A 60,948-nucleotide genomic window follows, 5' to 3' on the forward strand; every position below is an offset into this window, starting at 1 on the left:
TCCTTTCTGGAACACGATCTCACTATCTCTCCTCTCTAGTTGCTTACCTCAACGTACCTACCAAACATTGGTTCTCTAGACCTGTTTGGATTTTGCCTCTTAGCATGGATCGACTCAACAGGCTTTCCCTCGATCTTCAGTCCTCTAGACCTATCGAGCTTCCCAGCCAAGTATCGGGTCCTCTCGACCCACTTAGGCTTCATACCTGGCTTCCACGATCTGCTAAGACTTTCCAGGTTAAGTAAACAACCTACACACTTAGTCAACTTCTTAGATCACAATAAGACTTAACTTGAACCTTTGACAATATCAAAACTCAGGTTCAATTCTAGTGCACCCTGCACCAACACATGGTGCCTTTTAATTACTGCTGGCGTTATCTATTTCTTGAAAATCGATTAAATCCTCTATCATTAATACAAAGCATGCCAAGCTTGCTTTTTCATCATACGCCTGCTGATCATCGCCATTCTTCATTAATGTACCATGTGATTGAGTGCCACGTGTCATGTTTTCTTGCCACTGAATGTTTGATGTGATAGACGATCGTTGGGATTCAATGTGATATCTACTTTTTAAATTTTGACGGCTTAGATTAAGTCTCATTTTTCTAAACCCTTGATCGGAAGGCTTTGAATAACCGATGATAGGGTTTTAAGGCCTTTATTTATCTTTGCACTGTATTACCTTCGTCTTCAGTTTCATCTACTTCTTCGCTCTCTGTTTATCGCCGCAGCAATTCACTCCCAGTAAGTTCTTTCTTCTTTCCACTTTCGATCTTTGATATTCATCTTTCTTCATATAGCCCGCTCTCCTTCTCCCCCCTCCGACTATCCCTGGATTATGGTACACCTCCACTTCGTAGGATTTTAATGTCGATGAAGTGGATAAAATGACAATGACCTAGCATACCCCTCCTGATCATAAACTTGTCATTCCGTTTGTCTACGATCGTCCCCACATCCCTCTTGAAGACTTTCTGAATTTTTTCATGGACCAACTTTATGCTAGCCTGTGTTTCTCAATCCACCATTTTTTCTCTAAAGTTTATAGGTACTTCCACATTTCGTTACAACAACTAGTACCTAACTCTTTTACATTACTATGCGGGTGGTAATACTGTTCTGTTTGTATAGGATCCCTCTCCATCCCTATATTTTTCATTATTTTTATTACCCCAAACAATTCGAGCCAGGCATCTTCCTCTTCTAGGCTCAAGTGGACGTCGTTTATGTTGTGACCAAAATGTAACTAGAGGGGGGGTGAATAGCTCGTCGCACTCCTCGTGCTCTTCGTTGCTTGTTTCTTCAATGATATGCAGCGAAAATACAAGAAACAAAACATACAACGCTAACACAAAGGATTTACTTGGTATTCACCTCAAGATGAGGTGACTAATCCAAGGATCCACACACATGAGCACTCTCCACTATGAAAACACTCCTTTACGGTAACTACTGAAGGCGGAGAAGCCTTTACAAACTCACACAACAAACAAGAAGAGAAGAAGAAGCAAATACAAGTAAATCTTACAAGATTGTGTACAATAAACCCTAGCTAGCTTCTTCCTCTTGCTTGGCATGCCTCTTGACCTTGGAAATGCTACGCCAAGAAGCTTTAAGAACTGACGGTGAGCTATGGAGAAAAACCCTCGAAGATTGCTGTGTAGATCAGGAGTGAACAGTGCGAGCAATGGCGAAGGAATCGCACGCCAACGACTTTATCCAGCGCCAACGGTCAGATCCCGATCGACTGGATTGCTCCCAATCGATCGGGGAGGCTTTGGATCGATCGGTTGATCGATCCAGAGCACCTCTGTGCTCTCAGGAAATGCCTGGATCGATTCACCGATCGATCCAGGGCTTATTGCGCAGAATCGTACCTCCCAATCGATTGCCCGATCGATTGGGAGCTCTGGATCGATCGACTGATCGATCCAGCACTATTCTGTGCGATTGCGAGCCTCTCCCAATCGATCCACCGATCGATTGGGAGGAAGCTTTTCGCGGGGACTCACCTAATCGATCGGCCGATCAATTTGGCATGAGCCAATCGATCGGCTGATCGATTCAGCTCCTTGATTTTGCCCAAAATCAAGTCCAAAGCCCCCTAAACCAACATCCGATCACCTATGACCTGTTGGTACATCATGCCTAGCATCCGATCACCCTTGACCTGCTAGAACTCGCTCACCAACTGTCCAGTCAATCCCTTTGACCCACTTGGACTTTTCTTCGTGCTAAGTATCCGGTCAATCTCTTTGACATACTTGGACTTTTCCTCCTTGTACCAAGTATCCAGTCAATCCCTTTGACCTACTTGGACTTTCACCACCAAGTGTCCGATCAACCTTGATCCACCTGGATTTCCTCGTGCCAAGTATCCGGTCAAAACTTTGACCTACTTGGACTTTTCTTAATTGCCTGGCTTCACTCACCAGGACTTTCAATTTGCCTGGCTTCACTCACCAGGACTTTCCAATTTGCCTGGCTTCACTCACCAGGACTTCCAATCTGCCTGGTTTCACTCACCAGGACTTTCCTTCTGTCTGGTTTCACTCACCAGGATTTTCCTTCTGCCTGGCTTCACTCACCAGGACTTCCCAGTCAAGTATCCAGTTAACCTTAACCTACTTGACTCTCATTCACAATCTTACCACATAAACAATTGCACCTGCAATCTCCATGTCTTGTCTCCAAGCATTGTCAAATATCGAAACACAAACATCAAGACTCGAGCTTGAACCAATTCAAGCTCAGTCAATCAGGTCAACCTTGACCTAGGGAATATTGCACCAACAATCTCCCCCTTTTTGATGTTTGACAATACCACTTGTAAGTTAGGCTAATCTCATAGCCTCAACTCCTTTCATGCCAATATGAGAATGATGGTTTCCTTCATTCTCCTCCTTTTCTAGAGGACAAACTCCCTCTTAGGTAATGAAGGCCTAATTTAACCACACATTCTCCCCCTATTGGCACACATCAAAAACTCTCCCCCTGAAGAGTTACCCAACGTTAGTGACAACTTCACTCGTTGTTTACAACACAATAACGAAGGTCTCATACCCTTCATTATTCTAAACGTTCATCCTTGAGCATATACCACTTAGTATATGTACACACGATGCAAATTAAGGTCTCATACCCTTCATTGTCATCAATTGCTCACCCATGAGCAACCACCACATAAATAATGAAGATATCCACTCTTCATTACATTCAAATGCCCAACCTTGAGCATTTTTGCTAAAGAAGGTGAACCACCTTCCAAGGTATATGAAAAATAAATTTTCATGTCCTTAAAGAGTGACTCCCCCTAAAGACATGCACGTAACTTCTGTTATTACACCAACAATGACTTGGAATCCCTAAACCTTTAGGAAACCCAAATTTAGAAGTTTTGAGGTTTAAAAATTCAATATTGAAACTAAACCTCAACCTAAACCTCTACTTAGTCTTCCTTAACCAATCCATCCTTGTTTTCATCATGAAAACTCCCCCTAAATGTATACAAATGTGTTTTGAGGGGTTAGGAATGGTTACCTAGACGAAAGGTGGTTCAAAATGCTGAAATCAGGCTTTCCCAACCAAAATCAGCATTCCCAATCGATTGGAGTTGGGTCCCAATCGATTGAACCCTTCTGAATCGATCCACTGATCGATTCAGACTGCGTTGGATCGATCGGCTGATTGATCCAGCGAGCTTCTGCTCGCGAGAAATGCCTTCTCAATCGATCGGTTGATCGATTGAAGCTTTGAAAAAGCTAAAATTCAATTTTAGTCAATTTCAGAAACTCCCCAAAAATTCTACAAAATTCGAAAAATTATGAAAATTCATGTAGACATTCCTTAGGGCATATACTATCAAGGAAAAATAGTTTTCTAAGAAAATACTTCATAGTTTCCAAGATTGACACAAATTAGAAAACTTGTAAAAACTTTAGTGTTTTCTTCTAGTTTGTGTCTAACTTTTCAATGATGAGTACTATCAAAAGATAGTCTTCATCAAGGTTTTTCAAAAGCTTTTTAAAACCATTTTCAAAACTAATTTCCAACCATGTTCTTTGGGCTCAATGCACATGACTTGTACATTAGCTTTCTCAATGATTGGAAGACACATAACTATGTGTTTTGATGAACTTAAAACTCACAAGAATGCACTAAATCAACATCTTGAGTTTTGTTCATCATCCTAACATCTCACTTGTATTTAATGTGTAAGAAATCACATACAAGTCACCTTATAGTTCTTAGTGAAATGTAAACTTTTGATTTTGCCCTAATCTAGGGATCATGCATATCTACCTAGGCATTTTGAGGTTATGAACATCCACCAAGGATGTTATTTGTTAATAAATGTCATTTGTCCTTAAATTGCAAGGAATTTAAAATAATGCATGATATGTTATGACATACATCAAAAAGAAATAATTTTCAAAAGAAAATTTCCTATAACTACATGATGTATGTATGACATGACATGGTATTTTTGTATTTTTCATAATAAGACATGAATGCAAAAAATAAATATGGTGTCATAGCACGTGATGGGCAAATAAAGCATGGCAAATTAGCATAAAAAATACCTAGATTATCTATCTAAGTATCCTTAATCCTTAGCTAAATTAAAATTTAACCCTAGATTGCCCACTATTTCCCAAGAAAATGCCAAAATTCAGTTTTGACATTTCTTTTGATTTTCCTAATTTTGTGCCAATTTAAATTAAGCATATTCCTCAAATTTCGACACAAATTACTCTTTTAAAGAGTAACCAATTAAAATAAGGCTTAGACTTGTCTTTAACTTCCTAATAAAATGCCAATATCCCAACTTGACATTTCTTTATTCTTGATTTCTTGTGCCAATTAAAAATTATATCCAAATACTCAAATTTTTAGCACATCTTACTCTTTCCAAGAGTAAGCCATTAATCCTTATCATTTTCAAAGGTTAACAATAACCTTGAAAATGCTCGTAGAATGCCAACTTTATCATGATTGGGTTAACTACCCTTTCAATTAGAGTTGACACTCGCTAACCCATCTAAGGGGTAGAGAAAATACTCCTAGGAACCCAAAACCTATTGGTGCTCCTTGGATGGTCTAGGTATTCACTAGGGATAACTTCCCTAGATACCTTCCTAATGACCTTGTTAGGCTTCTTAGGGGCCTTGGTCACATTTTCTAGATCAACTCTAGGGATTTCTTTCCTTGTGACCTTCTTTGTGACTTTCTTGGACTTCTTAGAAGTCTTAGTCACTTTTGTTGTAAAAATACTTTTAGGAATAACCTTCCTAGTATTTTTGACTTGACCATTTGACCTAGACTCGGTTCCATAACTATATGGAACCCTATGGTAAGAAATTACATCCTTCTTAGCCTTTAGTTTGTATCCCAAACCTCTATCGTCATTGGATGACTTTTGTTGTCCTAAACCTAGGTCATGCTCATTTTGCCCTTTAAGGATATTTTCCATCCTTTTTAGAGTCTTTTCCATTTTATCAAGTCTTGACCTCAAGACTTGATTCTCTTCCTATAAATCCCTATATTTTGATTTTTCACTAAATCCTTGAGCATTTTTGTTTCTAGGCTTATAACTAAAATTCTTAGAATTCTTGCCTAAGTTTTTATCTACCTTCCTAACCCTAGGTTGAGTAGTCTTAGCATGGAGGGCCATATGTTTTTCTTTAAGGCTATCATGCTCCCTATTTTTGTGGTAAATAGCATTAAAATGATAAAAATTTGAATTAGCATGCTTCTTACCATAATTTAAAGGGGTATGTTCAATAAATGATACCTTTCGTTTTACCTTGGAGACTCCCCCTTGAGTTGTGCTTCCTCCTTGAGCCTTGACCGCTTTCTCCCTTTTAGAACATTGGCTCTGATAATGTCCCTTTTGGTTGCACAAAAAGCACACAATGTGCTCTTTGCTCTTCTTTGTTGAGGGAGCGGTCTCTTTGGGTTTCTCCTTGCCCTTGAGTGTCACTTGGCTCTTCTTCTTGGCCAATTTGGGGCACTTGCTCTTGTAATGCCCATGTTCCCTACATTCAAAACATATAATATGATTTTTATTATTAATTGAAACATTTATACCTTCATGTGTAGGGATGACACTTGATCCTCCATTTGATTTAGCTTGACTTGTGGAGGTGGAAGCTTCTTCATCCTCTTCTTCTCTTGACCCGGATGTAGAGGCTTTTTCTTGCTCCGGTGTCAATGATCTACACTCCCCCTCAATCCTAGAGGTGGAGGTTTCTTCATCTTCGTCTTGTATATGGAACAAGGAGTATGCCCTCTCCTTGCCCTCTTCATTACATTCTTTTGAAGATGAGGTTTCTTGGACTTCTTCTTTTTCGGAAGTTGAGCATCTCTCAACTTCGGAGTCCTCCTTCTCTTGGTCTTGCTCCAATGAGTCGCCCTCTTTGGATTTATCTTGATTTGGTACAATGGAGGGTTCTTCATGAAGTTTGGCCAACTTGCTCCACAATTCCTTTGCATCTTCTAATTCTCCGATTTTGCAAAGAATGGTGCTTGGCAATAAATTAACCAACAATTTAGTTACCTTGTTATTCGCCTCACACCTTTGAATTTGTTCTTGGCTCCATTTTCTCTTCTTAAGGATTTTTCCCTTTGAATTTCTTGGAGCCTCGAAGCCTTCCATTAGAGCAAACCATTGCTCTATCTCCATCATCAAGAAATTTTCGATTCTTGATCTCCAAGAATCGAAGCTTGTAGATACATATGGTGGAGGCACCCTTGTGTCGAATCCAAGTCCGTCTTGGAATTCCATGTTGAAGTTGAGCTTGAAGAAATCTTTGACTTGATAAAATTTGCTCCAACTTCTACACCCTCTAGCTTTGTTACCCCTTCCAGCGATGATTCCGGTGAAGAGCGGCCTTGCTCTGATACTACTTGTTGTGACCAAAATGTAGCTAGAGGGGGGGGGGGGGGGGGAATAGCTCGTCGCGCTCCTCGTGCTCTTCGTTGCTTGTTTCTTCAATGATATGCAACGGAAATATAAGAAACAAAACATACAACGCTAACACAAAGGATTTACTTGGTATCCACCTCAAGATGAGGTGACTAATCCAAGGATCCACACACACGAGCACTCTTCACTATGAAAACACTCCTTTACGGTAACTACCGAAGGCGGAGAAGCCTTTACAAACTCACACAACAAACAAGAAGAGAAGAAGAAGCAAATACAAGTAAATCTTACAAGATTGTGTACAATAAACCCTAGCTAGCTTCTTCCTCTTGCTTGGGATGCCTCTTGACCTTGGAAACACTGCTCCAAGAAGCTTCAAGAACTAGCGGTGAGCTATGGAGAAAAACCCTCGAAGATTGCTGTGTAGATCAGGAGTGAACAGTGCGAGCAATGGCAAAGGAATCGCACGCCAACGGCTTTATCCAGCGCCAACGGTTGGATCCCGATCGATTGGATTGCTCCCAATCGATCGGGGAGGCTTTGGATCGATCGATCGATTGATCTAGAGCGCCTCTGTGCTCTCGGGAAATGCCTGGATCGATTCACCGATCGATCCAGGGCTTATTGCGCAGAATTGCACCTCCCAATCGATCGTCCGATCGATTGGGAGCTCTGGATCGATCGGCTGATCGATCTAGCGCTGTTCTGTGTGATTGCGAGCCTCTCCCAATCGATCCACCGATCGATTGGGAGGAAGCTTATCGCGGGGACTCACCCAATCGATCGGCCGATCGATTTGGCATGAGCCAATCGATCGACTGATCGATTCAGCTCCTTGATTTTGCCCAAAATTAAGTCCAAAGCCCCCTAAACCAACATCCGATCACCTATGACATATTGGTACATCATGCCTAGCATCCGGTCACCCTTGACATGCTAGAACTCGCTCACCAAGTGTCCAGTCAATCCCTTTGACCCACTTGGACTTTTCTTCGTGCTAAGTATCCGGTCAATCTCTTTGACATACTTGGACTTTTCCTCTTTGTACCAAGTATCCAGTCAATCCCTTTGACCTACTTGGACTTTCACCACCAAGTGCCCGATCAACCTTGATCCACCTGGATTTCCTCGTGCCAAGTATCCGGTCAAAACTTTAACCTACTTGGCCTTTTCTTAATTGCCTGGCTTCACTCACCAGGACTTTCAATCTGCCTGGCTTCACTCACCAGGACTTTCCAATTTACCTGGCTTCACTCACCAGGACTTTCCAATCTGCCTGGTTTCACTCACCAGGACTTTCCTTCTGCCTGGTTTCACTCACCAGGACTTTCCTTCTGCCTGGCTTCACTCACCAAGACTTTCCTTCCGCCTGGCTTCACTCACCAGGACTTCCCAGTCAAGTATCCAGTCAACCTTGACCTACTTGACTCTCCTTCACAATCTTACCACATGAACAATTGCACCTGCAATCTCCATGTCTTGTCTCCATGCATTGTCAAACATCGAAACTCAAACATCAAGACTCGAGCTTGAACCAATTCAAGGTCAGTCAATCAGGTCAACCTTGACCTAGGGAATATTGCACCAACAGTTTACTTTGATAAGATGCTCTCCTCCAACAAGAGTTGTAAGTCTCATTACTTCTACGTCCAACTTCTCAACCGGGCTGCCTTCCTGACTGGCTAGCAGATGCAGGTGCCCAACTCCCCTGAATTGGGAAGATATCGATGGGAGTCAACCTACCTCCAAGCCACAGCACAACTAGTTGACCTGAAATACCACATACACAAGCTACTGTTGGAGGGTGTTTTGTACCTGTTTGGGTTGAGTCTCATCCGTGACAAGTTGCCCTGCACTTTTAGTCAACAGTTTTTCCTTCCCTTGTTTTTAGATCTAACTAATTTTTTTCTTCTCTTTTAGAACTAAAGTGATGTTTAGGGCTCTACTCAGCGACTCCACTAAGTTAACTAATGGAGAGCTGGAAGCTCATTGAGCTGCCGAGCTGGAGAGTCATGGGCTCTTGCCATTTGGAACCTCAGAAGTATCGACCGATGAAGAAGAAGCAAGCAGAGTAGCAAGAAGTAATGTTGCTGCCAATACTGGGTAGTTTTCTGGAGCGGCCTTCCTTAGTGCCCGTAGTGGTGCCCTCGGAGTACATGACTTCTGTTGAGCCACTGGTTCAGCGCCAACACCGCAAAAGACTCCGAATGGAAGTCGCTGCCCGTTTGACAACCTATGTCCCCTAAACTTCTTCGTCATGTCTATACAATGCCCACTATCTGAACAGAAAGAGAGCTCCACTTTTGTCGCTCCTGAGAGAGCAACTGGTAGACCAACTCTCCCATCCTCCAATCGGACGCCTTCCTTATCCGAGTTATCATCCGGTGCAATCGTTGTACACCTTATATCTTATTTGATGCCTACACCAGTAGGTCATGTGGCTCCTCTTTCCACCGTCCGTCCACTCAGATGTCAAAATCCAAAGATCAGGCCAGCTCAGAGCCAATTGACTCCAACCCACACAGCCATATTACAACCATCCTCCAATTACCCACCAATGAGTGGTGTTACCTCAATCCGGATGAGCCATGTGCCTCCGAATATAAAATCAGAATCTATGGTCCCTTGGCCTAGACCTAGGCGGATGTTAGAGCTAGGGCGGCGACCATTCCACCTGATGAGTTGGCCGATCGATTCAGCCAAAATTCCATTAGGGGAAAGTTCGTGTACTATTTAAATAATTAAATTTTCTGTTCGACTTGTCCTGACCATTTCTTCTTGTAACAGTTTTGGACGAACGACCTGACTATCTGCCAAAGGTTGGCCTAGTTAAACCATGAGCTCAAGTAGGTACAAATCCCTGTCGGGGATGCGGGTTGCTTCCCAAGCCTCTATCAAACTTTTAACTGCAAAGGTGACCCAATTAAAAGAGGACTTGGAGAAGCAGTCCGAGCAGCTCCTTGGGTCTGAGCGGGTATTGATCATGGAGACGGATAAAAACCATGATTAATTTGTTAAGCTAGAGAAGCTGAGGAAGCAATCCCACAATTTTGAAGCAAAGATCAACTCGGCAAACTCCTGGAAGCTTAGGGTCGTTGAAGACCTAGACATCAAGAACAAGAAAGCTCGAGTTATGGCAAAGAAGCTAGAGGAAACAGAGGTGGCCCGACCGGCTAAAAGCCCACAGGGTGGAGTATCTTCGCTCAAGAGATTTCAATCAGCTCCTGATTGACCGAACCATCAAACTATTCGGCTATGGTATTAATGGGACTTTCAAGCAGCTAAAGGAGGGGGGCTATCTTTCTACCGAGGTTCCTTCATCAAAAGGTAGAAGATTTTGGAAGTGCTCCCGGACGATGTCATTGCTGATTTCGCTTAGTGCTTTCTTTTAAGTCTACTAGTAATTTCATATAAAAGTTAAGCGACTTTGTAAGAACCTTTCTAAGTCTAATGCAATATAGGCTTGTTCTATGCCTTAGAGCTTTCATTCTGTGGATGCACTAATTTATAATAATACTTCTTTTCATCTTTTAGACTTAGCTTCCATAGTCTACTCAAGTGATACTTCTGTCATAGTGATCTTTTGGGTTTCTAGGAGAATCTCCATGCTTAACGGCGAGAGCCAGTTTACTTGTAACTCAGCCACTCGGCCTGACTCTCTAAGACTTGGTCACAGAACAAACCTTTTTATGAGATGACCAATCAACTCACTTAAACGTGAGAGTATGTTCACTTATAACTCAGTTGATCAGCACAAGAGTCTGGATACTTAGCACGAGAGCAAGCTCGCTTATAACTCAGTCGAAAGACATGAGAGTCTTGAACACATGCGCGAGAGTAAGCTCACTTATAACTCAACTGAACGGAATGAGAGTCTAGGACACTTGTCACTAGAGCATGCTCGCTTATAAGTCGGTCGAATGACACAAGAGTCTGGGACACTTAGCGCGAGAGTATGCTCACTTATAACTCGATCGAATGACACGAGAGTTTGGGTACTTGGCGTGAGAGTATGCTCACTTATAACTTGACCGAATGACATGAGAGTCTGGGACACTTGGCGTGAGAACATATTCGCTTATAACTCAGCTAAATAACACAAGAGTCTGAGACATTGGGTGCGAGAGCAAGCTCGCTTATAACTTGGTCGAACGACATAAGAGTCTGGGACACTTAGTGTGAGAGAAACTCACTTATAACTCGGCCAAACAACATAAGAGTCTGGGACACTTGGCACGAGAACAAACTCGCTTATAACTCGATCGAACGACACGAGAGTCTGGGACACTTGGTGCGAGAGCATGCTGACTTATAACTCGATCGAATGACACGAGAGTCTGGGACACTTAGTGTGAGAGCATGCTCGCTTATAACTCTGCTGAATGACACGAGAGTCTGGGATACTTGGCACGAGAGTATGCTCACTTATAACTCGGTCGAACGACATGAGAGCTTGGGACACTTGACACGAGAGCATGCTCGCTTATAATTTGGTCCAACGACACGAGAGTCTGGAACACTTGGCACGAGAGCAAGCTCACTTATAACTTGGTCTAATAGTGTGAGAGTTTGGGACACTTGGCGTGAGAGCATGCTCACTTATAACTCAGCCGAACGACACGAAAGTCTGAAACACTTGACGCGAGAGCATGCTCGCTTATAACTCAACCGAACGACACGAAAGTTTGGATACTTAATTATTTTTCACTTAGCATTCCTACATTCATGGAACAATAATTTTTATAAATTTAACGTAAACTTACTACCCAGCCCGATAGGGCTGTAGATGGTTTGCACTCCATGGTCGGTCTAGGTTTCTTCCATTTTTATCCTGTAGATAATAAGACTCGAGTTGAGCTTCTATATCGCTTTATATGATCTGCACCATGGAGCCTCTAACTTGCTGATGTTGCCGACCGGTTTGGTTCTCTTCCATACCAAGTTGTTAACTTGGAAAGATCTCAGAATAATCCTCCTGTTATATTTTGCTTCATTCTTTGTCTGTATGTCAATAGCCGAGCAACACTTTATCTCTGATTTTCTCTGCTAAATCTAGCTCCATAAAGTGTCGATCAGAGTTTTCCTCATCGTATAGATGTCTCTGATCGAATTCAACACCTATTTCCACCAACACTATTGCTTCTCCTCCATACATCAAGTGGAACGGTGTTATGCCAGTGGCTTCTCGGGGCGTGGTGCGGTACGCCCATATCACACTCGGAAGTTTATCGACCCAACTTCCTCCAAGGTGGTCAAGATAGGTTCTAAGTCTTTTGATAATCTCTCTATTGGTGACATCCGTCTGGCCACTGCTCTAGGGATATGTCACTAAAGTGAAGACCTGTATGTAGAATACCATAGTTGGTACACCATTCCTTAACCTCCTTCCTTGAAATTGTCTTCCGTTATTAGAAATGAGATTGTGAGGACGCCGAACTGACACACAATATTTTGTCCTAAAAACTTGATAAACATTTGTTTAGTTATTATAGCAAGAGGCTCGACTTCCACTCACTTAGAGAAGTAATCCATAGCTAGGAGGAGGAATTTCCTCTAACCTGTCGTTAGAGAAAGAGGTCTAACAATATTCATGCCCCACTGGTTGAACGGGTAAGAGACAATTGATGTCTTCAATTCTTTAGTAGGTCGGTACGGTATGTTTTGATGTCTTTGATAGGGTAGTTAAGTGGCCATTGTCCGATCTGTGTCTGCTTATAGGGTGGGCCAAAAATATCCAGCCAATAAGATCTTCTGGGCCAGTGAACGACCGCCCGGATGACTGCCACAGGAACCTTAGTGTACTTCCTACAAAACTATATTAGACGTCCTTCGATCCAGCACATTTAAGCAATGGCCTGAAAAAGACTCTCTTGTAAAAATGATCTCCTATAAGCGTGAATTGACCGACTCTCTTTTTTATCAACCGAGCTTGTTCCCAATCTGCTAGTGTATTTCCCGATTGGAGGAATTCTATCAAGGGTGTTCTCCAATCACTTTGCATTTCTATTGTAGCTGGTCTTTTGATATGAGCTACCTGTTGGTACAATTTGCACTAACGGTTTAACTCAAGTTTTGATGAATGACAAGTAAGTTAAGTTAGGTGTTGTTGTGATCTAATATATTTACCGAACGTGCAGGGATTGACAGGTCTAGGGGATCTGACACAAGGATGAAACCCAACTAGGATCTAAGGACCTAATAGTTGGTGCGAAGCCCAAATAGGTCAAAAGGCCGACCTGATATCTGGCAGGAAGTTCAGCTAGGTTCACAGGACCTGATAGCTGGCCAAAGTCTAGTTGGGTCTGTGGACCTGATAGCTAGCGTGAAGACTTGGTGGGTCAAGAGGCTAGTCTATAGACTTTAAGTTGGTAAGTGAAGGTAAGTCACTGGAGGAGAGTGACACAGTGAGGATGTGTCCCGGTTGAAGGGACAGTAGGCGTCGGTCCAGTTTAGGTCCATTTTAGATTCCTAAATTGAGATATTGACTAGTTCCTGGTCCTGGAAGGACAAGAATTAATTATTATTATTTATTATTATTTGTGCTAACTTTATTTTACAAGTTAAATATTTTTGTATTGGGCTAACACATTTTGTAGTGCAAATGGAGTACAAAGTGTCTCAGGTGAATAATACCCAAGGCGCATTCGGGAGCTTTGAAGGCTTGGAAGGTGCCTTCCAACGAATAAAATCAGACTTCAACGACGATAAAAAGCGAGCTATTGGGGATTAGATTTTGTGCATTGGAGGCGTCTTCAATACTATGAAAGATGCCTTTCATGCTCAATAAAAGGGTATCTCAACCAAAGCTTCTATAGCATCACTTCTATGATCTACTGTGCATCTGTTTGAAGTTCTGATTGCTCCAGCTTACTGTTGCTTCAAAAAAATCCAAGTAGCTCTCACATGCTTAGCTGCCTGCAGACCGATGATCAGAGCTTCATATTCGGTCCCATTATTGGTAGCTCGATAGTCTAGCCAGACGGACAGTTGCATCCTATCTTTGCGTGGTGATATCAATAGTATCCCCACTCCACTGCTCTACCGAGTAGACGATCCATTCACATAGACTCTCCAAGTTTCCTCTGGTCCGGGATTTTGTATTTCCATCATAATATCGACTAAGGCTTGTGCTTTGATGGTCGATCTGGGTTGGTACTGTATATCAAATTCACTTAATTCCGTTGTTTGTGTTAGGACCAAAAGTAGCTAGAGGGGGGGTGAATAGCTCGTCGCGTTCGCTCGGTGCTTGGTGTTGCTCGGCGTTGATTGTTTCTTCAAGAATATGCAGCGGAAAATACAGAAACAAATACAACCACGCTAACACTAGGATTTTACTTGGTATCCACCTCCAAAGGAGGTGAATAATCCAAGGATCCACACCACGCACGCACCCTCCACTATGAAACACTCCTTTTCGGTAACTACCGAGGGTGGAGAAGCCCTACAAGACTCTCGGTACAAGAAGAAGGAAAGGGAAACAAAATACAAGCACAAAGCTTACAATGAATGCAGAAAACCCTAACCCTAGCTTCTCTTATTGCCTTTGATCCGCCTCTTGACTCGGAGAGCTTCCAAGAACCTTCAAGAACTGGCGATCACGAGCTTTGAGAGTGCTGTGGAGGAGCTGGCGAAGATCTGAGATGAAACCGTGAAGAGATGTCGAAGGAAATGAACGCCTGCGGCCTTTATCGACGCCAACGGTCGGATCCCGATCGATTCGAATGTTCCCAATCAATCGGGGAGGCTTTGGATTGATCCACGGATCGATCCAGAGCGCCTCTGTGCTCTGGAAAAACGCCTGGATCGATCCACGGATCGATCCAGCGCTTATCGCGCGAAGCAGCCGCGTCCCAATCGATCCACTGATCGATTGGAACATCTGGATCGATCCACGGATCGATCCAGAGGCTCTCTGTTCGCTTAGGAGAAGCCTGGATCGATCCACTGATCGATCCAACACTTGGTTTTTGCCCAAAATCAAGTTCCAAGCCTCTCAAACCAACATCCGGTCAACCTTGACCTGTTGGTACATCATGCCTAGCATCTGGTCACTCCTTTGACCTGCTAGGACTTCCCACCAAGTGTCTGGTCAATCCCTTTGACCCACTTAGACTTTTCTATTCATGCCAAGTATCTGGTCACTCCCTTGACCTACTTGGACTTCCCAACACCAGATGTCCGATCATCCTTGATCCATCTGGATTTTCCCTTGCCTGGCTTCACTCACCAGGACTTTCACCTAGCTTCACTCACTAGGGTTTTCCATCTGCCTAGCTTCACTCACTAGGGATTTCACCTGGCTTCACTCACCAGGACTTTCACCTAGCTTCACTCACTAGGGTTTTCCATCTGCCTAGCTTCACTCACTAGGGCTTTCACCTGGCTTCACTCACCAGGACTTTCACCTAGCTTCACTCACTAGGGTTTTCCTTCTGCTTGGCTTCACTCACCAGGACTTTCACCTAGCTTCACTCACTAGGGTTTTCCTTCTGCCTGGCTTCACTCACCAGGACTTCCCTGTCAAGTATCCGGTCAACCTTGACCTACTTGACTCTTCTTCAATCAATTTCTTATTGTCAAACATCTAAACTCAAACCAAGACTGAGCTTGGTCACCCAGGTCAACCTTGACCTGAGGGATGTTGCACCAACAATCTCCTCCTTTTTTATGTTTGACAATACCACAATAACACTTACAATACCACATGTAAGTTAGGCTAATCCTATAGCCTCAATCTTCATGCCACTAGGTAATGAACATATAAATTAAGCTCTTCATTCTCCCCCTACGAGGGCACACTCCCTCTAGGTAATGAAAGCCTAACTTACACCCATTCATAGGTCCTTTCATTCTCCCCCTATTGGCACACATCAACCCATCTTTGGGCACACATCAACCCATGCCCCAATTTTGGGTACACATCAACAAATCCATTTGTTGACGACTCTCCCCCTGAAGAGTTACTCATCATTGTTCACAACATCACTCGTTGTGATCAACACGATAATGAAGGTCCCATACCCTTCATTTATCCTTAACTTCTCCCTCAATGTAGACAAATACCCAACCTTGAGCATTATCTAACCACTTGAGTTCCCACTTGAAATAATGAGGAGATCCACTCCCCATTTCAAGTTCAAAAGCTCATACATGAGCATTTTCTTTAAAGAAGGTTAACCACCTTCCAAGGTTCATGAAAAGTAATTTTTCATGTCTTTAAAGAGTCCCTCCCCCTAAAGACATGGTGGTGACTTCTGTCATTGCACCAACAATGACTTGGAATCCCTAAACCTTTAGGAAACCCAAATTTAGAAGTTTTGAGGTTCAAATACTCAAAATTTGAAACAAACCTCAACCTAAACTTCAATGAAGCATTCCTTAACCAATCCATCCTTGTTTTCTCATGAAAACACCCTTTGTATGTATAAAAATGTATTTTAGGGGTTTGGAATGGTTACCTAGACTCAAAGAGGTTCAAAGATGCTGAAATCAAGCCTTCCCAGCCAAAATCAGCAACTTGGATCGATTGGAGTTGGGTTCCAATCGATTGAACCTTTCTGAATCGATCCACTGATCGATTCAGACTACCTGGATCGATCGGCTGATCGATCCAGCGAGCTTCTGCTCGCGGGAGACTTGCCTTCTGAATCGATCCACGGATCGATTCGGGCACTCCAATCGATCCATGGATCGATCGGAGCTCTGATAGTTGCTGAAATTCCATTTCAGTCAACTTCAGAAACCCCTAGAAAATTCTACAAAAATTCAAAAATCATGAAATTTCGTGTAGACATTATTTAGGCATACTTAATCATGGAAAAATAGCTTTCTATGAAAATACATCATATTTTCAAAGATTGACACAAACTTGAAAACTTGCAAAACTTTAGTGTTTTTCTTCAAGTTTGTGTCTAACTATTCAATGGTGATTACTATCAAAAGATAGCCTTCACCAAGGTTTTCCAAAAACATTTTAAAAACATTTTCAAAACCAATATCCCATCATGTTCCTTGGGCATAATGCACATGACTTGTACATTAGCTTTCCCAATGATGGGAAAACACATAACTATGTGTTTTGATGAACCTAAAACTCAAAAGAATGCACTAAATCAACATCTTGAGTTTTGTTCATCTTCCTAACATCTCACTTGTATCTAATGTGCACTAATCACATACAAGTCACCTTATAGTCTTTGTGAGATGTAGATTTTGGTTTTTGCCCTAATCTAGGGATCATGCATATCTATCTAGGCATTCTAGAGATATTAGACATCCACCTAGGATGTCACTTGTCAATAAGTGTCGTTAAATGCCATTTGTCCTTAATTACAAGGAATTAAACTTAATGCATGATTATGTTATGGCATACATCAAAAGAAAATAATTTTCAAAAGAAAATATCCTATTACTACATGATGTATGAATGTCATGACATGGTATTTTTGGATTTTTCATAATAAAACATGAATGCAAAACTAGACATGATGTCATGGCATATGATGGGCAAACAATCATGGCAAGATTTAGCATAAATAAAATATACCTAGATTAACTATCTAAGTATCCTTAAAGTCTTAGCTAAACTTACACCTTAAACCTAGATTGCCCTAAAGTGCTACAAGAGAATGCCAAAGCCTAAATTGGCATTTCTAATTTCCTTGATTTAATGTATGCCAATTGAAAATAAACATGTCCTCAAATGTTGGCATATTCCATTTTTCCTCAAGAGTAGCACTTTTAAATTAAGACCCGGATTGCCTTAAATTGCCTAAGAACATACCAAAATCTCAACTTGATAGTTCTTATGAATTTCCCAATATGTGTCATTTAAGATTAAAATCAATTCTTCCACCATTAGGCACATTTTACTTTTTCAAGGAGTAAACAAAGATCCACTTCATTTTCAAAGGTTAACAAAAACCTTGAAAATGCTCCTTGAGTGTCAATTTCCTCAAAGTCAGGTTAACTACCCTTCTAATCGGAGTTGACACTCTCTAACCCATCTATGGGGTAGAGAAGATGCTCCTAGGAACCCAACACCTATTTGTGCTCCTTGGATGCTCTAGGTACTCACTAGGGATAACTTCCCTAGATACCTTTCTAGTGACCTTGTTGGGCTTCTTAGAAGCCTTGGTCACATTTTCTAGGTCAACTCTAGGGATAGCTTCCCTTGTAACCTTCTTTGTGACTTTCTTAGACTTCTTAGAAGTCTTAGTCACATTTATTGCAAAAATACTCTTAGGGATGACTTCCCTAATATTCTTGGCTTGACCACTAGACCTAGAGTTTGTTCCATAACTATATGGAACTCTATGGTAAGAGGGCACATCCTTCTTAGCCTTTGGTTTGTATCCCAAACCTCTATGGCCATTAGATGGCCTTTGTGCTCCTAGACCTAGGCTATGCTCATTTTGCCCTTTTAGGATATTTTCCATCCTTTTTAGGGTCCTTTCCATTTTATCAAGCCTTGACCTCAAGACTTGATTTTCTATCACTAAGTCCTTAGTTTTAGATTTTTCATTTGATTCATGAGCATATTTGTTCTTGGGCTTGTATCTAAAATCCTTAGAGTTCTTGCCTAGACTTTTACCTACATTCCTAGCCTTAGGTGTAGTGGTTTTAGCATGAAAAGCTATATGTTTTTCTTTAACGCTATCATGCTTTCTATTTTCATGGTAAATAGCATTAAAATGATATAAGTTAGAACTATCATGCTTTTTACCATAATGTAAAGGAGTAGGCTCAATAAATGTTACCTTCTTCTTTACCTTGGAGGCTCCCCCTTGACTAGTGCCTCCTTGAGCCTTGACCACCTTCTTCCCCTTGGGGCATTGACTTCGGTAATGCCCCTTTTGATTGCAAGAGAAGCATATAATATGCTCCTTGCTCTTCTTTGTGTTGGGGATGATCTCCTTGGGCTTCGCCTTGCCCTTTTGTGCCACTTGGCCCTTCTTCTTGGCCAATTTAGGGCACTTGCTCTTGTAGTGCCCATGTTCCCTACACTCAAAGCATATAATATGATTTTTATTTTTAATTGAAATATTTATACCTTTGCTTGTAGGGGTGGCATCTTTCCCTTTGGATCCGGAGGTAGAAGCTTCCTCTTGATCCGATCTTGATTCTCCTCCATTTGATTTTTCTTGACTCGTGGAGGTAGAAGCTTCTTCAATCTCTTCATCTCTTGACCCGGATGTAGAAGCTTCTCCTTCTTCTTGATCCGGTGTCACCAAGGATTGCTCCCCCTCAATCCTAGAGGTGGAGGCTTCATCATCTTGAATATGAAACAAGGAGTATGCTCCCTCCTTGTTCCCTTCGTTGCATTCCCTTGAAGATGAAGCTTCTTCTTGAACTTCTTCTTCGGAGGTTGAGCATCTCTCAACCTCGGAGTCCTCCTCTTGGTCTTGATCCAATGAGTCACCCTCTTTGGATTCTCCTTGATCTGGTACAGTGGAGGGGATCTCATGAATTCTTGCCAATTTGCTCCAAAGCTCCTTGGCATCTTCAAACTCTCCAATTTGTTCCAAGATGTTGCTTGGCAATAAATTGACCAAAAGCTTGGTCACTTTGTCATTGGCCTCACATCTTTGGATTTGGTCTTTGCTCCACTTGCTCCTTTTGAGTACTTTGCCCTTGGAATTTGTGGGAGCTTCAAAACCTTCCATGAGAGCAAACCATTGCTCTATCTCCATCATAAGAAAATTTTCGATTCTTGATTTCCAAGAATCGAAGCTTGTAGATGAATATGGTGGAGTCACCCTTGTGTCAAATCCAAGTCCATCTTGGAATTGCATCTTGAAGTTGAGCTTGATAAAATCTTGAACTTGAAGAATTTGCTCCAACTTCTTCACCCCTCTAGCTTTTCTTGTTATGCTTGACCCTTCCGGCGATGATTCCGGTGAAGAGCGGCCTTGCTCTAATACCACTTGTTAGGACCAAAAGTAGCTAGAGGGGGGGGTGAATAGCTCGTCGCGTTCGCTCGGTGCTTGGCGTTGCTCGGCGTTGATTGTTTCTTCAAGAATATGCAGCGGAAAATACAGAAACAAATACAACCACGCTAACACTAGGATTTTACTTGGTATCCACCTCCAAAGGAGGTGACTAATCCAAGGATCCACACCACGCACGCACCCTCCACTATGAAACACTCCTTTTCGGTAACTACCGAGGGCGGAGAAGCCCTACAAGACTCTCGGTACAAGAAGAAGGAAAGGGAAACAAAATACAAGCACAAAGCTTACAATGAATGCAGAAAACCCTAACCCTAGCTTCTCTTCTTGCCTTTGATCCGCCTCTTGACTCGGAGAGCTTCCAAGAACCTTCAAGAACTGGCGATCACGAGCTTTGAGAGTGCTGTGGAGGAGCTGGCGAAGATCTGAGATGAAACCGTGAAGAGATGCCAAAGGAAATGAACGCCTGCGGCCTTTATCGACGCCAACGGTCGGATCCCGATAGATTCGAATGTTCCCAATCGATCGGGGAGGCTTTGGATCGATCCACGGATTGATCCAGAGCGCCTCTGTGCTCTGGAAAAACGCCTGGATCGATCCACGGATCGATCCAGCGCTTATCGCGCGAAGCAGCCGCGTCCCAATCGATCCACTGATCGATTGGAACATCTGGATCGATCCACGGATCGATCCAGAGGCTCTCTGTTCGCTTAGGAGAAGCCTGGATCGATCCACTGATCGATCCAGATCCTGGATCGATCCACTGATCGATCCAACACTTGGTTTTTGCCCAAAACCAAGTTCCAAGCCTCTCAAACCAACATCCGGTCAACCTTGACCTGTTGGTACATCATGCCTAGCATCTGGTCACTCCTTTGACCTGCTAGGACTTCCCACCAAGTGTCTGGTCAATCCCTTTGTCCCACTTAGACTTTTCTATTCATGCCAAGTATCTGGTCACTCCCTTGACCTACTTGGACTTCCCAACACCAGATGTCCGATCATCCTTGATCCATCTGGATTTTCCCTTGCCTGGCTTCACTCACCAGGACTTTCACCTAGCTTCACTCACTAGGGTTTTCCATCTGCCTAGCTTCACTCACTAGGGCTTTTACCTGGCTTCACTCACCAGGACTTTCACCTAGCTTCACTCACTAGGGTTTTCCATCTGCCTAGCTTCACTCACTAGGGCTTTCACCTGGCTTCACTCACCAGGACTTTCACCTAGCTTCACTCACTAGGGTTTTCCTTCTGCCTGGCTTCACTCACCAGGACTTCCCTGTCAAGTATCCGGTCAACCTTGACCTACTTGACTCTTCTTCAATCAATTTCTTATTGTCAAACATCTAAACTCAAACCAAGACTCAGCTTGGTCACCCAGGTCAACCTTGACCTGAGGGATGTTGCACCAACAGTTTGGGCATCTCAGGGTTGAGGAGAACTTGGTCTAATGTACTGTTAGTTAATACAATGATAGAATGAGAGAGAAAATGAGGATGTAACCTCCGGGTGGCTAAGACCAACCTGTACGCCAACTTCTCGAGATAGGTGTAGCGGCATTCAACATCTTTTAATAAATAGCTCAAAAAGTACTCCGGTTGTTGTTCATTACCGTCATGTCGCTCCAATGACGATCCGACAACCCACTCGGTAGAAGACAAGTAGATCTAGAGTGACTTCCTGGCGATGGGCTATGCAAGTACAGGTAAAGACGATAAGTAGCTTTTGAGTTCCTCCAATGACTTATCGCATTCAGCGTTCTACTAGAACTTAGTGGATCAACATAGAATTTTGAAGAATGGCAGGTTCTGATCGGATAATTTTGAGATGAATCTTGACAGAGCAGAAATTCGCCCAGTCAGTCGTTGAACTTCCTTCAAGTTGCGCAATGGGGGCATGTCTTGAAGTGCTTTCACCTTGCTAGGGTTGGCCTCTATTCCTCGTTCTGTCATGATGTAGCCGAGGAAGCATCTGCTTTTAGCTCCAAACAAGCATTTATTGGGGTTAAGTTTGACTTCATATCTTCTCAGGGTTTGGTATATTTCCACGATATCTGCACATAAGTCGACAGTTCAGAGAGATTTTATTAATATATCATCAACATATACCTCCATATTTCTGCCGATCTGTTGACGAAACACCATGTTCATAAGTCTTTGATATGTGGCCCCAACATTCTTCAAATTGAACAACATGACGTTGTAGTAGTAAGTCCTATTTGACGTGATGAAGTTGACTTTTTCTTGGTCCTCCTTGGTGAGCGGGACTTGGTGATATCCTTGATATGCGTGCAACATACATATCAACTCACATCTATCTATAGAATCTACCACGTGGTCGATGCATTACAGAGGGTAATAATCTTTCAGACAGACTCTGTTTAGATCTCTGAAATCGATATAGACCCACTACTTGTTTTTCGATTTGGATATCAACACCACGTTGGCAAGCCAATTCGAAAATTGTATTTCTCGGATATGTCTCGACTCGAGCAGCTTCTCAACCTTCGCTTGGATAATCTGATTTTGCTCCGAGCTAAAATCTCTTTTCTTTTGCTTCATCGGTCAGGCGTCCGGTCGAATGTGCAACTCGTGTTGCATTATTGTTGGAGAGACACTTGGTAGTTCATGGGATGTCCATGCGAACACATCATGATTTTACTTCAAGCAGGGAACTAGCTTAGCTTTCTTCTCGGGCCTTAAATCGGGCGTGATGAATGTGGTGGCCTCCGGTCGACTGGAGTGAACTTGTACCTCCTCTTTTTCTTCATAAAACCAAAGTGGAGGATGCCTCGTAAATTGCATTAACCTCCAGTTATTGAGCATTCCGAGCAGCTTGAGACTCAGCTCTAACCACCTCCATGTAGCATCTGCGTGCTACAAGATGATCACCTTTAACCTCACCGACCGTCTACCGAAAACTTGATCTTCTGGTAGAACGTTGAGACAATGACTTAGAATTCATTTAGCGTCGGTCGACCAAGTATCACGTTGTAGGCCGAAGGTACGCCCACCACTATTTCGTTCGACGAGTCCTCATGAGCGGCTCCTCTCTAAGAGATATGACCAACTGAACTTGGTCGATCAGCAAAACCTCGTTGTCGGTGAAACCATATAATGGAGTCGTCATGGACTGGAGCTCGCTCTTTTCTATTTAGAGTTAATCAAATGCCTTCTTAAATATTATGTTGACCGAACTCTTTGTGTCAACAAAAGTTTAGTTAATATTGTAGTTAGCAATTACTACCTTAATAATTACTATATCATCGTGAGGGATTTCAACTCCCTCTAAAACTTGAAGATCGAAACTGATTTATGGTCCTTGTGCCTTCTTCGCACTACACCCAACCACATGGATCTCCAACTTCCATGCGTGTGATTTCCTAGCGTGGTTGGAGTCACCGTCGGTCGGGCCACCTGTGATCATGCTAATGTCTCCTCTGGTGGTGTTGCCATGATTTTCTTTCTCTCGGTCCAACCGACATGCTGGCTGCTCGGCCAATGCCCGAGTGGGCTTTTAGTTGTCTCTTTGTTGGGGTTGTTGCTAGTTCTGCTCAGTCGATATGTTACCTTGACCTTCGGAACCTCTTGGTCGGCAATGATGTTGGCAGATTAGAGAGGGAGATCGCCGACGGTATCCTTGATGGGCTGGTTGGCGAGGCCTTGGACTAAAGTGGTAGCAGTCCTTTGTGTTGTGAGACGCCGAGCGATGGTAAGAGTAGAACATCGAGGTCCACCATCGAGGCTCAAGGGATCTTGTCCGCTCAGCTTCCACATGTTGGACTGCATGCAATCGAGACTCCTGATGTTGTTGATGTTGAGGGCCCACTCGAGGCCCTTTTGGGGGGGGGCACATTGTTGTTGGTCGATCGACTCTCGTGACCCGCATCCGACTAAGAAATCACTTCTTTCTTCCGAGCTGACTAGGTCTTCTCCATGTTGATATATTTTGTAGCCTGCATGAGCAGATGATCAAAGCCCCTCGAAGGCTTTTTGATGAGGGATCAAAAGAAATGATTATACGTAAGTCCTTGTGAAAAGACACTTACTAAAATTTCCTGAGTGGCTAATGGGACGTCTATGGCGACTTGGTTGAATCTTTTGATGAAGACTCGTAGTGTCTCCTTGGGTCCTTGTTTAAGTAAGAACAAATTTACAGTTATGTTCTGATAGCGATGATTGCTGGCAAAGTGTTGGAGGAAGGTTGCTTAGAAATCCATGAAGTTACGGATGGATCCGGTTGATAGTTGTTTGAACTATTTCTGCGCTGAGCCAGACAATGCAGTGAGAAATACTTTACATTTGACTCTATCGGTGTACTGGTGGAGTATGAAGATGTTGTCAAATTTGAGTAGATGATCTTCGGGATCAGTCAATCCTTCATATTCTTTGATAGACAAAGGTTGAAAGTGAGCTGGCAACTAGTCATCTAGGATTTCTTCAGAGAATTGCAAGTTTACCCGCTGGAGAGAGTCGTCGGTTCTAGGTGCTTTACCGTTACGAACATCCTGAGCGGGCGCGTTTTTGGAGGACGATCCTTGTGCCCTCTCCGCCTAGCCATACTCTTTCGAAGGCATTTTGAATAATACTTTGTGGTATGAGATCAGTGCATTGGGCACTGGTGGCAAGTTGGTCGGTGAGACGGGTGCCTGGTGGAAAGTGCTTGTCGGCTGGTGGTTTGGCTGGAGCCCAACATGACCCTCCACTCGGGTCCCTCGTTTAGTGTATTGGCCTGTAGCGGATACAACCGGGTCATTTAGCATTCAACACTTGGCTGTTATTTCCTATTGTTGCACCATCTTTGCAGCTCGAGCATTTATCAGCATCTCTAACTCTTCTGGGGTTAGCATCACTGTATTAAGCCGTCCAACATCTTCTATCTTCACGTCTCGGATACATGTAACATTCCCAAAGACAGTGCCAAATATGATCCTCTTTGAAATCGGTGAAAGTAGTGAGTTGGCGACGTGGCTCTGCTACTAACTCAATGAAGACTCCGCGCTGTCCTACAACATAGGGAGCATTAGTGCTAGGCCAGGGAAAGGGTCCCCGATGCAAATATGATTCTGTCCGAAATCGATGAAGGCAGTGAGCTAGCGACGTGGCTCTGTTGCTGACTTTGTGAAGACTCCGCGCTATCCTATAACACAAGGAGCGTTAGTATCGGGTCAGGAAAGGGATCCCCGACGTTGGTACTTCGATGCTCAAGTTAGTGATCAATTTAGGAGAATAAAGCAGTAGCCGTGAACTGTAGCAAATAGCCTGTGCAAATAAGAAGCATCGCATACCTCCGCCTGTAGAGCGTCTATGTTGTGTTATGCACGCATCTCAAATCATTAGCATGTTTTCCAAAGCTTTCCTAAGAAAGGATATACCATAAAGTGCTTCTGACACCTTTCCTTAAATGAGCGCGTAAATCTATGTGATTTGATAGGTTGAAAGCTTAAGGATGATTTACCGACGGAATATTCTTTGTCCTTTTTGCACAAACTTCCAAAAGAGTACGATATGACAGGTATCTAGGTCCCACCATAGGTCGATCAACCACCGCTAGACCGATCGATCGCCAGCTCGACGTTATAGAATACAGTCAATAACTCGTTCTTCACTCGACCTTTCATTTTGCCAAGGAGACCTACTATGCCCGATCAACCCTTAGGTTCGATCGGATGGAATGGTGGGCCAAGTACATAGCTCCAAACTTATCTACAAGTTTCAGAGGACGGCTGCTCTAGAGGTCCAGTCAACACTTCATGTCCGACCGACAATGTGAGATCCGCTCGACTGACATAGGTTGGTCAGTGCTTCTAGATATATCTGACCATATGACTTTGACCGTTTAACTTTGACCTCTATGCTGATCCTCCTTACTTTGACCTATTTTTTTTTTAAGGTCCATACTTTGACCTACTTTTTTGTTTAGAGGTCCATCTTTATCATCGTATGACCTACATTTAAAAGAAACATCACACTTATTATTGGTTGGAAAAGCAAAGTAGGAGATATCACATTACCTGCGCTGCATAATAGATAATAAACACAACTCAGCTGAGTCCTGGTTTTATGTAGACCTGACCACGGTTCAGAACCGACGGTTCGGAACCGCCAGTTCGACGGTTCCAGGCAGGTCGACCCTTAACCTTAACTGCCTAAGACGGTTACGGTTCACGGTTCAGAACCGCCGGTTCACGGTTTGGTTCACGGTTCGTCAAGGTTCGCCACGGTTCAAGATTAATATGTTAAAAAAAATAAAAATTAAAAATTAAACATTAAACATTAAAAATTAGAAATTAAAATTTATTGAAAAAAGGGCTTGTACTTATTTAAGTTGCCTACGTATCCCTTTAGGAGAATCAAAGCCCACGTAGTTCTTTTACATTTTTATCCTTTTACATTTTCATTCACTTCCATTTCCTGTTCCTATCGTATTTATTCCTTCAGTATCAAAATCTTCAACTTCGTCATCTGAAAATTGCATTTCTTGGATTCTTTTCTCCGCTCTGGTCCAATCGTCCAGTAATGCTTGGGCTTCCAATGAGTCAGGAGACAAAGTTGATCGTCGTTCATCTAATATGTTGCCGTCGGCACTGAACGTCTGCTCCACAGCAACAGTTGACACTGGACAAGCTAAAATTTCTTTTGCGATCACGAAGAGAACGGGAAAGTTTTGAGCCTTCTGTGACCACCACTTTAAGATATCGAAGTTTTCGCTATCTGCTTCATTAAAATCAAAAGAAGTCGTAAAATAATTCTCAAGTTCCTGTGTGGAACTTGAGGATCCTCGTGGACGTTTTGTCTGTTCTTTTAATAAGAGTTGTGCTTTTGTAAGTTTTAAATTACTACTAGTAGTTTGTTAAATTTCAGAAATATTAATTTGTGTTTCATATTTTGCATAATATTGATTATAAATATCATATAAATAAATTCTAACATTATATATAATATTAACTGGATCAGGGGAAGAAGAATCTTTAATTGGAATTAAAGCGTCATAATATAAAGTTAACATTTCTTGTAAAACTTCTCATTTAAATCTAGGATCTAAAGCAAATGCAATTAAATAAATTTCATAAATTAAATAAAAATATTTTTCCCATTTAGTTTTCATAGCTAAGATGCAAGGAGATAAAGATTCATTATTAATATGTTCATTTAAAACTAATGCTATATTAGAAAAATTTTCTAAAACTAATTGAGCAGTGGGATAATAAACATCGGAAAGTTATTCGGTTGCATCATTAAATACTTTTAAATTTTCACAAATACTACTACAAATATTCCATTGTTGTGAAAATAAATATATATTAGTATTAGTGTTTGGTGCAAAAAATGAACATAATAATTCTTTATATTGAAATGAATCTTGTAATAATTGGTATGTTGAATTCCAACGTGTTGGTACATCACATGGAAATTTTTTAGGTCTCATTCCATTAATTTTACAAAACCTACCCCATTGTTTCATTATAGATGGATGAGACCATAAATAAGAAATTGCAATTCTAATTGGTTTAATATAACTTTCTAAAATTTTTAAACCATCTTGAACACATAAATTTAAAACATGGCATACACAACGAATATGAAAAAATAAACCTCCAATAATAGGTTGACAAATAAATTTTAGATCATCTATACAAGCGGTATTAGAACTAGCATTATCTAATGATATTGAAAATATTTTATGAGTTAAACCATATTCTTCTAAAATTAAACATAATAATTGTGCGATATTATGAGCATTATGTGATTCATCAAAAACTCTATAAGCTAATAATCTTTTTTTGGAGGTTCCAAGAGTTATCGATCCAATGGCAAGTCACACCCATATACGAATGTGTTTGCCAATGATCACTCCAAATATCGGAACATAAAGAAACTTTATTATCTAATTTACTAAATTCATCAATTAAATTCTTTTTTCCTTGTTTTGCTAATTTTTTAATTGTACGAGTAAGTGTAGTCCTAGGAACACGTTTAGCACATGGATTAAGAGATTCTTTACAAAAATCTTCAAATGTGCATTTAGATCCAAAACTAAAAGAAAGATGTTCTATGGAAACAAATTTAGCTAATGATTCTCTTAATTTATTATCCGAATATAAAAATAAACCGGAATCGGTACTACCGCTAGTTGAAGAAAATCTTGATAATTGTGTTTGAGAACGGTCGAGTCCATATTCCGTCGGGTGCTTCGTTTCTACATGTCGTTTCAACGACCCATAGCCGCCGCCGGCTTGGAATTTGTAGGAAGCATTGCAGTGCTTATATTTTGCACGCATTTCTCCCGACGGAAGAGTGACCTTCTCAAAATATTTAGTAAAAATAAAAGACTTTAGAGGAGGAAGTTCCCGAACCTTAGAAGTAATTGCATCAGTACTTCCTTGTGTTTCGGGTGTCGGATTCGGAACATGCTCGATCTCATCATCGGTGGATTGAATATTAGGGTCCTCCTCCCGCGGATTCATTATTTGCTTTCCCTTCCGAGCTCGAGATGATGCACCTCCGCGACCTCCTTCCATTGTAATTGAAAATTGAAAACGAAAGCGTGTAGATATTAGAGAATACGAAAATGAGATTAAGAGTAGAGAAGATGTGTGTGAAAAATGATGAAATGAGCTCTCTATTTATAGAGTTTTGATAGTAACGGACACTAAATCATAGCCATTGATCAAAAAACGATCAAATGATCCTAACCGTTGAAAAAAAATATCCATAAAATCCTCCCAAAGGCTACGAACCGCCGGTTCCAACGGCTATGAATCGCCGGTTAACCGACTGTTCAAGCCGTTTAAAAAAAAAAAAAAATTGCGGCTGAACTGCCGGTTCAACCCGCCGGTTAACCGACGTTCGCCGGTTTTACAATCAATGAACCGGAACCGGCCCGGCAACTTGCCGGGCCGGTTCCGGTTCGACCCGGCGAACCGGGTCAACGATCAACCGGCCCGTTGACCCAGTTACGGGACCGGGCCGGGTCCGGGCCAGACCCGGCCCGGGGTCGGGTATAGTTTTATGAGATCAACTATCACGTAAGAGTTTTTCTATTGTTCTTTAGAAAAAAAAAGGGAAAAGAAAAGGACAAAGCGAATCTTAAAAGGACCATCAGGAACACACTAGCAGAAATTTGTATATAAGTTGGTTCACCTCAGAGTTAAACTTAAATGCAGAGTGGATCCTCTTGTAATCCTTTTGGATGGTCAGGCGGCACTAGATACAGAGTAAATCATGAAATCTTCCTCAAGTGATGTTTTGATAAGGTGTTTTTGAAAACACAAACTGGAAAACGATAGACTGAAACGAAAGAACGAAAAGCATATAAAGGTATATATTACATATATATGCTCGTCACAGTTTGCTTGAAACATAGTCTACACTAAAGTTGCTGGTTCGCCATCTTGGTGAAGCTAGCTTCAGATTATCTTTACAAGGGGTCAACATAACAGGAACAATTGGTCCCAGTCCAAAGGTAGAGAGCTCCACAAATTCATGAAATGAAGGCCTTCACGAGTTCGTTGAAGTTGCAAACCTCACCTGTCCTCGGACAGGTTATTTTGCCGTCGTTTTGTTGGGCCATTTCTTCAAGAGCCTTCATCAGGATCAAGTGACCAAAGATTAATTTTAACATATTAAAAGCTCAGACAATCATGGTAATCACCAGAGAAATCCATACCTTAGTACTGTACACATGGCCATTTGGTAAAACCAGCGGTGGATTCTCATGATCCATCAACTTCTTTGAAATGTAGCAAACTAATTTTGAATGGTGAAATTTCGAGAACGGTAATGGTTCTGCCAATTTGCGGAAGCCTTCTTGGGATAATGGATCTTCTTTGCTGCAAGCCTCTTTGTAACAAAGTCTTAGCAAGGTTAAGAGAGAAACGAGAATCAATAAGCAATAGCCAGCAAAGAATAAAAATAATAAAGCCATATCAAATAGCCGCACAGAGCATACAGGTTGATGGATATGGAAACGAGAGAACGACAAATTACAAGGGGATTGAAATTCATCATGCAATGAACCAAGGATACGGCGTCTTAAGGGCTGTCAAGCCGGCTTGGAGATATATATTCAACAGAGGTTCATTAGTCATGCCAAATAATCTACAGAATTCCTGCTTGAACTGCTCCACCAGATAGTCCCATTGTGTGGGCTCGAATAAGACCTAGATAAGATAAATATCAAGTATAGGAAACTGTTAAAAATACACAAGTGACTAGAGGGCATGTGCACAATTAATCAAGCTTAAAATGTAAAATGGTATTAGAGCATAAGTTCCCATTCAATACTTTGTGATCGCAAAACCTATAATATAACCATTGATTCCCATAGTAATTATCCAAATCTAACCAGTGGTTCCTACTTTTGAACATTACCATCTCCTAAAAGGAATTCCATGGTCAACTTCAAAATCAGATAGTGTAACTAAAGAACCATGACTTTTTTTCTTTTATCAATTTCATAATCAGATGTTGAAACTAAAGAAATTCAAAATGTGGTGACATGTACCTTCAAGTTCTCTAAAGCAAGTTAATGTAATTTCAATTTAATAGCTCACATGTAAACACTAAACAACAAGAAGCCATGAGTCTCCACTGATTGGAGCCGGGTAAATGGGTTCAACTCCAAGAAGCTGACATGCAAGAAAAAAGATGAGCCACAGCTTGATATCTCCCTTTCATGGACAAAGTAATCGTGAAAAAACTATCATTTGCTAGAGCAAAATGTGATGATAAAATCAACTCCTAAACTATAGCAATCTCAAGGAACCATGACAAAAAATAGTCTTAGGAAAAAAACGAAAAAGAAATAGACTAACTAGGACAAAATGGGCATAAAAATACTTGTGAAAAATAAACAAGTAGTGGCTGAGTAAAGGAAGCATAAGTAAGATTTTTAGCTTTTCTAAAGAATGTCTTTATGCAGACCGGAGAGCTTTTGGCTTACCTTATACACTGAACATTCAGTATTGTGCCTAAAAGCCAATGTTGTCACAACACGCTGCATTTCCTTCATATTTGTAGCTGCCCAGGGTGCAAGATATCTTCGGGCATAGAAAATAGCTTTCATATGCTCATTAGCCCTCACTAGTTCTATAAACTCCTGAAGCCTCAATTGAAACTCAAGCTTACTCTGCAATTCAGATTGACCAGAGATATAAGTGGCTCAAAAAAATTTGGCATTATTCACAGAAGAAAAGGGAAATGGAACTTGCCACTTTTGTTATAAGATTATAGTGTAACGAACAACTTGAAGGTGAAGGATAGAGTGTCAATCTTCACTGAGTTCACAATGTTAATTTTAAAATTGGATAAATCATGATATTATGTAATTAAATTAGGTATTCATGAAGCACAATAAAAGGCTAGAAAAGTCAAAAAATGAACAGCTGCATCATTCTTTTCCTTTTCAGATCAATCATTTTTTTATTAAGTACTGAACAAAAGGATATATTTGAACGAACTTAAAGCCGACAATCATAAGCACACCAGCCTACATAATTCTGATAGGTGACAATTCTGAAGACGTTTTAAGAACTATACGAAGATTCATCCCAGATAAAAGAGTTTCTGCTTATCACAAATAACATGAGAATATAAATGCATTGAATCATGTTGAAAGTAATGCTCAGAAGAGTCATACTTCATTCATTTCAAGAAAACAGCATATGAGAAAACCTCAATCTTATCGCTAGAAGAGTAACCATCTTGTTTAGTACTAAGATTGTACTGTAAAGGTGTTTAAGTATCTTACTTGAAGATGAATAAATTTTGCTGACACAAGTAATTTATCAATTGTAAGATAGTTGTCTAACCAAAGAGTTGCAAAAACACCTGAGATGATTTAAAAATATTCAGAAATCAACTAGTGAAAATCAAGAATAAGTCTTTCAGTCTGCGGCAGAAAAGAAAAAGAAGAATACCTTTGACTTCTTCAGCCTGGCTTTGTTCTCTGCACACCATATTAAAGCAGGAACTACATCCTTGTTCCGGAGAGATTCAATAACTCTCTTTGCCTCAATAAAGACATCAAGATCCACAAGTTCCTGCCACAAACAACTTGCTGGATCAGCCATAATAAAAAATGAAGCATTTATGAAGTGGTGTTGTGAGTTAAGTAAGAAACATTAGACAAAATCTCCTAGGGAAAGTCAATATTTAGGCATGCAGTCTTTGTCAACTATGATGGAAAAAATTATAAGGCATCCAAAAAACAAGCAACATACTTGCTCTTTTCATTTTCGATGATTTCATTTTCCTTATACTTTGATGTCAAGCTATATGTCCAAAATTAAGGACAAATTTTAATGATAAGCATGACAATCTCAATGATAAATGTAGTTACAAAAGTTAATATAGTTGGGCATCTTAACAATATATATACATATTTTTTTACCTCAAGTGAATCAAAAGAGTTCTCTATATTGAACAACAAAAGGGCAATTCCATGCACCAGGTTCCCAGAGAAGGTGTCCTCTGATTGATTATGTTCTCATGCCTAGAAGAACCCACAGTCCATGACCCTTCCATAGAACTTGTTCAACCAATGACAGAGCAAGTGTAAAGTTTCATTTTCTTCAGACCACACAAACCTATACTGAGTTTATACAAAGCATGTGAAAATCACAATAAACTTGGATTATTGATGCAATTTGAGACCAAAAGGCTGAAAGAGAAACTGAGAGACAAGTTTCTTCCACCAAAAATAATGAAAAGGGTCGGATACAAGGTGTGGTTGAAGAAAGAAGAGCATAGTAAAAGAAAAATGCTATGGAGAAGGCATTTACTATTTGTCAGGCTAAGCTCCTTGAGATTTAAGGCACCATTTTATAAACCACAGATTCACTTTGAAACATGATATAACTGCTTAGCATATCCCTATAAAGTCTAGAAAATAAGACTAATGAAAGTAGATCTTTTAACCAAAAGATTAAAACTATCATTTGCTAGTATGCACTGGTTCGAACATTGCACATTAGTCTTACTAAAAATAGCAGTCTTACTTCAGCGGAACCTCCAGGGATACTGAGATCTTGAGAGACAGCTTAATTAAGATGATAAATCTAAGACCTCTTGTTTAATTAGGCCAGGAAATATTTCAAAATAGAAATACACTAGCTAACTATTAAGTTTAGGGCCCATGTATATATTCTCCTCTTAATTGGAGAAATTTATGATAGCTTCTTCTGCATTACCAATAATCTCTCCCTAACAAAGAAGCATCGAAGCCTGAGCCAGCAACGGATATAACACATATGATAGGAGAGGGAAGCATGTTCGCTTCTACCATTTCTATGTTTATGATAGATGAATGATCCAACCGTTAAGGCGTTCGAATATTTATCAATAACAGTTTGGCTTGAGCTAAACGGGTCCGCGCTGACTTAGTACCTGAATGTTTCCCGTCTCTGCAAGCTTCTGAGCAGAATCATAGTAAGACATTCTCAGCAAATAATCAACTAGTATCCGATTCAACCTGGCATCCTTCCAATCATCCAATTTATCTGCATCTGCAACCGAACGTAGATGCTCCAACCGAGCACGGCATCTTTGCACCTGCAGATTCTCTAGCTTACCTCCCTCTTCCAGCTGCAGTAGATACATAAAAGAAAAAACGCATGGCCCAACAGAGATCTCTGAGCACCAAACAAAGCTTTCGCCAAGGAAACGGTACCTTGCGCTTTAGGCCCTGGAGGCGGGTGACGAGGGAGCTGAGTTGTTTAAGAGTTTCATCAACAGAGCTGGAATCCAATGAGTCAGCCGCCTCAGCGACACTGCTGAGGACGGCGGTGAACTCCCTCTCGGCGAGGCGGTAGTCGAAGCGGATCGTCTTCTTGAGATGCTCCAGGGGAACCCTAACGAGCTGGTGCTCCAATTTGAGGGACTCGGCGAGCTGCGCGAGCCGGGCGGTGGAAGTAGGCGCCGCTTGAGCCGCGGGGGCAGCAGCGGGGGAGGCGTCGCCGTTTGGGGCGGAGTCAATCGCCATGTCCATCGCCGGCGACGAGAGGAAGGCGGGAAGGCTGTTGGCAGTGGAGACAGAGGAGAGAGAAGGGGAGGGAGGGGACGATGGCTCAATGGCGGCGGAGACGGGAATTCGCCACTGCCATTGATGAGGGAAAACAGAGTTTGATCCGTTTGGTGAGCGAAACCAGCGTTCGATCCATCGCCCTCGCCACTTCTCACTAATAAAAGTAATTATATATTTAGAAATTTTAGATATTTATTATCTAAATTTAGTTTATAAAATATAAAATAAACTTTAATATTTTAAAAATTAGTTTTAAAAATAAGTAATTACATATATATTTTTAAAATATATTAAATTCTTGCTTAGCCTCAATCCAGTTGTTAAAGGAAATACGTCGGCAAAAGAGAGAAAAAGTGCTCTTTTTCTTCATAATTAATTAAAAAGCGTTTTCTTCTCCTTTTGTGAATTAGACAGTAAAAAGGAAGAACGAGCCCCAAGTCCGTACCTACCAAGGACGCCTCCGCTCCTCCCCCTTCCTTGCTCAGTCTTCCCCAATCTCTCGTCTTGGATCTCGTCTCTTGGCAAGTGAGTTCTTCTATCAGCGGAAAAAAAAAAACGATTTTGCAGTACGTTTGTCCATTCCGCGGTGCATCCAAGCGGCATTAGTAACAAAAATTTCTCCTTTTGCATTAGAAATTGGAGAAGCTTTCTGGAGAAGTAGCTCATTGAGTTGTGCTGCTAACCCTTCTTCAGGGAAATTGCTGGCGAGTTTCTCGGAAATCTGATATTTCTTTTTTGTTTGACTTAAAGATCAAATTTTGAGTTGCGTAGTTCTTCTGTCTTTGCGGTCACTGGAATCGCCTTGTTTTCTCTCGGCATTTTGGATCTTCCTCAAGATAAGGGCGGCGCTTTAGCTGCGGGAAGCAAAGGCTGGATAAGTGGTTAACAGAAGCATGAGGAAGATCAGTGGAGTTTACTCAGCGAGACCATTCAGTGACAGAAGGTGGCTTCTTCCATTCGTCGCAAGCTTGCTGATCTCCTTGACTCTTTTGATGGCAACTGTTTTGGGGTTGTTTTCCTCTCCTAATGCTAGAGATTCACTGTCCTTGGACATTGTCACTGTTACTAGCAATGATGTTTCAGAGGACTACTCCATAGGACTAGATAGGAAAATATTGTTGGGCCAACCAGTAGCTTCATTAGAAGAAGAAGAAGAAGAAGCTCCACGGATAGCTTACTTAATAACTGGCACAAAAGGTGACAGCCAGAGAATGAGGAGAACTTTGCAAGCAATATACCATCCACGAAATCAGTACATTCTTCACTTGGATCTGGAGGCTCCTCCCAGGGAAAGGATAGATTTGACTATGTATGTGAAGGGTGATCCATTGTTTAGTGAAGTTGAGAATGTTCGTGTGATCGCGAAAGCCAATTTGGTGACATACAAGGGCCCAACCATGATTGCTTGCACTCTGCATGCAATTTCCATTCTATTGAAGGAGAAATTGAGATGGGACTGGTTTATAAACTTGAGTGCCTCGGATTATCCTCTTATGACACAAGATGGTCAGTGTTTTTTGAGATTTAGTTATTTTTTGATAAAACTTGTATGCATGTTTGTGTGTTCACTCAAAATTTTGGTGACAACTATGTATGATTGTGTTTGAAGCACAACTTTCTTGGCAATCATCTTGAGCTTATGGCAATAGGAAAAGGAGAAAACTTGTTAGGGTTTATTACTAATTGTCTCTAGTCGATCATTTCTCATAATGTATTTGCTAACTTAGTTTTGGTAGAAGCAAACTATGGGGTGAGGAACTATTTGGACTTTGGAGAACTACTTTTTCAATTCAAGAATACATTAAAACAAGCATTGTGTTAAAGTTATAGCTCATCAGCTTCGCTGTGTAGTTCGATATATATATTTGTACCTGTTCACTTATTGTTAGTTCTTAACATTCAACTTACCGTTTTGTTTTTGATATCCATGCAGATATACTTCATGTTTTATCTTCTTTGCCTCGAAATCTAAACTTTATCGAGCACTCACCTATCACCGGCTGGAAATTGTGAGTCAAGATTGTTCCTCTTTTCACTGGTAGTCATCATCTAAATATTGACATGAGTATGAATCCAGGATACAGAGGGCAAGACCGATAATTGTTGACCCAGGTCTTTATTTGTCAAAGAAATTCAATGTTTTCACCACTACTGAACGGCGGGAATTGCCTACTTCTTTCAAATTGTACACCGGTAAGCTTAGTCCATTACTCTGAATATGTTTTCCCTCCACTTTGTTATCATTTGTTCACCTGTTATTTGCATCCTAGAAATCGATATCTTGTGTTTTGAGCAGATTTTAGCTAATGTAGTTATCGTGATTGGACGATAGAGCTGTTAGTGATGCTCTTTCGCCTATTTAGTACTTCTACAATGCAAATAATCACCTCTTTCATCAGAAACCTATCCCTTTGCGATGTATTTGGCTACATTTCATACTCATCTTCAGCTAATATCTTCTGCATAGGTTCGGCTTGGGTGATGCTGACTAGGCGCTTCGTTGAGTATTGTATACAGGGGTGGGAAAACCTTCCTCGAACCATCCTAATGTACTATGTCAACTTCATCTCATCACCCGAAGGCTACTTCCACACGGTCATCTGCAATTCGGACGAGTTCAGAAACACCTCGATAAGCCATGACCTACATTACATTAACTGGGACAACCCTCCAAAGCAACACCCACTCTACCTTTCATCCAAAGATTTCGACAGAATGGTAAAAAGTGGTATGCCCTTTGCTCGGAAATTTGCCAAAGGGGATCCGGTCTTGGACAAAATCGACCGCGAACTCTTGGGGCGATCAAACGGACAAGTCACTCCTGGCAGGTGGTGCAATCAGAGATCAAATGGAGCTGAACAATGTTCCTCGAGGGTCCATGACTTCAAATTTCTGCCTGGACCAGGCGCCGAACGGTTACAGCAGCTGATGAAGAAGCTCGTGTCTGAAGAATTCCGCAACGGCAGCTGCTCCAAGTTGCAGTATGATCAAACAAAGCGAGACTGGATCGCATCGAGAAAGACAAGTCATTGATAAGGAACAACACCCTTTGTATCGCGGAGGCGATGCATTCAAAACGACATATACTTACTTTTTATAGTATTTGTTCGAATCCACCACATGCTTGAAAAAGCTTTGATCATACATAAGGTTTATTTTTGGCACTTTTAAGGAGGTTATTCTAATGTTTCTAAATTATTAATATTTTTTGGACTTTTTTGAAATTTATAGAATTCAAATATGGTAATTTCACTAAAAAATGTAGTTTAATGCAATATTTCCAATTTATTTTTGGGCATTTTCTAAAAAGCGCACCTCAAATTTTAGTATTTGCCACCTGTTCCTGCCTCGGACCGCAAAGGAAGGCAGCCATTGCTAAAAGAGACGGCAAAGTGCTTCCCTTCACCGGAGACCCATCGATTCTCATCGTCTTCTTTTTCTTCTCTATCTCATTCCTTCTTCTCTGCCTCCTTCGGAGTGTCGCCTCGCCTCCGGGAGAATCAAGATGAACGAAAAGGCTTCCGTTTCCAAGGAACTCAATGAGAAACACAGAAAGGCCTGTCATTTCCCCCCATCTTTATCGATTTCGGGACGCGCATTTTGTGTTTCTTGGATCATTGTAAAGGAAGGTTCTTTCGTCAGTGTAGCATTGTTTCTTTAGATTACCGATTCGTTGGGGCTATTTGCGATGCGTTACTGGGTGCATCATTGGTGAATTTTGGCTCGGTCTTTCTTTCTTTTTCATTTAGCATCAGTAAAGATTTTCTTTCAAACGGCTGCCATGACCATCGGAGATGCCAAGTTTTCATCTGATGGCATTGAGATCAAGTGTTTTTCTTGGCTCTCTTCCTATTTAATTGTGGTTTTTAGCAGCAGCATTTTAAAGGTGCGCAAATGCATAAAATAGGGGTCGCCGTTTGTCTTTGTTTTAGCAAATAGCAGATTCTACCTCACTGAGTACCAGTTAGATAGAGTCATCGATCATCTGTGGCATGGAAACCTATCATTTTAACATGTAAGGCTTAACAACCTACCTATGACAATAACAAATTGTAAGAAGTTAATTGAATGTTTGTAAGGATGGATAAAAAGAATGTGTGCTATCCATCTTTTTTTTGCAATATGGGGCACCCCTTTAACGATTTTAGTGAAAGGATGGAGCTCTAGTCACTTCTTCCCTACTTTGTTTTCCATCTAGGTTCATCTTATGACTTTATACATAAGGTCTAATGTGGTCTATTAAGAATACTTGTTGAGATGCTTTTATATGAAATTGGTTAGACTAATCAGATTATATTTAAATTTATCCTGATGGGTTAACATGCCTAATAAGCAGTCCCTTTTGACAAAATAACAAAAAAGAGGGAACCCCTCTAGTATTTTGGAAAAAACTGGTGATTTTTGCCCAACTTCATCTCCATGGAGGTTCATCACAACACGAGTGACTTGAATTTTTTACATCAGAATTAATATTGTTCTTAAAGTCAATGTTTTCTGGTTCACTTGTTCAGATATTAGATGGACTTCTCAAATTACCAGAGAATAGGGAATGTGCTGATTGCAAGTCCAAGTAAGTATATTGGCCATTATTTTTTCATGGGTAAAGCAAAATATATTTGATTTGTTCAATATCCTTCTTACGCAACCATCTGATAAGCCTTTAAAAATAATGCAAAGATAATCTTTGTGCTTTAAATGAATGTAAAATAATTTTACGTTTTCAGATCAGCGTACAATCTCTGTGAATTTTTCCTCTCTCAAGTTATTTGTTTGATAGATAACAAACTTCATTATGTTCCTTTATTGACGGATCTAACTCCTTAATTTGTATATGGAAGTCATTACTGGAATAAGGTCATCCAATGAAAAAAAAAAATCAACAAAATAATATATCCTGGTCTATATAACTTCCTACTTACTGTTTCTTGATCTAGGTATATTTAGTTATCAGTTCCTTCTTGCTTAACTCGATCATTAAATCCACTCTTCGGTCCTCTTTCTGCAGAGGTCCAAGATGGGCAAGTGTCAATCTGGGAATTTTTATTTGTATGCAGTGTTCGGGAATTCATAGAAGTTTGGGAGTACATATATCAAAGGTGAATTATAGTTTTCAATGCCATGAAGCTAAAGTAGATGTTCAAGACATTAGCATTTCAAATATCAGATTTTTTTTTGAAGTATTCAGAAAAAGTGAACTTATTTTTAATATCCTTCAGAGATATAGCTTATGAAATGTTGCTAGTACTTGCATGTGATCTGATTTTGTAATACTGTGTAATTGCATAATTCTGAAATTTCCCATGGTGCTATCTATAGAGGTTTCAAGTCAGTCAAACTAACTTAAGGACTATGCTGATATAATATTCACTACCATGATAGATTTTTAAATTAGGTTTGATTCTAATGAAAGGATTGAGATGTGATACTGCAACGGGTGTGCATCACGAAACTCTATTCTATTGAATAGTTATTTCTGATACAGGTAAGGTCGGCAACATTAGACACATGGCTCCCTGAGCAGGTTGATTTTATTCAATGTAAGTATCCTGATTTATTTAACTATTTATTTTTATTATCAGCTCACATTGTTTTTCAACCTGAATATCTGAGGTATATAGGCTTCTATCTTGAATGAAAATGGTTTAAGACTCTGGGTTCGTCTTCTGCAGCAATGGGCAATGAAAAGGCAAATAGCTACTGGGAAGCTGAACTGCCTCGAAATCACAGTAGAGTTGTGATTGAAAAATTTATCCGTTCAAAGTATCGATCTTCTCATCTTCCTTGTGACATAGCATGCTTGTTTTCTGCATTTGCTATGTGTATCAATTTTAGAGAAAGCCTATCTTGCTGAGTATTGGATCAAATTTACAGATATGAAGACAAGAGATGGGTGCCTCATGATAAGAGATTCAGATCGCCTTCAGTAATCCATGAAGAAATGGCTCCTAAACTCAAGCAAACATCTAGTGATAAATCTGAGAATGAGAGTACTAACAGAGCAAAGGCTTTAAATAAGCAGGATGATTCATCAAAAAAGACGAGGGGCAGTCTTTCAGTTCCAAAATTGCCCAGCCTGGTAACTATGTCTTCTCTTCGCCTCGGTTGCAAAGCAAATATTTAATTGTAGATTGATGTTCTAATACTGATTATTTATTGCTGAAAATTGTCTGGTGTATCAATAGAGTTTTATGTTAACTATAATCTGCTGTATTTAGTTTCTTTTTTTCTCCTTGTTGGTCTTATGTTATTTTTTTATTTTTTATTTTTGGCTTATATAGGTCACAAAGTTCTTGTATCCAAAATTTCTAAACTTCAATGGGTAATTATTTGGCAGGTATCTTCTGGTTCAAAGGTCGAAACAAGGAGAAGCCAGCTTGTAGAGCCAGAGTCCCGTAATGTAGTTCCTTCTTTAACTGCTGTAGTCACAACAACTGCACCGCTAAAGGTTGTTTCTATGGTTGACCTGCTCAACTTGGATTCTGTGAATGGCCCTAGTGAAACGGGGTCTGAAGCTTCTTCCATCGGTGATCATTCATGGGCAAATTTTCAGTGTAAGTTTTCGAATATTTGATAACAGAGACATAAAATGTATTCTATTTTGTGGAACCCAAATTCACTAAGCTCCTTTGGTCAAGTGCTATGCCAACCCTTTTCCTTCGTATAAGTCTCTTTGATATTAATTCTCAAACTACTTTGCGGATAGCATGCGCTCTTCTTGCTGTGCAGCTGCCGACCTAACCAGTTCCTTGGACATGAATACCACCACAAAGTCTGCCGAAGTAAAGAAGGAAAACACACATGGAGTAGAGAATTTATTTAAGGATTTAACATCTTCATTGCAGCCTTTGACTCAAATCAAAACCCAGATAGATGTGACCAGTTCCTTGGAAAACCGTACCAAGGAAAATGCTCAAGTAAAAAATGAAACCACACATGGAGTTGAGAGCCTAGCTGAGGATCCAACATGTTTTTTGAATCCTTCAACTAAATGGAATCCTGAAACAGTTGTGAAAGATGATATTATGAGCCTCTTTGAAATGGTAAATCCTGTTTTATTTTATGCTTCTGTTTGTTGCTACAAATCCTTATAATTAGTGCATTCTAATGGTCTCCAGTCCAGTATGGTATCTCCATTTGTGCTTCAGCAACAGCAGCTAGCATACCTTTCACAACAGCAAGTTCTCTTGGCTGCTGCTAAATCTGGAAACGGACCTCCGGCAGTGCCTAGTAGAGGAACTCATCAAAGAAGTAACAGTGAGTCAAATGCAATGAATGCTAACTTTTTGGCACAAAGTTGGCCAAACTATGCCTACCAGATCCCCACAAATATGCATTTTACTGGGCAACCCAATTTCAATAACTTCAGTCAGGTAGCACTTGAAGTAGGATTTGTAGGACTGCTATGAATATGTCAATTGCTTTACATCTTTTTTTTCCCATTAAGCAGATGGGAAGCTCTAGTCATCCTCATCTATCAGGGGGTTATATTTCTGCCCCTGCACCAGAGTATGCACCTTCTCCCCTCTTCTGTCGGATTGTTCAGTTCTACATTTGTTTTTAAGTTACTGTAAAAATATTTTATCATGCAGTCACCATGGAGTGGGATCCTCTGCATCTGCTGATATGAATAATGCTGTTGGAGTGCACATGCCTCTTGCTTCTTCGTCCTCACATACTGCGACTTCCAGCAGCCGTTCACTCAGTGATTACGATTTCTCATCGTTAACTGATGGTCTTTTTTTGAAACGCTGAGAATAACGATGCTTGCCGGTGCTGGTTCCCTCATGTAGTATATTCAAACGTAAATAGTGTCAAGGCTTGAGCATACAGATCATTTGTTTTTTCAGCTCATAGTTCATTCATTGGGTAGGGAAGGTGAATGATATTAGTTCCATTGCAGATTCACACGTCCATCAAAATTTGTGATGGAATAAAAAGAACGGTCAATTATGTAATTTGGTTGGATGCTAAAATGCATTGTTGGCCATTGCTTTGCCAATTTTTGCATAGGATTTAAGTAGCGTTTGATTTTTTTTTTCTTAAAAATCGAATGGAATTGAATGGAAATGAGTATTAAAATATTATGGAATGAGAATGTGTATGAATTTTGATATCATTCTTAAAAATAATATTTGATTAATTTAAATATTTTTAATCGGAATGAATTTAAATTTTCTTTTTTATCCCTAGAGAAAAATAAGAGAAAAAAAATTAGATGAGAAAGAAAGTTAAATGTGAGAGAAATAGATGATGAGAGAGAAAATGTAATGATAGAGAAAGTGTGATGGAGAAAAATGAAGAGAGGGAAAGTCTGATAAGAGAACATGAAGAGAGAAAACATGATAGGAGAGATTAAGAAGAAAAAAAAAATATGATGAGAGAGAAAGTGTACCTGAAAGAGAAAAATGATGAGAAAAAAATCAAGAAAGAGAAAGTGTGATGAGGAAAAATGAGATTGAGGAGAGAAAAAGTGATGAGAAAGTATAATAAGAAAGAATATGTGATATGGGAAAAAAATGAAGAGAGATAAAGTGTGATAGAGAGAAAATGAGAGAGTGTAACGGAAGAGAATAAAGAAAGAGAATGTGTGATGAGAAAAAAAATGAAAAGAAAGTATGGTAAGAGAGATTGAAGAGAGAAAATACGATAAAAAAAAATGAGGAACGAATAAAGAGGGAGAAAATAAGGAGAGAGATTGTGTGAAAGAAAAGAATACAAAGAAAAAATAGTAGAAAATGTATGATAAGAAAAAATGAGGAGAGAAAATATGTTGAGATAAAAAATGTAATATAAAACGAAGAAAGAGAAAGTGTAAAAGAACAAAGAGAGAGAGTGAAATGAAATGAAAATTAAACAAATCTACTAAGGATATTTTTATCCAAAACTTAATTCTCATTCTCATTACATCAAAACTGAAGATAGATGATTTATCCATACCTAAATTTTTGAATTTCATTTCAAAATCTTAATTCCATTTCTATCAACCAAACACAAGATTGTGAATAAATTCATTCTCTCATTACCAAATTTCTAAATCAAACACCACCTTAATATATACTGCAATCTGTCTGTTGGCGTGATAACAAATTGTTAAACGAGTTTTAGCTTATCAAACATTACCCATATTAGCAACAGTGCGTCAGCAATGTATTGATGATTATACAGATCTCACAACTTAATCCAATTCATTTAACTTGGAAGGATTTTAGGATACAATACAATTAAACGAGACATTCTTAAACGTGGTTGTTATATATGATCTATTTTAGATTTAAACAAGCAGTCATTACAAGGAGACAACAACAGCGATCTTGCTAGCTATTTATCCCTAAAAAGCAACCAACTCAAGTAGTTGACTCCATTAACCAGCTCAAATACTCACATCCGTCGTCAAGGATAGAGATTTGATTAAGCGGAACAACCCTCTTCCGCTGGAAAGATTGGATAGATGGGCACTTCCTTTTCCGTCCACCCCTTGGCCGAGAAATCCTCTGCTCATCGATTTCAAGAAAGTCACCCTGCAATGAGTTTGAGATCTCAGACTACATGGAGATCACTGAAGTTGAATCTTGATTATGTTAAAACTTGAAATTAAAAGTTGGACAGCATACATCACTTAGTAGAGCCTAGGAAATAAATACACAAAACAAATTAAAAGGCACTTACTTGAACATAGCAGTGGACGCCAGATTTCTCATGGTTGTCCCTTACATGCTTATAAGGGAACGTTTTTCCACATTCTGGAAAACTACAAGTGAATGGATGGAGATTTTGGTGAACAACTTTTAAGTGTTGCCGGAGGTTTGATACCTGCAAAACAACCACCAGAAAAATGTAATTTTAAACCACTGAGAAAACTAGATTGCCAATTGGAAAATGTAGAAATTTAAATTTGTGGTCTTACATTTGAAAATGTACACCCACAGCCTTCAAAGTGGCACTGCATCCTCTCAATCACCTCATTTGCTTCATGCAAGCGTTGATGTCGTTTGAGGTTCTTCTTCAGTTGTTTTGTCTTGCAAATTGGACAATTAACATATTGGTGAGCAGTTCTGATATGAGCTTTAAGGCATTCAGCATTTGTGAATGGCTTCATACATCCAGGTTCACAGCAAACAACCTCCAGGTGATCTAATTTCACTGTAGCAAATAAATTGGTTTAGATGACAGTTAAAATAAATCTACATTCCCAGATCAGGTTTAGTAGGTTAATTGTATTTGGCATCCTAAATAATCAGAAGACTATAATTGGTTGTTCTAAAACAACGCCATGCATATAGAACAATATAATCATGATCATGAAAACAAGAACCATATCCTACGATACCACAGTATGATTGATTAGGCTGTAGGACAAATCCAGGCATAATGGAAAATCATGATCATGAAAGCAAGAGCATTTTACCATGTGAATCTTTGTGCTTCTTTAATTTTGAGGGATACTTGAATCTCTTTCCACATCCAGGTTCATCACAAACACATTCTTGCTTATCCTTACAAGGAGACTGCTCTTCATGATGTTCACCGCAGACAAACTGTTCTTGAACCTCAGAAGGAGATGGCTCTTGATGCATTTCTCTTACATGTCTGCTCATGTTTGCCTTGAATCCAAACTTGCGATTGCAATTGCTAACAGGGCAAGTAAAGAGTTTCCCTTGGTGAGTCAGTGAATGACGATTTAAATGGTCTTTCCTTCTATAGCTAGCTTGGCAATCATCAACTGAGCATTGAAAAGGCCTCTGAATCAAAATGAAAGAAGATTCATGACAAAAAAGAATCAGAAAATGAAGAACAATAGAAAGAACTTGAATTGAGCAGAAAACATCAATTGACATGCTGTGTGATAACCTGAGAAAAAAATCCCTATTCCTCTACCAACATCATATGTTTCTTAAATACTTCTCTCATAACTTTAACAGTACCCTATCAACAATTTAATTATTGAAAATTATAGAAGTCACAGTGCCAGATATATCATATTCATACAAATGTACAGTTCTAGTCAAAACAGACCTCAAAGAATGGGCGTGATTGAGGCTTCTTGATGGAGCTTCACAGGAGGTTATCCCATCCTGATACTGGTCCATGCAAGATAAACATTGTAGCCTCTTTGCATTTTGGAGTTCATCATATGGGATCCAATGCCTCACACTTTTATCACCCAATAGAGAAGTTTTTTTCACAACACTATGCCTGCAAATAACTTCCATTAACAAAATGTCCACACTAGAATCATTTAACAAATAATGACGAAAATCTATTTAAACACCTTGATAAACCATGAATCTCAAGAATATTCCACACATTATCAATATTTCTGACAAAACATATTATTATTCTGAAATAAACAGAAAATATAAGGTCCTCAGACATAATATCCAGGAAATTTTTTGCAGCAACCTCAGAAGAGTGGCTCAGCATATGCTGCTTTAGATGAGCTGGTTTGTGGAAGCTTGCACCACACTCCTGGCAAGTATGTTGCACCTTGCCGTCCAGATTTGTTACATTATTGATTTCATTTGATTGCACATCTTCCAACTCATCCTAAAGGAAAAAAATGAAGAAATTTTAAGATAATAATCATTCAAGATGACAAAATTACTGATATTGATCAGGCAGGGTAATTAAAAACAACAGTATATGTGTTTCCTTTTTGCTCCAAATAAGTTCTATTTTCACCAAATATCCAATTCCTCTGAGTTCAAAATTTTGACTTTCTATTTTTAATACTATATTCCCATTTCCACCTACTTTCTGTTATCTGAATAGAGTATTCCACCGAGCTATGCACCAACAATGGGTATTGACACATCCAAATTTCATAAGGTAAATTGGACGCACCTTATGTTTCTCTAAGACGTGTAAACGCATTAGGGTTTTCTTTGACCTACAAATTCCACAAAACTGACAATAATAGCGCCTGATATCCCTATAAGCTGGTTTTTTATTCATGTCTATCCCTTCGTTGCAATCTTTAGCAGTCCCATCATCGGAGGAATGCGAATCCGTTGCCGCCATCTACAATATCAGATAAAATTGTTCATTAGTTAATAAATTACTAGCTAAAATAATAGCATGATAACAATAGAAAAGGAATGGATAACTTCAAAAAGTTTAGCGACTACATCCACCAAAGCTTGTAGGCTACTAAGATTTGCTTAATCAGCTAAAATTTGTATGGTATAACGATAGTTGAAGGTACAAGGAATATCGAATGATATCTTACTTCCTCAGAATCGTAGGATCGCAGAAGTTTGCGGCGAAGGCACACGGCGGTGGAAGATTAGAAGCAGCTTGAGCGGGTGAGGGACAACGGCGAGCTGGACGAAGCAGACCAATCTAGGGTTCCTGCCTCCGCGAAATATATATCGACAATCAAAGCGGATCCAAAATTTTCGGATCCGTATATGAAGCGGATCTGATCTAAATGGATCAAATAGTAGATTAGATGATCCGAGTCCAAGAACTTTATTTGGCTCCTGGTTCAATGGATCATGTACAGGACTAAATCACGTACCGGAATCGGTCTACGATTAATGCTAGCCGTTGGATACTGCAAGGAAACGGCGCTAGGGTTAATAGATCTGCTGCAGCATGGCGCAAACCTTGGTTAGGGTTTCAACCTTTCCTCTATAAATAACGTGATCTCCTTCAATCGTCTTCACTGATAGATTAGGGTTTTTGATATCGGCGGCGAAATATCTGCTTTTCGTGACGATGCCGCAGCTAAGACGTTCGTCTTTTCCCTTGTTCTTGTTTCATTTATTGTGATATTTTTTTTCCGAGGATTCGTCTCTGTTGCATGTATCGGTAAACGAAGTGCGTTTATTCCTTGCAAAGAAAAGTTTGGTTTTAAAATTTGTTTTTGGCTGATCCTTCAGAGTTTAGGTGGGTAGAGGATAAAAGGATGCTGCACGGTGCACCCCGGGCTTCTCTGAGACATTCCGTGAAGGTGGAAGCCCCAATGCTCGTGCTAGATTTAACTGCCGTTCAGTGTTGCAGTTCTGTCGATTTTTCTACGTCTGATCTGTGTCAATGTAACGGCTAAATCTATCAATTTCTGATCTTTCAAGAAGCCTGTGATGAAACATCCAAATTATGGAGGTGCAGAGGGCTACAAGTCCCTGTTTTGCAGGGTGAACCTCTTGTAACTGCTGCATTCAGATGACATTTCTGGATTTTCTGAGGCTTTTTATTTCGATTAACTATTCTTATTTTGCTTGTGCAATTAAATAGTTCTGAGGATTCGTTTATATTCATAATAGGCTTTGTTGTTTTGTTAATTGCATTCTGAACATCATCTAACTTTTAATATACTCACTTTGATTTGCAGATTTAAAATTATAATTTATTTGTGTTAAATGAGATGCCTGTGATGACACATCCAAATTATGGAGGTGCAGATGGCTCCAAGTCCCTGTTTTGCAGGGTGAACCTCTTGTAGCTGCTGCATTCAGATGACATTTCTGGATTTTCTGAGGCTTTTTATTTCGATTGACTATTCTTATTTTGCTTGTGCAATTAAATAGTTCTGAGTATTCGTTTATATTCATAATAGGCTTTGTTGTTTTGTTAATTGCATTTTGAACATCATCTAACTTTTAATATACTCTCTTGGATTTGCAGATTTAAAATTATAATTTATTTGTGTTAAATGAGATGCCTGTGATGACACATCCAAATTATGGAGGTGCAGATGGCTCCAAGTCCCTGTTTTGCAGGGTGAACCTCTTGTAGCTACTGCATTCAGATGATATCTCTGGATTTTCTGAGGCTTTTTATTTCGATTTCCAATTGTTATTTTGCTTGTGTAAATTAACTAATTCTATTTATTCGATTATATTCATATTATAGATCCTCTTTCCAACTTTCTTTTACCACTAAATTTTAATGTTCAAACAAAATAATTAGTTATCAGGAGCTTGTCTGAAAATGCCATTGTTTGCATTAATGACCTATCAAAATTTTAATGTTTGGGAGCTGCTGCTTTTACATTACTTGTTGCCCATTTCTTTCAACAGGTACAATTTTTGGTAACTGAGTGCAACCATTTTATCTTGTGCCAAGGATGATTTGTCTGCAAAATGGATGTGCTGTGGAACCAAGTCTCTGGTACCAGGAGAACCTCTTTGGGAAAACAACATTTAATATGACATAAGCGTACATTTCTGAGGCGCAAATTTGAATTTTTTTTTTTTATTTCTATTTTTTTTTACAGTTTAGCTGAAAACACTGAGGACTGTCTATTTAATTGTTTGTATTCCATTGAAATTTGTTCGATTGCGTTTTTCCAAATTTTCCATTAATAAGCTTGACGTACCAGAGTTCTTACTATCCATCTGTTGCTCCTGATCTGTAGTACTGATGGCTGAAAAACTCTCAAATGCTGTGTTGCCATCAGCTTGAGCTCATGATTTTATGGGCTGCGAGTTAAATTACAACACCACATTTTTTCCTCATTGTAATTTATATTTTGTATGCCATTGAACTAATAAATATTGTAAGAACTCAGTGATTTTTCTATTTCCTTTTCTTGTAAGAACTCAATTAGTTAAACCTGTTAAGAGTTTGTTATTTGAATCCTTTAACATTGAACGTGTAGGTCATTAATTGATGAAATGGGCGTGGATAGTACACATGGAAGCTTACATTTATAAAGGTCATTTTATTTGGTCATGCGGTAATTAGTAACTGAAGAAAACATGTAACCCCCAACAAGCTTTTCATGCTTTGACTGCCTCCATCGTTCTTTAGTTCTTGTTAACCTCGTCCGATGTGCCTTTGAAGAGTAATATTGCAAGGCTTCCGATTCTAAAGTAGATGAAGCAGCCGCAATGGTGTGTGACAAATGAACCAAAGTGATCCCCCACAATACACTGCCACCCGAGCCCATATAGATGGTCGAACTCCTGCAATACCAAAACTCACATTAGTTGAATGTGATGATGAATCCAGTTGAAGGAAAACTCCATCACTTGTTTGATTAATCGAGCGATTTCAGTGGTTTCTGCTGCATCGAATAGGTCGAGGGCCTTCCCAGCCAGGCAGAGTGCATCTTGTTGCATCGCCTGAAGCATGTCTGTCTCACATATGATTGCCCTGCTTTCCATCACGGCTGTATTAACAGTTAGGTCTCCGCTGAAGAGTTCTTATAGGCTTAAAAGGATAAGGCTTCAGTTGCCTCTGGATAGAATTCTAACTTGTGGCCTGCAGTAGGTGATGGTGGCACCTGTGGAAAGATTGAGGGTGAGATGTCTTGTTCCTCTGAAAAGAACTGTTGGTATCTAATCCTGACCTCTACACAATTGGACTTTATTCTTGTTCAGCTACCACCAAAACAAACTACATGAATGAAATAACGTAGTCCCCACGGGCTGGATCAGCTGGTAAGTTTTCTGGTTGTTTGCTCAAATGGCCAAAGGTCGAGGGTTGCCAGTTGTACACGGGAATAATATTCCTGGTCTGCTGGTCAAAAACTCCTAAGACCTCAGTCAACTTTCCAGTCCAGCACTCACCGTGATTTACTCCCTCTGAAATCCTGGGGGGCCAGGCTCGGGGGCCGTTATGGTGACGGTTCTACCTTTTTGCTCAAATGAATGAAATAACGTCCTTGGGGTTTAGCAATTTACTTTTACAATTCACAACTCAAATAGAGATTTGCTCTGAAATTGTTATAATGCATACGGATACCAAATTCCTGAAAACTATTATTTGATATAGACATTCAATTTCAAGTACTTTTTACAAGTAACTACTAAATTGCAAATTGCCATTAACAAAATGAAGATATCAAAAACTTTTATTTGATATAGACATTCAATTTCAAGTACTTTTTACAAGTAACTACTAAATTGCAAATTGCCATTAACAAAATGAAGATATCAAAAACTGAAACATTTTTTCTGATCATGGCTGCTGATCTGCAAACTTGTCTTGGGGAAATGTAAGAGGAGAATTCAGCACCTCATCCTCTGACACAGCTAAGAATGGCTGCCTCCCGGCCAGTTCAGCAGCTCTTTTTGCACATCCAGAATCGCGAGGGCTTCGAGTGTTGCGTCTCAAAGTTTTTATCTTTGGAAGCATTGCAGCAAGCTTCATGATGGATTGAGGAGAGCTTGGAGTAAAGGACAGGGAACTCACTACCACATCCAAATCATCTAACATTTGTGAATATGTTTTCATTTGATCCTCCAATTCAGATCCTGTCAGTGCACTAGTATTCCCCCTGCTTAGTTCAGGCAATGACCATTTACCGCGTTTGTTTCCCTGTTTCTCACCGGTGGTGGTCGTTAAACTATAGCGGCTTGGGACGACTCTTCCTTTAGCAGCTGTTGATGGCCTTTTGCAAGAAGCAGAGCTCTGGTTCTCCTGGAACAGAGCTTTACGCATAATGATTCCTTGAAAAGGACCTTCCTTTGTTCCTTTATCAGCTCCATCTACGACTTGCTTCTTTGCGCTGACGGATGGCTTCAGAGATGCAGGGCTAATGCTTGAACTCCGCTTTGGCTGCTTATCGACAGGTTTTTCTGTGTGTTCTTGGAGATTATTCTGCCGGCGAAACCGGGCTTGAAATGGACCTTCCTTTGTTCCTTTATCAGCTCCATCTGTGACTTGCTTCTTGGCGCTGGCGGATGGCTTCAGAGATGCAGGGCTAATGCTCGAACTCCGCTTTGGCTGCTTATCGACAGGTTTTTCTGTGTGTTCTTGGAGATTATTCTGCCGGCGAAACCGGGCACTGGCTACTATCTCAAGAGGCCCAAGACTGATAGCCCTTCGCCTGTTACTAGCATTACCTGGCGTATCCAGCGTCATTTTTGCATCAGTTGGCATCTTCATTGCAGTGCCCGGAGGCTGAGATTTAGGGTTGAAATTATTTCTTTTGGTCGCTTCCTTATCTTCTTCCATGTTTTCCAGCTTCCCTAAACCTGGTATCTTGTGATCATGAACTGATCCAATAGGGGTTTCGTTAGCCTTACCTGATTGATGATCAGCCTTCTCAATCGGTGCAGGAGACTCCTCGGTCTTCTTCTTCAAGGCCGATGGCCAAAGATTCTTAGCCGGGCTCGGCCTCGAACCGATAGGCCTCCCTGGGGTCGCAAGGATTTCCAAGGGTCCCAGGCTCACTCCTCTGCGCCGGATCCCAGCTCTCGCCGGCGTCACCTCTATCGCCCGATCCATCCTCTTCGAAGCCGGTGTGCATGGATTCCTCGCCGCCGCGCCCTGCTTCGGATCCATGAACTTGGCGGGCACTATCCTCCCGCGCGGCTGTCGCCCCCGTGACTCCCGCTCCGCCTTCTTCGCCCGAAGCGCCTCCAGCCTCGAATTCAGCCGCGCGATCTCCTCCTCGATCCGGGAGATCTCGTCATCGAGGGCGGTGTCATCGACCTTGGCGTCGTCCCGGAAATAAACGAGGGGGGCCTTCTTCGGCAGTGCGGCATCAAGGAGGGGCCTGATGTCCTCAGGCCCTCGATTCTCCTTGGAGGGATCGAGGTCAACCTGCGCAAAAGAGTTAGTGGAGACCTCCCGCAGAGGAGGAGGAGCGGAGGAGATCTTGGAGGCGGAGGCGCCGTCGTCGAAGGCGGCGTTGTTCCAAATCTGAAGGGAATCGGGAAGCTGAAGGAGGCTCATCTCTTTCCTCCTTTTTGCACAATTGATTTAATGGATCACGACAGGCAAAGCAACGCTTTAAGAGAGCTTTTTTCGACCGTTGGAGGAGGGAGCGCGATGGTAAAAGTAGACGTTAGGAGGAAGGAAATGCAACGCTGGCCGTTGGATCAGGAACGGCTCCACTGACGACGCTCCGATGTGATTTGCTTAACTAATTAATGATGGACACCTGGGGGCGCGTTTGTCAGGGTCCCACCATGGATACAAGATTGGCGGTGGGCCATCCCCGTAATCAAATGCGCGAATTGTGCTACGTTACTTTTTGGACAAGAAAAAAAAACCTTTTGAGTATGAATTTGATCAAAAAGCTGTTTTTTTAAAAGAAAATTTACAGTGCGCTTGTTTCCTGGAAATGGGGACAGAAGTGGAGAATAGAATGGGTGCATTTTTTTTTTCATTTTGTTCAGTGATTTATTCCTTAGATTTTTAATTCATGAAAAGATAATTTACTAAAAGATGTAGTTAGATTTCTAAATTTATAAAAAAAAATATATTAGTTTAGTATTTATCAAAGAAAATATCTTTTTACAATGCTTTTTTTATTTTATCCTTTTAATAAATTTGAGTGTTTTATGATTTTTTTTTCTTCCATTTCCCTCTCTTCTATTTTTTTTTTCCTATGCATATAATATCTCTTTTCGTTTCTTTTTTTTTTTTTGTATGTATATAACATGAATTTAAAAAGTCTCCTGAAAAATTAATTCTTCTAAAAGCATTTTAACACTTCTAAGAAGTCAAAATAAATAATAGATAGTACTATTTGATTCTTTATAGCCACAGAAATTCATAAAAGGTCAAAATCCATTGATAGACCTACACAGATTTGATTAGACTCATTTCAGATCCTATGAATTTCTGAGACTTCAAGGAGTCAAACGGTATGCTTATTTTAGCTTCTCAATGATGTTATATTTAGAAGAATCAGCTAAAAAATCTCATATCATGCTCACGTTAGGCTTATGATTCTATATTAGGCCCATATTGGGATTTTTTTTTTACTGATTGTTCCATTAATATTTAACACATTCTGAGAAGTTGAAACAAGCAATGGATAATATCTTTTGACTCCTTACAACCTCAGAAATCTATAAGATCTGAAATTGGTCTAATTAAACCTATCTATTACAAAATACTTAAACTCAAAAAATCGATCTTTAAATCTTGAAGGGAAAAAATTCTCTGTTTTATTTCCTTTTTATTGGGTTTGATATCTTCCATATCAGGCCTAATGTGGGTCTCTCATACTCCCATATTAGGCCTAATGTGGGTCTGAATCTCTCATAATAGGTTTGAGATAAAAAAAAATAAGATTTTTTTTTTAAAAAAAAAAAATTAAAGCACTACTAGGAATGTCAAAAATAGTAATTGCTCCAATCAGACCCTTCTAACTCCATCAGTAGATTTTGACATAAAATTTATCCAATCGGATTGAAATCCACTGATGGACCTAGATAGGTCTAATTGGACCCATTCCAGATCTTATAGATTTCTGAAGCTACAAGGTGTCAAAAGGTGATATCCATTACTTGTTTTAGCTTCTCGGAAGGTGATAAATATTATAGAACAATTGACCAAAAAATCCCAATGTGAGCCAATATAGAATCATATCAGGTCCACATTGGGACTAATATGATTCTATATCAGACCCAACGTGGGCATGATATGAGATATTTTTAGTTGATTCTTCTAAAAATATTTTAACATCACTAAGAAGACAATATATGAAATAGATAGCATCGTTTGTGTCACGCCCCAGAGGAGTCCCTGCCAGACAAAAATCCGACAGCATCTCCCCTGTACCGGTGACAATATGAAGCATACATACATACATCACAATATATAAACATAACCAACATATTCATCAGCCCACACGGCTGGAACATACATAAAATAGAAACAACATAACCACGAAATGTATCAATTATATATATCTATCCATAGACTACAATTACTATACAGATAAACGATATCTGTAACAAAAGTGCAAAATGTAAATACAGTGAAACAAAAGTAAAACAAACCAGAAAATCAGCACGTCGAGATCTCTGAGCAACTCTATGAAAGTCCAAAATCAACAGTAATATCAAAAGGATCCCTGTGTCTACAAAACTGAAGACCAAGGAATGTAGCAAATTAGCCAAATGGCTAAATGGATACTCAAGAAAGATGTGCATGAATTTAATCTTATTGAAGAAGTCAAGGAAGTAGAATAAATCATCATCTTTTGTTACAACTTTAGGATTATTCTTAAAGTTCTACATTTATACATATATATGTATAATCATCTTCTCATTATCTATAATCAGGTAAAATTTTTAGATTAGAGTTTAGGATCTTCACCTTATCATCACTTGTCATCATTAATAAAATCAATTTTTCAATCTTATTATTTAATCACTCAATTATACGTTATCATGGTAAGATCAACATGTATATCAATAGTCTGAATCTGATAAATCAACTAAAAAATGAATCACTGGAGCCAATATCATCAGAGTGAAATATCATATGGATAGGCTAAAAGCCTCCTAAGAGTATAAAACTGTCGCATACGTCATCTGACGTACGGGCTATCAGCCCTCACCGGTGGAAGACATAATAAACTGACCGAGGGCTACATCACGCCAACACGCCTCGGGTGTACGGTCAGGACTCTGGACCGCGGCCGCCGCGCTACCACAATAACATGTGGGCGGTCCAGTACTCTAGTATAGAGCTCTGGTATAAAGCTAGGCTCATAGTCTTCACTTTTTAATTCTTCATTTACTATCTTTATTATTTCACCTTTATGATTATATTCATCCATTTATCATGTTTATTCTCTTTTCATATTGAATGGTCAATCAAGGTAATATTTTCGTATCAAGTCTATTAATTTATCATTATAGGGTCCACAGATAAAAAGCTACAAGTATCAACAGATAGAGTATCAAAAGCATGAAGTATGAAAGGTCAAGCAAGTCAAAAGAGACAAGGTATCAACAGAAGAGAAATTCAGAATATTTCTTTAATTTTAAAAAAAACAACCCTTCCCATATCAATCCCTATATGAACCCACATGTGAACAAGAAATAATATTAATTATTTACCCTCCAATAATTTTAATATTTTAACCCATTTCGCTATTTATAATATCAGTTTAATCCCCATTTTTAAAACAATAATATAACCTATACATATTCCAATTTATATATTTATTCATGCACAAGGAAATAGACAAGAGTAGATGTATCCACCTTATATACAGCAAAATCTCCGAGTATCGGCAGGTCACCGTGCTCCACTCGAGCTCGGATCTACAAACACAATATCAAACATAACTTAAATAATCAAAATACTATCTAATAATAATAATGACCTAAAATCTACACATTATCTCTGATTCAAAATCAGTGAATTATTTTGATCTCGATACCTCGTACCACTTCGCATTCCTAAATACAACATCTGTTCTGATCTAGATAACCCTTCTAACTACACATCAATTTAACCAAAAGCAACCTAAAATATACCTTTTAAGGGTTTTGTGTGGCTGCTGGAAATTAGGGCAGCAAATAAGGTTCTTTGTCGGCAACTCCGGCAAGCTGCGGCAAGCTCCGGCGAACAACGACGATGCTGCCAATAAAAGGACAGCAGCTAAGGCTGCTGTTGGAGGAAACAAAAGGAAACTAGGGCTGTTAGGGAAGATTGAACACAAAGAAGGCTACTGGGATAGTGAAGGGGCAAGGAAAAACTTTTTCCCCTTTCTCACCGGTGATCTCGGCGAGCTCCAGCGAAGGCCACAGCTAGCTCCGATGGCTGCTGTGGTTGGGCTAGAAAAAGAGGGCAGCAACTAGGGCTTTGCTTTCCCCTCTGTTCTGATGGTCCGGCGGCTCTGACACACTCCGAGGAGCTCCGACGATGCTGCCGAGAAGCAGAGAAGAGGAAGCAAAGGCTAGTGGTCGGAGAAAACAGTTCTCTGCCCTTGCTAGAGGAGGAGAAAAAGTGCTGGAGGAGAAGAAGAGGGCTGCTGTGCTTGAGAAGAAGAAGAGGGAGAGATTTGCTCGTTCATCGCCGCTAGAGAAGAGGAGGAGGAGAAAGGGTTGCAAGTTTCGGTGGGGAAGCGGTGGAGAAGAGAAGAAAAGAGGAAGAGAAAAAAGGGGGGGTGTGGGGGAGGGCAGTGCACGTGGATGGCATGGGTGGATTTGATTTTTTTTTTTTTTTTTTCAAATACTTAACAGTTTGACTTTTTGCAGCCTCAGAAATCCATATGACTTGAAATGAGTCTAATCTGACCTATGTATATCCATCAGTAGATTTCAATCAAAATCCATTAATGGACCTAGATATGTCTGATTGGACCCATTTCATGTCATATGGATTTCTGAAGCTGAAAGGAGTCAAACGGTACTATCCATTGCATATTTTAAATTCTCGGGAGTATTAAAATATTTTAGAAGAATCAGCTTCTCAGGAGACTTTTTAAGTTTACCTTATCATTCTTGCAAGAGAGGAAAGAGAAAATAAGAGAGGAAATAGGAGAGGAAGAGAAGAGCTTTTGCATGCATAGGAGGAAAGAAAAGAGAAAGAGGAATGACAGAGAAAAGAAAAACGAAAACAGTCAAACTTATCAAGAGGGTAGAATGAGAACAGTATTGTGAAAACATATGTTACTTTGTTATTTACCAAAGGATGCACCAGATCTTCTGGGTCGAGCGATCGTCACCATCGGATCTTCTATCTCCTCCGTTAAGGGTCGAGCGATCATCACAACGGATCTTCTATCTCCCTCATTCGGGGTCGAGCGATCGTCACATCGGATCTTCTATCTCCCGCGTTCGGAATCGAGCGATCGTCACCATCGGATCTCCTATCTCCCCTATTCGGGGTCGAGCGGTCTTCATTGGTCTCAGACCAATATATCATATTTCCTTATCTCCCCCATTCGAGATCGAATGATCTTCACTGGTCTCGGACCAGCTCTATCAGGGTAGCTTATCTCCCCCGTTCGGGGTCGAGATATCTTCAATGGTCGCGAACAAGAGTATCTCCACTGGTTTCGGGCCAGGATATCTCATAGGCTTTGCGCCCGCTCAGCATATGACTTTGGCTCCGTGCGTCTTCGATTCCCGGGCTACACCTCCGTTCATCTCACGGGCGACGCGCCCGCTCGGTTAACGACTTTTGCTGGCGTGCGCTTTCGATTCATGGGCTATACTCCCGTTCAGTTCACAGGCGATGCGCCCGCTCGGCTAACGACTTCCGTTTCCAGGTGCATGTGATTTTGCGGGTTATGCTTCTGCTCCGTTTTCAAGCTCCACTTCTGCCCGGCATTGCCTCATCACTCGTTCGGTATTGCCCGGGCGCTCACTTGGCGTTCGCCCGATAGCTTGCATGGCATTCGCTCGGCACTATTTTTCGGCGCTCAGTCGATACGTTTTTTTCACCACTTTGCCGAGCGTGCATCATTGTGTCAGCACTCGCAAAGTCGTCCGACCGGTATCACTCAGCCGTCCATTCGGCCACACACTTAAACTACTTGGTCAAATGCTCAACATGCTCTCGATGGTCTGGTCAGAGTTTTACGGTCACCTGGTTGACATTGTTGGGTCGCCCGATCACATTTTTTCGATCGGTATTTTTTGATCGTCCGATCGGCATCTTTGCGGTCGCGCGCTCGGCATCGTCCGCCCTGTGTCTATCCACCCGATCGCCTGCTCGTTCGCCCGTTTGCTTAGCATCGCTACCATCTCTCGTGCGACCCCATTACTATAGCGACTGCTGGCGCGACATTATACGAGGGGTTCAACGATTCGACTCTGTTATCAAGAGCAATTCATCTTTAGCGATAGGTTGTCCAGTCAGTCGGATTCGCGCCTCCTTCGACTGGACTTGAAGGGGAGGCTTGTGATCCGGATGTAGCTTAGGGTATAAAAGTAATTAGGGGAAAAGAGAGGGGCAATTTGGTCTTTTCAGGATTAGGACTTTTGAATTTATAGTTAGCACTGTTCATCAGAGCAAGGGGGGTGGCTTCGTGTTTCTGGTCTCGGTCGCCGTCAAGCATAGAGGAGAGAATTGTTTCCTTTCACCGCCGCCACCCTTTTCCGAGTCGATCCCGCCCTCGACATCGCTCCTCCTCGTCTTCTCAAGCTAGTGAGATCGCCTTCTCCTCTCCCTCTCCACGTCGCCGTCAAAGACGTCTTTCCCTCTTGTAGGCTCCGACCACCTCGGGCCTCATTTCCAGTGTCGCAGCAGCTCTCTTCCCCCTTTCAATCGCCATCCACAATCTCTGCCATCATCGACGACACTTCTCTTTCCGCTCACCGCCTTCGCGGTTATTCCCAGCACTGATCTAGTAGCTGTTGTTTCCTTCCCGTACGTTGCCGCTATCTCCGGCCACTGTCGCTGTCCTACGAGCCGCAACAGGCCACTGCCGTCGCTCCTCTCAATTTTCTCGTATGCGCGTTGGCGCATTAAGCACAGGGACGCACAGTACATCGCTGTCGGTGCCTCCAGTGGCCATCGCCCCTAGCGGGCGCCGCAGCAGCCTCCAACGGGCGCTGCCGTAGCCTCCAGCGGTCGCTCCTGCAGCCTCCATGTTAGCGTACGATTTCGACGTTGATTCAATGCCCAAGCCACCGTTGATCTGCCCTTCGGGCCGCTGCCATTGCATTCTGCCCCCATGATCTATGTTATGTCTTGTGTGTTGTGTTCCGGTCATCGAGTTGATGTGTTTCGCTATTCACACCGTTATTATGCTTGTGAGTTACTGGTATCATTCGGCCTGCGTGTCGTGTGTCGGCCTGCGAGCCGCTATCATATCCGGCCTACGTGTCATCTCTTTGGATCCCTGCTGCATCGGATCTCATGTCGTCACCCTCATATCTGGCTCCTTAGCTGACTCACATCCATTTACCCGTCAGGGCCACGATGACTCGATCAGCACCGTGATCAGCTCACTGATCCATCCGAGGGGCGCCCCCGGGGCCAGGGTACGTTTTCGTACTCATTATTCGTCCATCTTGCTATTCTACTATTATTCGATTGCTTATACATTTGTGGGATTCACCTCAAGCATCGGGGGACTAGGAACTGGGACAACCCGATCGCTGGCTGCAGGTACTGTTGACAAGAGGACTTCGGACGACTTGGTCAACATAGAAGACAGCTCACTATCCGGGTCATGGAGATGCGGTCAACATTCCAAACACATCATTTCGGCAGCCCCGTCTTCTCAGATTCCCGACAAGAACATATTTGGTGTCGTTTATGGGACCTTCGCCTGATCTGGAACGTGAAGATGGACGTCACCGGAAAATTCTGTTATACTCATGACCTTGGTGGGTATCGATGAGCATGTTCTGCTCTCCTCACTCCACGGGTATTCGGGAGTCGAGGAATTGAGTCAGATTCTCTGCCGGTCGGCAGGTCAGTTTCTTCATTAAATTCTCTTTCGGTTGTAGGATCATAGTTCCCCGGCCGAAGACCCCCCCTGCTCCCCCCCCCCCCCCCCCCCCCGATCGGTCGGGATTATATTTGCGAAGACTCCCGCGTCGATTGGCCGAGATTATATTATATTAGAGTTACAGGCTCAATCGCGAAGACTCCTGCGCTGATCGGCCGGGATTATATTTGCGAATACTCCCAGCCGATTGACCAGGATTATATTTGCAAAGACTCCCAAGCGGATCGGTCGGAATTATATTTGCAAAGACTCCCACGCGGATCGGTCGAGATTATATTTACGAAGACTCCCGAGCTGATCGGTCGGGATTATATTTACGAAGACTCTCGCGTCGATCGATCGAGATTATATTATATCAGAGCCACAGGTTCAATTGCGAAGACTCCCGCACCGATCGACAAGGATTATATTATATTATAGCCACATGCTCAATCGCGAAGACTCCCGTGTCGATCGACCGGGTTTGAATTATATTAGAGCCACAGACTCTAGAAGTCGAGTGGCGACTATAAACCTCAGAGTCAAGCGGCGACTATAAATCCCAGAGTCGAGCGGCTACTATAAACCTCATAATAGAGCGGCGATTATAAATACCTATGAAGATCATCGAGAGGCGACGTTAAACCCAGGTCACCACGGACGGTCGAGCGGTGACCTTAAACACGAGTCTTCATCGACCAGCATATCAGATCTTCTATCTCCCTCGTTCGGGGTTGAGCGGTCATCACTGGTCTTGGACCAGCTTATCGAATGTTTCATCTCTCCCGTTCGAGGTCTAAAGGTCGTCATTGCTCATCGACCAGCATATCAGATCTCCTATCTCCCCCATTCGGGGTCGAGCGATCATTACTAGTCTCGGATTAGCTTATCGGATATTTCATCTCTCTCGTTCGGGATCGAGTGATCGTCACCATCAGATCTTCTATTTCCCCCGTTCGGGGTCGAACAATCGTCACATCGGATCTTCTATCTGCCCCGTTCGGGGTTGAGCGATCGTCACCATTGGATCTTCTATCTCCCCCGTTCGGGGTCGAAAGATCGTCACATTGGATCTTCTATCTCTCTCGTTCGGGGTCGAGCGATCGTCACATAGGATCTTCTATCTCCCCCATTCAGGGTCGAGCGATCGTCACCATCGGATCTCCTATCTCCCCCATTCAGGGTCGAGCGGTCTTCATTGGTCTCAAACCAGTATATCATATTTCCTTAGCTCCCCCGTTCGAGATTGAGCGATCTTCACTGGTCTCGGCCCAGCTCTATCAGGGTAGCTTATCTCCCCCGTTCGTGGTCAAGCTATCTTCAATGGTCGCGAACAAGAGTATCTCCACTAGTTTCGAGCCAGAATATCTCATAGGCTTTGCGCCCGCTCAGCTCATGACTTTGGCGTCCGTGTGTCTTTGATTCTCGGGCTACACCTCCGTTCAGCTCACGGGCGACACGCCTGCTCGGTTAACGACTTTTACTGGCGTGCGCTTTCGATTCATGGGCTATACTCCCGTTCAGTTCACAGGCGATGTGCCCGACCGGCTCACGACTTCCGTTTCCAGGTGCATGTGATTTTGCGGGCTATACTTCCGCTCCGTTTTCGAGCTGCACTTCCGCCCGGCATTGCCTCATCGCTCGTTCGGGATTGCACGGACGCTCACTTGGTGTTCGCCTGATAGCTTGCATGGCATCCACTCGGCACTATTTTTCGCCGCTCGGTCGACACATTTTTTTCGCCACTCTACCGAGCACGCGTCATTCTGTCAGCACTTGCGAAGTCGACCGACCGGTATCGCTGAGTCGTCCGTTCGGCCACACACTTAAACTACTTGGTCAAACACTCGACATGCTCTCGATGGTCTGGTCAGCGTTTTACGGTTACCTAGTTGACATTGTTGGATCGTCCGATCACATTTTACGACCATTCGACTGGTATTTTTTGAT

At 41.1% G+C, this 60,948-nt stretch overlaps 5 protein-coding genes, 1 long non-coding RNA gene and 5 other non-coding genes across 13 annotated transcripts; 8 read left to right on the forward strand and 3 right to left on the reverse strand.

The window, feature by feature from the left end:
• Positions 1–29,174: 29,174 nt before the first annotated feature.
• On the reverse strand, positions 29,175–34,055 carry LOC121997036 (protein MAEA homolog). Of its 2 annotated transcripts, none has more exons than XM_042551246.1 (7): positions 33,555–34,055; positions 33,272–33,436; positions 31,804–31,926; positions 30,828–31,013; positions 29,912–30,045; positions 29,553–29,739; positions 29,175–29,468 (listed from the first exon to the last, which is right to left on the reverse strand). In XM_042551246.1, the coding sequence occupies exons 1-7, from the start codon at positions 33,870–33,872 to the stop codon at positions 29,367–29,369; spliced, it is 1,215 nt and encodes a 404-aa protein (XP_042407180.1). In that variant the 5' UTR covers positions 33,873–34,055; the 3' UTR covers positions 29,175–29,366. The 2 variants fall into 2 exon arrangements, with proteins under 2 accessions (XP_042407180.1, XP_042407179.1); XM_042551245.1 differs by having other exon boundaries at positions 33,272–33,469.
• A 184-nt stretch (positions 34,056–34,239) lies between these two features.
• LOC121997037 (beta-glucuronosyltransferase GlcAT14B-like) lies at positions 34,240–37,132 on the forward strand. 2 transcript variants are annotated; one of them, XM_042551248.1, is made up of 5 exons: positions 34,240–34,433; positions 34,542–35,414; positions 35,842–35,917; positions 35,986–36,101; positions 36,376–37,132. In XM_042551248.1, the coding sequence occupies exons 2-5, from the start codon at positions 34,802–34,804 to the stop codon at positions 36,939–36,941; spliced, it is 1,371 nt and encodes a 456-aa protein (XP_042407182.1). In that variant the 5' UTR covers positions 34,240–34,433; positions 34,542–34,801; the 3' UTR covers positions 36,942–37,132. The 2 variants fall into 2 exon arrangements, with proteins under 2 accessions (XP_042407182.1, XP_042407181.1); XM_042551247.1 differs by having other exon boundaries at positions 34,240–35,414.
• Positions 37,133–37,295: 163 nt separating this feature from the next.
• On the forward strand, positions 37,296–41,869 carry LOC121994216 (ADP-ribosylation factor GTPase-activating protein AGD5-like). The gene is made up of 10 exons (XM_042548326.1): positions 37,296–38,478; positions 38,914–39,004; positions 39,391–39,445; positions 39,578–39,668; positions 39,780–39,984; positions 40,243–40,459; positions 40,635–40,948; positions 41,024–41,278; positions 41,356–41,414; positions 41,498–41,869. The coding sequence occupies exons 1-10, from the start codon at positions 38,396–38,398 to the stop codon at positions 41,658–41,660; spliced, it is 1,533 nt and encodes a 510-aa protein (XP_042404260.1). The 5' UTR covers positions 37,296–38,395; the 3' UTR covers positions 41,661–41,869.
• A 1,203-nt stretch (positions 41,870–43,072) lies between these two features.
• Positions 43,073–46,249, reverse strand: LOC121997038 (transcription factor IIIA-like). The gene is made up of 7 exons (XM_042551249.1): positions 46,135–46,249; positions 45,750–45,926; positions 45,309–45,452; positions 44,314–44,647; positions 43,813–44,048; positions 43,575–43,718; positions 43,073–43,426 (listed from the first exon to the last, which is right to left on the reverse strand). The coding sequence occupies exons 2-7, from the start codon at positions 45,924–45,926 to the stop codon at positions 43,253–43,255; spliced, it is 1,209 nt and encodes a 402-aa protein (XP_042407183.1). The 5' UTR covers positions 46,135–46,249; the 3' UTR covers positions 43,073–43,252.
• A 282-nt stretch (positions 46,250–46,531) lies between these two features.
• LOC121997041 lies at positions 46,532–48,203 on the forward strand. Its single transcript, XR_006116217.1, has 2 exons — positions 46,532–46,641; positions 46,790–48,203. It is a non-coding gene; the product is annotated as an uncharacterized LOC121997041 (long non-coding RNA).
• Positions 46,819–46,960, forward strand: LOC121999009. The gene has a single exon (XR_006116780.1). It is a non-coding gene; the product is annotated as a small nucleolar RNA snoR134 (small nucleolar RNA).
• On the forward strand, positions 46,984–47,097 carry LOC121998981. The gene has a single exon (XR_006116755.1). It is a non-coding gene; the product is annotated as a small nucleolar RNA Z278 (small nucleolar RNA).
• On the forward strand, positions 47,277–47,390 carry LOC121998980. Its single transcript, XR_006116754.1, has one exon. It is a non-coding gene; the product is annotated as a small nucleolar RNA Z278 (small nucleolar RNA).
• Positions 47,570–47,683, forward strand: LOC121998977. The gene has a single exon (XR_006116753.1). It is a non-coding gene; the product is annotated as a small nucleolar RNA Z278 (small nucleolar RNA).
• Positions 48,204–48,256: 53 nt separating the features above from the next.
• Positions 48,257–48,359, forward strand: LOC121998996. The gene has a single exon (XR_006116768.1). It is a non-coding gene; the product is annotated as a small nucleolar RNA snoR97 (small nucleolar RNA).
• Positions 48,360–48,491: 132 nt separating this feature from the next.
• LOC121997039 (dynein light chain LC6, flagellar outer arm-like) lies at positions 48,492–49,071 on the reverse strand. The gene is made up of 2 exons (XM_042551250.1): positions 48,884–49,071; positions 48,492–48,817 (listed from the first exon to the last, which is right to left on the reverse strand). Exons 1-2 carry the CDS (start codon positions 49,016–49,018, stop codon positions 48,659–48,661), a joined length of 294 nt encoding a protein of 97 aa, XP_042407184.1. The 5' UTR covers positions 49,019–49,071; the 3' UTR covers positions 48,492–48,658.
• Positions 49,072–60,948: the final 11,877 nt, after the last annotated feature.

The sequence above is a fragment of the Zingiber officinale genome, chromosome 6A (genome assembly GCF_018446385.1).
Source record: "Zingiber officinale cultivar Zhangliang chromosome 6A, Zo_v1.1, whole genome shotgun sequence".
Classification (NCBI taxonomy): domain Eukaryota; kingdom Viridiplantae; phylum Streptophyta; class Magnoliopsida; order Zingiberales; family Zingiberaceae; genus Zingiber; species Zingiber officinale.

Coding starts and splice junctions, on each gene's coding strand:
- LOC121997036 (XM_042551245.1), bottom strand. CDS start 33,872: ATGGACATGGCGATTGACTCCGCCCCAAACGGCGACGCCTCCCCCGCT. Junction 31,927..33,271: donor CAGAGACGGGAAACATTCAG/GTACTAAGTCAG, acceptor TGTTTGTGGCAG/GAACTTGTGGATCTTGATGT. Junction 30,046..30,827: donor CTGAATGTTCAGTGTATAAG/GTAAGCCAAAAG, acceptor TATCTTATCTAG/GTCTTATTCGAGCCCACACA.
- LOC121997037 (XM_042551247.1), top strand. CDS start 34,802: ATGAGGAAGATCAGTGGAGTTTACTCAGCGAGACCATTCAGTGACAGA. Junction 35,415..35,841: donor TCCTCTTATGACACAAGATG/GTCAGTGTTTTT, acceptor ATATCCATGCAG/ATATACTTCATGTTTTATCT. Junction 36,102..36,375: donor TTCTTTCAAATTGTACACCG/GTAAGCTTAGTC, acceptor TCTTCTGCATAG/GTTCGGCTTGGGTGATGCTG.
- LOC121994216 (XM_042548326.1), top strand. CDS start 38,396: ATGTTTTCTGGTTCACTTGTTCAGATATTAGATGGACTTCTCAAATTA. Junction 38,479..38,913: donor TGTGCTGATTGCAAGTCCAA/GTAAGTATATTG, acceptor CTCTTTCTGCAG/AGGTCCAAGATGGGCAAGTG. Junction 39,005..39,390: donor TGGGAGTACATATATCAAAG/GTGAATTATAGT, acceptor TTTCTGATACAG/GTAAGGTCGGCAACATTAGA.
- LOC121997038 (XM_042551249.1), bottom strand. CDS start 45,926: ATGGCGGCAACGGATTCGCATTCCTCCGATGATGGGACTGCTAAAGAT. Junction 44,648..45,308: donor TGCTGAGCCACTCTTCTGAG/GTTGCTGCAAAA, acceptor ATTTTGATTCAG/AGGCCTTTTCAATGCTCAGT. Junction 43,719..43,812: donor GTGGGTGTACATTTTCAAAT/GTAAGACCACAA, acceptor GTTGTTTTGCAG/GTATCAAACCTCCGGCAACA.
- LOC121997039 (XM_042551250.1), bottom strand. CDS start 49,018: ATGGAAAGCAGGGCAATCATATGTGAGACAGACATGCTTCAGGCGATG. Junction 48,818..48,883: donor TCGCTCGATTAATCAAACAA/GTGATGGAGTTT, acceptor TTGGTATTGCAG/GAGTTCGACCATCTATATGG.